Source organism: Corythoichthys intestinalis, chromosome 14 (assembly GCF_030265065.1).
Source record: "Corythoichthys intestinalis isolate RoL2023-P3 chromosome 14, ASM3026506v1, whole genome shotgun sequence".
NCBI lineage: Eukaryota > Metazoa > Chordata > Actinopteri > Syngnathiformes > Syngnathidae > Corythoichthys > Corythoichthys intestinalis.
In genome coordinates, this window is record NC_080408.1 from 33337114 (window position 1) to 33408693 (window position 71580).

The 71580-nt window shown below is 39.7% G+C and overlaps 4 protein-coding genes across 12 annotated transcripts in view; 1 reads left to right on the forward strand and 3 right to left on the reverse strand.

The window, feature by feature from the left end:
* Positions 1–16098: 16098 nt before the first annotated feature.
* gpbp1l1 (GC-rich promoter binding protein 1-like 1) lies at positions 16099–46323 on the reverse strand. 4 transcript variants are annotated; one of them, XM_057858125.1, is made up of 12 exons: positions 46169–46323; positions 43645–44837; positions 43367–43481; positions 36950–37079; positions 30501–30832; positions 30354–30429; positions 29776–29972; positions 29564–29692; positions 29277–29432; positions 22738–22862; positions 16763–16865; positions 16099–16679 (listed from the first exon to the last, which is right to left on the reverse strand). In XM_057858125.1, exons 3-12 carry the CDS (start codon positions 43424–43426, stop codon positions 16509–16511), a joined length of 1479 nt encoding a protein of 492 aa, XP_057714108.1. In that variant the 5' UTR covers positions 43427–43481; positions 43645–44837; positions 46169–46323; the 3' UTR covers positions 16099–16508. The 4 variants fall into 4 exon arrangements, with proteins under 4 accessions (XP_057714108.1, XP_057714107.1, XP_057714106.1 ...); XM_057858124.1 differs by having other exon boundaries at positions 46030–46176; XM_057858123.1 differs by lacking the exon at positions 46169–46323 and adding an exon at positions 45703–45944.
* LOC130930278 (transmembrane protein 69-like) lies at positions 45608–49468 on the forward strand. 3 transcript variants are annotated; one of them, XM_057858130.1, is made up of 3 exons: positions 45608–46250; positions 46937–46982; positions 47054–49468. In XM_057858130.1, exons 2-3 carry the CDS (start codon positions 46944–46946, stop codon positions 47729–47731), a joined length of 717 nt encoding a protein of 238 aa, XP_057714113.1. In that variant the 5' UTR covers positions 45608–46250; positions 46937–46943; the 3' UTR covers positions 47732–49468. The 3 variants fall into 3 exon arrangements, with proteins under 3 accessions (XP_057714113.1, XP_057714111.1, XP_057714110.1); XM_057858128.1 differs by lacking the exon at positions 45608–46250 and adding an exon at positions 46423–46583; XM_057858127.1 differs by lacking the exon at positions 45608–46250 and adding an exon at positions 46607–46842.
* A 48-nt stretch (positions 49469–49516) lies between these two features.
* On the reverse strand, positions 49517–55522 carry ipp (intracisternal A particle-promoted polypeptide). 2 transcript variants are annotated; one of them, XM_057857663.1, is made up of 10 exons: positions 55409–55522; positions 54720–55107; positions 54423–54634; positions 54139–54358; positions 53851–54003; positions 53614–53781; positions 51327–51464; positions 51120–51242; positions 50804–51024; positions 49517–50654 (listed from the first exon to the last, which is right to left on the reverse strand). In XM_057857663.1, exons 2-10 carry the CDS (start codon positions 55000–55002, stop codon positions 50430–50432), a joined length of 1743 nt encoding a protein of 580 aa, XP_057713646.1. In that variant the 5' UTR covers positions 55003–55107; positions 55409–55522; the 3' UTR covers positions 49517–50429. The 2 variants fall into 2 exon arrangements, with proteins under 2 accessions (XP_057713646.1, XP_057713645.1); XM_057857662.1 differs by having other exon boundaries at positions 55382–55522.
* A 14640-nt stretch (positions 55523–70162) lies between these two features.
* Positions 70163–71580, reverse strand: part of LOC130929741 (phosphatidylinositol 3-kinase regulatory subunit gamma-like) — a 6121-nt gene continuing 4703 nt past the window's right edge. For all 3 annotated transcript variants that reach the window (XM_057857176.1, XM_057857175.1, XM_057857177.1), the window contains exon 10: positions 70163–71580. This exon is cut by the window's right edge and continues 149 nt beyond it. In XM_057857176.1, coding sequence (XP_057713159.1) covers positions 71456–71580 — 125 coding nt within the window. In that variant the 3' untranslated portion in view covers positions 70163–71455.

Here is a 71580-nt window from a genome sequence, read left to right on the forward strand (position 1 = left end):
TGTCAAATCCGATGTAATCAGAATGTTAAAATTTTCCATTGTCAACTGTATGTATGTGTATGGGTGTGTGTATGTGTGTGCTGTTTGACTGGGCCCCTACTAAAAGCTTTAAATAGCCTATTCAGAGTGTCCCCTTCATGCATCTGATCAGATGAACTGCTTGTACATATGACCATGTTCCTGTGTGTACCATGATATGATGTGTGAATAAACTAAACTAAGCTAGAGCCACCGTGCTGGCAAAAATAAATTCAAAAGTGGAAAAATCTAAAGTAGCGGGGTAAGAGAAGCGTTTGTTCTTTAGAAATCCACTCAATTATCATGTGGTACAACTACACTTTGAAGTAGATTTTTCCTCAAAAAGTTACTCGAGTAAATAATGGAATAAAACTGTGAAACTGTTATAAGAAGCATTCAAACATACGGACACGAATGGGGCAGCGATAGAATACTATTTGGAGGAAAATAATCTGGTGTGCGTAAATGATGGTGGTGGGACTAGATATAATAGTGCATCAAACACTGAAAGTACGCTGGATTTGACACTTTTATCAGCGGAATTTGCAGGGTTTTGTGAATGGGGAAGTACTCAAAGAGACAACTGTGGGGAGTGATCACTATCCAGTTATTTGCAAGATAGGAACTGACCCGAGTGGGATTGGAGAGGTACGACCGATTAAATGAACCTTCGCCAAGGCGGACTGGGATGGGTTCAGGCTTAAGAGTGGTGACAGGTGTAGAGAAATTTCAGAAGAGAGGATGGAAAACACGGAGGTACAGTATTTAATGAAGCAGTGGTAGAGGCCATAATGCAGGCGGCGCAGGATACCATCCCTAGGTCACGTGGGAGTACTTACAATAAGAGTACCGTGGTGGAATGATGAGTGTAGGCAAGCAATTAAGGAAAGGAACAGGCATTTAGGCTCCTCAAACGGCACCACACAATGGGGACATTGTGTCAATATAAGCAGAAGCAAGCGGTGGTACGAAGGCGCATAAGGTCGGCAAAACGTGCATTTTGGGGAGGTTATTGTGATAAAATTGGTAGGGAAACTCAGTTGTTGGAAGTGTGGGGCATGATACGGCGAATGAAGACTTAAAAGGGGCACCGTTTCAACAGTATTACATGAGGGGGACAAAGCGGTGGTGGGAGCTGAAAGGGCAGAAATGCTGGCTAAGACGTTCGTTGGGATTCACAGTATGGGGAATTTGACACATGGAGCCAAAGCGAGTAGGGAGGAGACTCTCAGTCGGTATCCGGGAACTAAAAACAGGAGGCCGGTGTCGGACGGGGACTTCGATGTGCCGTTCGGCTTGTATGAATTGAAGAAAACATTAGCGAACGCGAAGCGCAAATACACAGCACCGGGGAAGGATGCGGTGTGTTATAATATTTTGGCACATATGAGTGACCAAGGGTTGGGGGTGGTCCTAAAACTTTTTAACAGAATCTGGGAAACGGGTGAGGTACCAGCGCAGTGGAAGGAGGCAGTGGTGATTCCAATTCTAAAACCAGGGAAGGATTCGACGAGGCCGGAAAATTACAGGCCTATAGCGCTGACCTCCCAATTGGGGAAAACTATGGAGAGAATGGTGGTACAAAGGTTGAATCACACTCTGGAGTGGGAGAACAGTTTAACTCAGTGTCAAAGTGGGTTCCAAAAAAGGAAGAGGAACGATGGATAATAATATGTCTAGAATCCGAGATTAGTAGAGCCCGAGTGAATAAGGAAATGGTGATAGCTGTATTATTTGATATTGAAAAAGCATATGATATGTTGTGGATAGAGGGGCTTCTTATTAAATTGACTAGATTGGGGATAAAGGGGAGATTGTATAATTGGATATTGAGTTTTATGTTGAATAGAAAAATAGAAGTGCGGGTAGGTGCAGACTTTTCTGGGATGTACCAAGTGGACAATGGGACTCCCCAAGGGAGTGTCTGTAGTCCAACCTTATTTAATATTATGATTAATGATATATTTGATGATGTTGGACCAGGAGTAGGGAGGGCGTTGTATGCCGATGATGGGGTATTGTGGGTGAGAGGGCGAAATGGCGACTTTCTTCAAAAGAAGACACAAGAGGCTTTTAATAGGGTGGAGGAGTGGGCGGACAGGTGGGGGTTTAGGTTCTTGGTTGTGAAGACGCAGGCAATATGCTTCTATGGGAGACATAGGGAGGTGGTGTTAAAATTGTATGAACGAGTAATTGAATAGGTAAAAAGCGTGAGGTTTTTAGGGATGCGGTTTGATGAAAAGCTTAAATGGGCACAGCATATAGATAGATTGGTGGAAAAATGTAAAAAGGTCAATAACCTATTGAGGTGCCTGTCAGGGAGGGATTGGGGAGCAGCGAGAGCTGCCTTGCTCAACATATATCGGGCGATCATGAGGTCTTCTATAGATTATGGGTGTATGGCTTATGCCTCGGCAGCGAACTCCCACCTCAGAAAGCTGGAGGTGCAACAAGCGCACGGTCTCAGAATATGCAGTGGAGCTTTCAGAACGTCCCCAGTCGCAGCAGTGCAGGTGGAATTGGGGGAGCTCCCTTTAAGATTTAGAATATTGAAAATTATGCTTGCGTATTGGGTGAATGTAAGGGGCCATGGTGACACACATCCAGTAAAGAAATTGTTGGTGGACAGTTGGGAGGTCATGAATCAACAGAAGATGACCTTCAGCTGGGTGGGGAATGCAGTGGCAGAACTGGCAGGGCTTAGCCAGTTGGAGTTCGGCGAAACAGTACCAGTGTCCAGTGTTGCGCCCTGGCTATTCCGGATGCCAGTGGTAAATTTTGAGATCAGGGAAGTGATCCGGGAGAGGGGAAACCAGGGTATGGTGGCCGAGGAGTTTCTGGGACGGAGGTATGGGCAAAGCGTTCTGATATTTACGGACGGGTCGAAGGATCCTGAAACTGGACGTACTGGGGCGGCGGTACATGTGCCGAGTTACAAGGTGGACATTAAAAAGAGGTGTACAGATCACTTGTCTGTTTATGCAGTGGAAATAATAGCAATTATAATGGTGCTTGGTTGGGTTCAAACCAATGGGATAAAATTGGCAGTGATTGCTTCAGACAGTTGGTCAGCGCTCACGAGTATTTTAACCATGAAGTCCAGTAGACTTGACTTAGTATTTGAGTCGCACAGGCTACTGTATGAAGAACAGAAAGGTGGGCTCGGGGTGGAGTTTGTGTGGGTCCCGGCGCACGTGGGGATTGAGAGAAATGAGGTGGTGGACATCCTGGCCAAGCAATCGCTGAGAGCACCAGGGATAGAAAGGCGGGGCGTCCTGGGTAGAGCGGAAGGGAAATCCATTATTGGGGGCTACATACAAAAGAGGTGGCAAGGGTATTGGGAAGCACAAGAAACTGGGAGACATTTATTCTCAATACAGTCACAGGTGGGTGTGGGAAGGAGATTGGGGAGAAGCAGGAGGGAGGAGGTGGTGTTAAGTCAACTGAGGATAGGGCACACGGGGCTAAATGGTTCGTTGCATAGGATAGGGAAACACAAAGATGGGAAATGTAAACACTGTGGGGAGCATGAAACGGTTGAACACATTCTAATGGTATGCGGGAAGTATGGGGAGCAGAGGGATCGGTTCAGAATGGTGCTGGACCAGGCAGAAGAGACATTTGGGATGGGAAATGTTCTACAGATGAAAAGGGCCAATATTCAAAAAGGGCTAATAAAGTTTCTCAGGGACACAGGGCTGTTGGACAGGATATAGGAAGAGGCTAATTCATGAGTATTTAATATTTTTGTTAATATTTAATATATCCAATTTTTTGGTTTGGGTTTTGTCTACACTCTGGGTGTGTTTCACTGGTTGTCAGGAGGGATTATTTTTAGTCTGTAACTGCCTGATCTCGTGCTAAACTGTCGGTCCAGTAGGTGGCGGTAATGCCCCACGGCACCGAGGGGTAAACTGCCAATAAACAAAAAGAAGAAGAAGAAGCCGCTATCAGCGCGACGTTTATGTTTTGCTGTTAAGTCGGCGGGTAGTTATTGCGCCCGCTCGTCCTCGCGTCTCCCGCTCGTCCTCGCTGCGCCGAGGAGAGCGTTATTTACGTTATATTCGTGCCGCACATTTGTGCTAAGAGGATGTGCTTGTTTAGCATCTCTTGGACATTATACACATTCAAATAATTGTTAAATGGTTTAGTTTTCGCCACTTTGTGGATAAGTGGACCGCACGTGCATGCAACGTGCTTCCGGGTGTGCGTGTGCATTTCGCTCCCCACTTTTGTGTTCAGTAATATGATGCTAGTCATATACATGTCTATTAGTGACTATATTTGCACTTAATGTGTATCGTTATTGCATTGGCACTAATATACTGTATTTTCTCTTCCCTTTAGAACCACACAAGCTCCACATACAGTTGTGGTCAAAAGTTGACATACACTTGTGAAGAACATAGTGTCATGGCTCTCTTGAGTTTCCAGTTATTTCTACAACTCTGATTTTTCTCCGATAGAGTGATTGGAACAGATACCATTTAAATAGGGTTCATTGGATGCAAATGCCCACAAACGCTACAATGGGAAAGTCAAAGGAGCTCAGCATGGATCTGAAAAAGCGAATCATTGACTTGAACAAGTCAGGAAAGTCACTTGGAGCCATTTCAAAGCAGCTGCAGGTCCCAAGAGCAACAGTGCAAACAATTGTTTGTAAGTATAAAGTGCATGGCACTGTTTTGTCACTGCCACGATCAGGAAGAAAACGCAAGCTATCACCTGCTGCTGAGAGAAAATTGGTCAGGAGGGTGAAGATTCAACCGAGAATCACCAAAAAGCAGATCTGCCAAGAATTAGAAGCTGCTGGAACACAGGTGTCAGTGTCCACAGTCAAGCGTGTTTTGCATCTCCATGGACTGAGAGGCTGCCATGCAAGAAGGAAGCCCTTGCTCCAAAAGCGCCACCTTAAGGCTCGACTGAAGTAGGGCTGGGCGATATGGCCTTAAGCACGTATCACGATAAATTGAGCAGATTTACCTCGATAACGATAAATGACGATAAATTCACCCAAGCAGAATGTTATATAATTTGAAAATCTGAATCAATGCATGAAATACAGATTAACCGTTTCTTGTTGATTTATTTACCAGCTTTCGATTTAATATATTTAACAATTGTACATGCAGTCTAAACATTAAGTATACAAAAATTTATTGTAAACAATAAGAATTCAAGTATGAACATTCAAAACAGTTTGTATGGCTTGAACAATGTACATTGTCAAAATCAATATGCCTGTGCAAACGTCATTGTAACACAAATTACTTACAGCTTGAACAGTACACTTCAAAAAGACAACTTATTGTTAATGGCTGCTGTGACATAATTACTCAACACAAGTGTTTACTGCAAGGTTTCAGGTTTTTTTTCCCAGTGCATTTTTTAATACATACACACATTAAAGCTGCATTGATCTAATGACACAGAATTACCCTAATTTTCGCACTATAAGGCGCACCGGACTATAAGCCGCCCCCCACCAAATTTGGCACGAAAACGGCATTTGTTTATAGATAAGCCGCACTGGACTATAAGCCGCAGCTGTCCTGTAGTATGTATGTATGTCATTAAGTATGTATTATGGGATATTTACACGAAAAGGACATTAACCATTAGTAATACTTTATTTGACATCGGCGTCATACCAATTAATTTGAACCAATTGGCTGCAAAGCTTCATTGCTTCAAGAAGCTTAAACAAACAGTCAACCTCTGCTGCCACCTGCTATTAACACTGTTGTTGTCCTACATGCCTCCGAGCATGCATTGCAGTGCTACAGATGTAAATAACAATCAAAATTCATGTCCTGTGCTAATAAGTTCTTCAGTTACTGTTCCAGTTGTTTCATTAATTGCTAGTTATGGTATTTGGTAACACTATTAGACAGTGGTGCCATAAGACTGTCATAATTATGACATGACACTGTCATGAGCATTTATGAATGCTTATAACAGATGTCATTTAGTGGTATCCGGCAAATTATCTCACTTCTGAATGGATGTAAAAGATCCAAGCTGGACATAAATGGAGTTATTGACATAATTTGCCGGATGTCACTTCACAACATAAGCATTCAGTAATGCCCATGATACTGTCAGGTCATAAGTTTGCCTGGCACGGCCAGACTGTTCTCCCTGTGTTTTTCAAACACTGAGAGAAAAGTCTGGGAACCAGCCATTTAACGGCCTCTCGAGCAGGTACAAAATCAATCGACAAATCAGATTCGTTTATTTGCATGACGTGTTCTTAACAAGCAACGTCACTCTTGTGCGTCGGAAGTCGTCTCCACAACACACAGATGGTGAACAGGAGAGACGAGAATATGTTCCAATCCAAGGTAAAATCAGTTTTAAATTACCAAAAAACATCGACACGAGTCATTGACAACAGTCTGTCTCGCACTAGCCATGTTGAATAAACTCCGCTCTCATATGTTTCCTTTCGCGCGCAAGTCCCTCGTCCTGCCCTCGTCGTTTTACTAACGTCACGTCTGCCCGTCGCTGATTGGTCCACTCCGCTGTCTGTTTGCTGTGGCTTGCTCCGCCCTGGAAATTGTATCCGCTGAATGGTGGCCAGACTCAATAGCTGGAACAGCGGTGAGTCTGGTGTACCAGGCAAGTCATAAGTATGAATGACGGTCTTATGACAATGTTATGATGGCGCTTTGTAATAAATTGTTACCGATTAACCCAAATAAATCTTCAAATAAGCTGCACTGGACTATAAGCCGCAGAATTCAAAATGAAGGAAAAAAGTAGCGGCTTATAGTCCGAAAATTACGGTAAGCACATACAGAAAAATAGCTGGGGCCATTAAACAGTTATAATTTTCACTGTTTGATTGTACTTTATGCTGAATGCTTTACCATCACAAAAGCTATCAGAGAAATCACACACAGACAAGAGATACACAATAACGTGATAAACTAATGCTGCATTCCAGAGAAGTGGGAAGTCGGATTTATCCCACTCGGATGGTACCAGTTCCGACCTCAAAGCGTTCCAAGCAAATATAAACAACAATGATGGCTGATCGCGACGAGGTGTTTTTTTTATTTTGGCCATCCAAAGACATTTTGACCTCCAGCGAACCTGCCTTCCTATAAGCAATCAAATAGTAAAGGAAAAACGACGGCTGCGTTATAGCCCACACTGTAAACTGCGTTTTTTTAGTTACATCCTTTGCTAATCGTCAATATAAAAACATAGCACAACAAAGATAATTCACTGTATGAGAAAAAAAATACATGGCGTCTCAAATAAACTTGATTTACTTCATTATTGTGTTATCATTCAATACGTTTTCATGAGCGCCATTTTGTCCAGTGACGTCAGATTGAAACAACTTGGAAGTCGGGGTAGTTATTTTTTTCTCCGACTTCGCGACTTGGACCTCCCAGTTCGAGTGGCGTTCCAATGATATTTTCCTACTCTGAGGTCGGAAAAGTCCGACATCCCACTTTTCTGGAACGCAGCATAATTGCTAGATGCAGTCCGAGACCAATCCACTCATTAAGTTCAGCTGTTTCGACAAGTTTAGAGCCGCTATCCAACTCCATCACGTTCATTTGTAGCGTTAACCGCTAGCGTTAGCCTGTGGCTTGGCTACCAGTAGAAAGCATTGAAAGCATCCTCTTTGGAAATCGGGAGGACAGCGGGTGAAAGCCCGTCTGGATGCCGCCAAGAGTCTGTTTAATGTCGGGTGAAAGTTTGGCAAACTTCCCTTAAGCAACACTCCATCACGTTGGCTTGTAGCGTTAGCCGCTAGCGTTAGCCTAAAGGGGAATGAACATGGCCGAACAACACAGAGTCAAAGCGGGATGAAAAGACTATATTTTCTTTTTTTATTAAATTACCAAATTTACCGTCATGGTCAAAATGACGTCGGTCAAGACTCATCGTAAAGAATTTCGGTACCGGTGGTTTTCGGTTTACCGCCCTGCTCTAGCGGCTTATAGTCAAAAAATTACGGTATTTACAGCCATGTGAAAAATTAGGACACCCTTTGGAACCCTGTGTGTTTTCTAACATATTTGGTCATATGGATATTTGATATCAATTTTAACAATCTTGAGAGATTCAAGTTATAGTTATATACACTTAAAACTGAAAAGTTTTTATAAAATAACTTTCTGCAAAATGTTATATTAAATAAATGCAATTTCTGTAGAGGAATAAATTGGGACACCCCCACATTGTCCCACTTAAAATTCCTAAAATAACACAAAGGTGTATCACATCCGGTGCACATGCTTGGAACGTCATTATCCAGTGTTTTGAAGGAGGCTTGCCTTATTTAAACCTCACATTTAGTTTGTTGTGCCCCTGACTGTTGAAGTGAGAGAAAACACCATGGAGAGATCAAAGGAGCTGTCTGGTAGGGGATTTCAAAACATATCAAAAGAATATAAAATCAGCCATTCCACTGTCCGGAAAATAGTCTACAAGTGGAGGACATTCAAAACAACTGCCATCATGCCTAGGTCTGGCCGTCCAAGCAAGTTCACCCCGAAAAAACCCTAAAATGTCATCATGGGACCTACAGCAGGCTCTTGCTACTGTTGCTGTGAAGGTGTATGCCTCTACAATCAGAAAGAGACTTTACAAGTTTAACCTTCATGAGAGGTGTGCAAGGAGGAAATCTTTGCTCTCCAAGATGAACATGAAGGCCTAGACAGAAGTTTGCCAGAGAGAATTTAGACAAAGACCAGGACTTCTGGAATAATATTCTTTTGACGGATGAATTTAAAATTGAATTATTTGCACACCAGAACATTGGACATGTTTGGCGTAAACCCAATACAGCATTCCAGGAAAAGAACCTCATTCCAACTGAGAAGCATGGAGGTGGAAGTGTCATGGTTTGCGGATGGTGCATTGGGGGAATGACCCCCCCTCCCCCCACCTCTTTAATCTCTGCAGCAATGCTGACAGCACTCCTGTAACGAGTCACACGACATTTTGGAGGGGAAATGACAAGCAGTACTCAATTTGGACATTTAGGGATGGATGTAGTTCCCATGCGGTGTACTCACTTTCATTGCCAGGGGTTTTAGATATTCATGGCTATATTTTGAGTTATTTTGAGGGGAAAATAAATTAACTCTGCTATATAAGCTGCACACAGACTACTTTTCATTGTGTCAAAGTGTCATTTTGTCAGTGTTGTCCCATGAAAAGATACGTAAATATCTGCAGAAATGCAAGGGGTGGACTCACTTTTGTGATACACTCCATATGGCGGAAAACACTCAGGTGACTTGACGTTCCGCTGAGACCTCCAATTTGGCCAGATTTCAAAATTGTCCAATATGCATGTGTGATACATCATTGGAAAGCTTAAAATCTCAAATTTCTGTGGGGGGTGGGGATATTTGAACGGGAGGGCATTAAAAAAAAAAAAAAATTTAAACAGCAAAACCCTAACTGGAAGTGAGAGCACGCGAGAGCATAATTAAAGACGCCATGATTTCAACGAGATATTATCGCGTACTTACCTCTTTTCGATCCAAAAACTCCATGTAGCATGTATCACTGAGTGTCAAGACACAGCTGTGAATGCCTACAGCTTGATTCTTAGGGGATTTTATTGGTGAATATGTTAATATAACATGGGTCGCGAATCGCGATGCAGAAATTGCAGACATCAAGGAGTGGTTGAGATTTTCATTTTCATATATTTACCCTTTTAAACATTTTTTTTTTTTTTTCAATTTTTCTTTGTCGATTATTAATCTTGTAAAATATTGGGGGAAATGCGACATTAACAGAAAAAAAAAATACAATTAAGCTATAGTTATGGGGTAGATATCCGTGACTTTTTTTACATACGCTAATTTTTTCATTGTGACGTAATTTTGTTTAAGTTTAAAATATGCAAGTGAAATTTTTTTTTAATTTTTTAAATTTTTTTAAACTAAATATTAGACATCAATTAATGATTTTAGGCAAAAAATGACACATTTCGAATAGTAAATACAATTAATTACCTTCTTTTTATGTTTATTATTATTGTTATATTTATAAACAAAAGCGGTTGCATGACGTCTGTAAACGGCGGTCTCCAGGGTAAAACGGACAAATTAAAAATTGTTCGGGGACTTCATGCGCTATGAATCTGCTATGGCAGCATATAGACATATTGTTCTATCAAACACAACAGTTCTTGTGGCTTAAAATACAGCAGTTTATTTTAAAGAGGGTTGCAAGAGCAGAAACTGTTTTTTCAGCCTTGTCTGTGTTTTCCGGCCTACATATATATAGACATATATATGTGTGTGTGTGTGTGTACAGGGTGACCCAAAAAAAAGTTTACACTGCCATAATACAACTTACACTGCCTTGCAAAAGTATTCGGCCCCCTTGAACCTTTCAACCTTTCGCCACATTTCAGGCTTCAAACATAAAGATATAAAATTTTAATTTTTTGTCAAGAATCAACAACAAGTGGGACACAATCGTGAAGTGGAACAAAATTTATTGGATAATTTAAACTTTTTTAACAAATAAAAAACTGAAAAGTGGGGCGTGCAGTATTATTCAGCCCCCTTGCGTTAATACCTTGTAGCGCCACCTTTTGCTCCAATTACAGCTGCAAGTCGCTTGGGGTATGTTTCTATCAGTTTTGCACATCGATAGACAGACATTCTTGCCCATTCTTCCTTGCAAAACAGCTCGAGCTCAGTGAGGTTGGATGGAGAGTGTTTGTGAACAGCAGTCTTCAGCTCTTTCCACAGATTCTCGATTGGATTCAGGTCTGGACTTTGACTTGGCCATTCTAACACCTGGATTTGTTTATGTTTGAACCATTCCATTGTAGATTTGGCTTTATGTTTTGGATCATTGTCCTATTGGAAGATAAATCTTCGTCCCAGTCTCAGGTCTTGTGCAGATACCAACAGGTTTTCTTCCAGAATGTTCCTGTATTTGGCTGCATCCATCTTCCCGTCAATTTTAACCATCTTCCCTGTCCCTGCTGAAGAAAAGCAGGCCCAAACCATGATGCTGCCACCACCATGTTTGACAGTGGGGATGGTGTGTTCAGGGTGATGAGCTGTGTTGCTTTTATGCCAAACATATCGTTTTGCATTGTGGCCAAAAAGTTCAATTTTGGTTTCATCTGACCAGAGCACCTTCTTCCACATGTTTGGTGTGTCTCCCAGGTGGCTTGTGGCAAACTTTAAACGAGACCTTTTATGGATATCTTTGAGAAATGGCTTTCTTCTTGCCACTCTTCCATAAAGGCCAGATTTGTGCAGTGTACGACTGATTGTCCTATGGACAGACTCTTCCACCTCAGCTGTAGATCTCTGCAGTTCATCCAGAGTGATCATGGGCCTCTTGGCTGCATCTGTGATCAGTTTTCTCCTTGTTTGAGAAGAAAGTTTGGAAGGACGGCCGGGTCTTGGTAGATTTGCAGTGGTCTGATGCTCCTTCCATTTCAATATGATGGCTTGCACAGTGCTCCTTGAGGTGTTTAAAGCTTGGGAAATCTTTATGTATCCAAATCCGGCTTTAAACTTCTCCACAACAGTATCTCGGACCTGCCAGGTGTGTTCCTTGGTTTTCATAATGCTCTCTGCACTTTAAACAGAACCCTGAGACTATCACAAAGCAGGTGCATTTATACAGAGACTTGATTACACACAGGTGGATTCTATTTATCATCATCGGTCATTTAGGACAACATTGGATCATTCAGAGATCCTCACTGAACTTCTGGAGTGAGTTTGCTGCACTGAAAGTAAAGGGGCCGAATAATATTGCACGCCCCACTTTTCAGTTTTTTATTTGTTAAAAAAGTTTAAATTATCCAATAAATGTTGTTCCACTTCACGATTGTGTCCTACTTGTTGTTGATTCTTGACAAAAAAATTAAATTTCATATCTTTATGTTTGAAGCCTGAAATGTGGCGAAAGGTTGCAAGATTCAAGGGGGCCGAATACTTTTGCAAGGCACTGTAAATGCCATGTTTATTAATTTTAGAATTAGAATTTAATCACAAATTATGCATTATTGTAAAGAACATGTACAGTACGCTCTATTTTTCAATGTGTCCTCCCTTAAGTGTCACAACAGCCTCCAGGCGCCTGCGGAACGCTTGACAGGTCTTCTTTATGTAGGATGCTGTCATCTTTTCCCAAGATCTAACAATGGACCTCTCCAAGGCTGCCACAGAAGTTTGTGGCTTCTTACAGGCACTGTCCTCCACAGTTGCCCATATGCTATAATCCAGGGGATTGAGATCTGGACTCTGGGGTGGCCACATATCACCTTGTCAATCAACTTTTTGGTCCGCACAGATCGGGTTTTCCAGACCCAGGTTTTCGTGAGGCTGTTCCAGTATCTTTCAGCTTTTTTTTAACTTTGTAGACTGCACATCTGGATATTCTCAGATTTGCTGCAATCTCAGTAGGTGTCAGACCGGCACGCAGCAATTCAGGTACAGCTAAAGTTTTCTTCATTTTCAGCAGAAGCACAGGAATTGTAGAGACGAGAGATTACCAGCTGCATTGAGTGACCTTAATGAATCACTTAAGCATGACAACCTATTTAGATATGTTTCAATGGCTTTTAAACAAGCAGTCAACTGAGTGTAAACTTTTTTTTGGGTCACCCTGTATGTGTGTATATATATACATATATATATATAATATATATATGTGTGTGTGTGTGTGTATATCAGGGGTCACGTTAACCGAATATTTTCCGTCGTTGACCGATTTTTTAAAACGGTGACGGAAAAAACTGAAGTCCATCTGTCATTTTGACAGGTTGCAATTCACACCCCAGACCACAGGGTGGCGAGTGAGCATATTAATTAGCTATTGTCTCTCTTGATGCATGACGTCGTTGGCCTTACCCTGAAAAATGTCAAGGCAACTGAGTGTCCATTTCTTTTAAAAAGGAGTGCAAGAGCAGAAACTGCTTTTTCAGCCTGGTCTGTGTTTTCCGCCATATATCTATAAATATATATATATATATATATATATAGTGGGGAGAACAAGTATTTGATACACTGTCAATGGGTTTTCCCATTAGCAGTGTATCAAATACTTGTTCTCCCCACTGTGTGTATATATATATATATATATATATATATATAAGAGCTGTCAAAATTATCGCGTTAACGCGCGGTAATTAATTTTTTTCATTAATCACGTTAAAATATTTGACGCAATTAACGCACATGTCCCGCTCAGACAGTATTCTGCCTTTTGGTAAGTTTTACAGCAAGGCTTTTTGTGCTAACAGCGAACTCTTGTGGTCGCTTTGCGACATGGTTTATTGTTTTCTTGCCAGTTCAATATGGCTGCACGATGTTTCGGGCTGACGCCTACGTTGTAATGTTGTGCTTATATGATCCTTGGACAAGATTAGTCTGTAAGTATGGTTGTTGTGAAGAATGTACATATAATGTTAGTAAGCGAAATGTTATATTTTTTGTCTGAGACGCTTTTTGTTTATGTTTAGTGAACCTGTATAGCGTGCTAAGCTAACGTTGTTGCTAATGCAATGCTTGTGTACTTTTTTATTTGTAGTTTTACGACGGTCTAAAAAGGACAATGGTTTGAGGCCATTTTATTAATAAATCAGATGAAAAAGGAAGAAGTCTGATTATTAAGGCGTCATTCACTAGCTGTCTAGCTTTGGAAAAAGTAGATGCTTCGGAGTGAGGACAGCATAGACAGATTTAAATGACAGTAGAGTGAAAGCCCACTACAGTCCTTATGTACCGTATGTTGAATGTATATATCCATCTTGCGTCTTATCTTTCCATTCCAACAATTTATTTTACAGAATATATATATAATGTACAGAAAAATATGGCATATTTTATAGATGGTTTGAATTGCGATTAATTACGATTAATTAATTTTTAAGCTGTAATTAACTCGATTAAAAAATTTTAGTCGTTTGACAGCCCTAATATATATATATATATATATATATATATATATATATATATATATATATCTGTCTGTCTGTCTGTCTGTGTGTGTGTGCAGGAGAAACTGCATAAATTGAGCTTCAAAACCGAAATCTGAAGCTCACATGATCTCTACCAGCCTTCAAATATCTGCAGTAGTTTCCATCCTCTTGTAGTTACCCCAAATTGAACCCTTTTGTTTAAAACCGAGACTCATGACCAGCGTTATTTTTGATGGTGCTTAACCCTTTAAAGGAGATGTAACCAAGGTGACATCAACATATGTGGATGTCACATTTTGGGTCATGCAGGCCACAATATTTGTATTCATCTGTGGCCTACCATGTCGGCCGTACACAACACAAAATGTGATGTCCACATATGTTGCTAGTGCATATTTATATACACAGTCACATATATATACAGTACATGTACTGGTATATATAGCATAATTGCTGAAGTCATCTTTTTGGCCAAATTGTGATATCTGCCTAACTTTATGCTCCTTTCAATTCTGCGTAATCATATCTTAGATCAGAGGTCGGGAACCTATGGCTCGCGAGCCAGATCTGGCTTTTCTGACGGCTGCATCTGGCTCGCAGACAAATCTTTATTTTTAAAAAAAAATTTTTTTTCGTTATACTCCTATGCGCATTGCATGAAACGGCGACGGTCACCGGTCATACGCTGGTGTTGTGCAGTAATGAGCAGATGTGACTTTTGCGGTGTATGTTAACTTTTTTAATGCTCCGACAACACTTGCGTACTTCGCACTAGATATCATCAAATAGCAACAGAGATGTGCTACGTTAGATCCCTACAAAGTACCATGCTATTGGCTGCGTGAGCCCAGGGTGATCATTGGACACATAGTCCATATACTACAGCCAGCGACTACAAAGCTGGTTCGTAGTAATTTTAGTGGGAAAGTGGCAAACATACATGTCGTTGTGTCAATCTATCAATCGCATAGGCAACGCAGATGAGGCAGACACTGTTCAAGTGAGGTTGCCGTATTTTGCTGTCGAAAATACCGGCTAATGTGCGTGTGAGATCAGGAAGTAAACTTTCCTTGTTTTCAGTTTCGTTTTCCGCGTTGTCATCCAATTTTCAAAACCCTTTTGTGAAGATGGAAAAAAAAAAGACAAGGAGTATTGTACTTTTCAGCAGGACATAAATGCAGCACCGTTTTTTTATCTCGCTTTGGATGAGTCAACAAACCTAAGCTCTTTATTCCAGTTCAGCGTGATTGCAAGGTTTTGACTATGAAAGGGACAACAAGACGGGAGGATTTATTAAAGTCTTTCACTGAGTTCGCTAAAAAAATGTACCGATGGATAAACTTGTTTCAGTCGGCACTGATAGTGCTCCGTGCATACATTTCTCTATGCCTGCAAGTATCAACCAGACTACAAAGCCATCAGACAAACCATGCAGCACCAGAAGTCGCATTAATGGTAAGAAATACTCATCATTGATTAGCAACAGCATAACAATGTTATCCAAAAAGAATTCACTTATTGTACTCTAAAAGTGTTGAACTCACATAAAATGCACACGTCACTTGCATTTTTAGTTTTAAACATATTGTATGGCTCTCGTGTAATTATATTAAAAATTTTAAAATATGTGGTGTTCATGGCTCTCTCAGCCAAAAAGGTTCCCAACCAGTCACAACTTTTTAGAAATCAAAATCTCAATTTAAAAAAAGGCCAATCCGTTTCAAATGTTTTACAAAACCAGTGAAATATGATTTATGCAATTCTATAAAACTAACATCATTTTTACATTCATCTTTTGTACTGCTTATCCTTGTGGGGGTGGTGCAGCTTAATTTGGCTATAGGCAAGAGCATGGTACACTCTGAAATGGTCTTCAGTCAATTGCAGGGCTCATATAGAAGACAATCAGCCTACCATATGTTTCAGACTGGGCTAGCAGCCATTATTTCATTCCAAATGGATTGGATGTCTTGCGCCATCAATGGCAGCCAATGAGCACCATATAATTGTTTAAACTACTTGATTGTTCTCAGTTTGAACTAAAAATTGTACGAGATCATTCTCCCAACATAACGGGCAACTCCAAGCGATAAAAAAAAAAATCCACTCAAACACCACATTCAGTATCTTGAAACATGAGCTTGTCAGGAACCAATTTTATTAATATCATTAATAATGTGTCATCAGCATCATCAATGAAATGAGTTAGTCTGTTTAAAGCAGAATCAAGTGTGCATTCATTGCCCTTTTTCTTGATGAACACTTCAGTTCCACAAAGCGAGGAAGAAAAAGGAGGAGGGAGCTGGGTCAGAGAGCAGGACTGCAGTGAAGGAGGAAACGCAGGGAAAACAACGTCTGGCAGAGCAGAATTCTCCTCCTTCACTGGGATATGATTGGTTTTTCCCTTGTGCAAGAACAAAAAAAAAAAAAAAAAAAAAAGAATCAAAAAATTCAAAATGGTGCTCTAAAAACAAAGATGAGAGGAAGGAGGGCAGGTGGCTTGAGATGTGTTGGTTGTTGCGTCGTTTTCTTTTTGTTCTGTAAAGCCACGTTAGGATTTGATGCAGTCGTCGTCGTCCGAGGTCTGGCTGCTGCTACTGGTTTCTGACTCTGAGCCCTCCTCCACGTGGGCCTCCGCTACACTCCTCCAGGGGGTGAAGTGGAGGGTGACACCCCGCGCCCTTGGGAGAACCCCGTTCTTTTGCAAGCCGTTCCTCTTCAGCTGCTCGGACCACACCAAAGCATATCGCGTGAGCTCACGTTTGATCATTTCACACTGCGTTATTGAAAAGGACTGTCGATCACCTGCTCGGTTTTTGTCTGAAACTCTCGCAGCTCGTCTTCTGTTAGAGGCAGGAAGTTGTCGTCGTTTTCCGGGTACTCCTGCCAACCCATCGCCTTCAGCAACCTGGACAAATGCGGTTCTCAAAATGTTTTTCCCTGCATCTATAATGCACTTTTAGGGGTTTACAATATTTAGTTTGTGCTAAAAATATCTTAAGGGGGTGGGGGTGCAGTACGCCTATAACCTGAATAACTATATACAGTGGGGAGAACAAGTATTTGATACACTGCCGATTTTGCTGGTTTTCCCACTTGCAAAGCATGTAGAGGTCTGTAATTTGTATCATAAGTTCTCTTCAACTGTGCGGGACGGAATTTAATACAATAAACCAGAAAATCACATTGTATGATTTTTAAATAAATTTGCATTGAATTGCATGAAATAAGTATTTGATACAACACAAAAATCGAACTTAATATTGGGTACAGAAACCTTTGTTTGCTATTACAGATACCAAACGTTTCCTGTAGTCCTTGACAAGGTTTGCACACACTGCAGCAGGGATTTTGGCCCACTCCTCCATGCAGATCTTCTCCAGAGCCTTCAGGTTTCGGGGCCGCTGCCGGGCAACACGGACTTTCAGCTCCCTCCATAGATTTTCTATCGGGTTCAGATCTGGTGACTGGCTAGGCCACTCCAGGACATTAAGATGCTTCTTACGGAGCCAGTCTTTAGTTGCCTTGGCTGTGTGCTTTGGGTCGTTGTCATGCTGGAAGACCCAGCCACGACCCATCTTCAGGGCTCTCACTGAAGGAAAGAGGTTGTCAGCCAAGATCTGGCGATACATAGCCCCATCCATCCTCCCCTCAATACGGTGCAGTCGTCCTGTACCCTTGGCAGAGAAGCAGCCCCAAAAAATGATGTTTCCTCCTCCATGTTTCACGGTTGGGATGGTGTTCTTGGGGTTGTACTCATCCTTCTTTTTCCTCCAAACACGACGAGCCGAGTTTAGACCAAAATGTTCAATTTTGGTCTCATCCGACCACATGACCTTCTCCCATTGCTCCTCTGGATCATCCAGATGGTCAGTGGCAAACTTCAGACATGTCTGGACATGCACTGGCTTCAGCAGCAGGACCTTGCGTGCGCTGTAGGATTTTAATCCATGACGCCGTAATGTGTTTCCGATGGTTTTCTTCGAGACTGTGGTTCCAGCTCTCTTCAGGTCATTGACCAGGTCCTGCCGTGTAGTTCTGGGCTGATCCCTCACCTTCCTCATGATCAGTGATACCCCACGAGGTGAGATTTTGCATGGAGCCCCAGTACAAGGCAGATTGAACGTCAACTTCTTCCATTTTCTAATATTCGCTCCAACAGTTGTTACCTTCTCACCAAGCTGCTTGCTTATTTTCCTGTAGCCCATCCCAGCCTTGTGCAGGTCGATTATTTTATCCCTGATGTCCTTACACAGCTCTTTGATCTTGGCCATTGTGGAAAGGTTGGAGTTTGTTTGTTTGAGCATGTGAACAGGTGTCTTTTATACAGGTAACAAGTTCAAACAGGTGCAGTTACTTCCGGTAATGAGTGGAGAACAGGAGGGGTTCTTAAAAAAGAACTGAGAGCCGAAATATTTACTAGTTGGTAATGTATCAAATACTTATTTCATGCAGTTAAATACAAATTTATTATTTAAAAATTATACAATGTGATTTTCTGGATTTTTGTATTAGATTCCGTCCCTTACAGTTGAAGAGAACTTATGATACAAATTACAGACCTCTACATGGCTTGAAAGTGGTAAAACCAGCAAACTCAGCAGTGTATCAAATACTTGTTCTCACCACTACACTACGTGATCTTATATACAGTTGTGGTCAAAAGTTTACATACACTTGTGCATGGCTCTCTTGAGTTTCCAGTTATTTCTACAACTCTGATTTTTCTCTGATAGAGTGATTGGAACAGATACTTCTTTGTCACAAAAAACATTCATGAAGTTTGTTTCTTTTATGACTTTATTATAGGTGAACAGAAAAAAAAGTGATCATATCTGCTGGGTCAAAAATATACATACAGCAGCGCTAACATTTGGTAACATGTCCCTTGGCCATTTTCACTTCAATTAGGCGCTTTTGGTAGCCATCCACAAGCTTCTGGCAAGCTTCTGGTTGAATCTTTGAACACTCCTCTTGACAGAATTGGTGCAGTTCAGTTAAATTTGATGGCTTTCTGACATGGACTTGTTTCTTCAGCATTGTCCACAAGTTCTCAATGGGGTTTAAGTCGAGACTTTGGGAAGGCCATTTGAAAACCTTAATTCTAGCCTGATTTAGCCATTCCATTACCACTTTTGATGTGTGTTTGGGGTCATTGTCCTGTTGGAACACCCAACTGCGCCCAAGACCCAATCTTCAGGCTGATGACGTTAGGTTAGCTTGAAGAATTTGAAGATAATCCTCCTTCTTCATTATCCCATTTACTCTCTGTAAAGCACCAGTTCCATTGGCAGCAAACAGCCCCACACCATAATACTACCACCACCGTGCTTGACGGTAGGCATGGAGTACTTGGGGTTAAAGGCCTCACCTTTTCTCCTCCAAACATATTACTGGGCATTGTGGCCAAACAGCTCGATTTTTGTTTCGTCTGACCACAGAACTTTCCTCCAGAAGGTCTTATCTTTGTCCATGTGATCAGCAGCAAACTTCAGTCGAGCCTTAAGGTGCCGCTTTTGGAGCAAGGGCTTTCTTCTTGCATGGCAGCCTCTCAGTCCATGGAGATGCAAAACACGCTTGACTGTGGACACTGACACCTGTGTTCCAGCAGCTTCTAATTCTTGGCAGATCTGCTTTTTGGTGATTCTTGGTTGAATCTTCACCCTCCTGACCAATTTTCTCTCAGCAGGAGGTGATAGCTTGCGTTTTCGTCCTGATCGTGGCAGTGACAAAACAGTGCCATGCACTTTATACTTACAAACAATTGTTTGCACTGTTGCTCTTGGGACCTCCAGCTGCTTTGAAACGGCTCCAAGTGACTTTCCTGACTTGTTCAAGTCAATGATTCGCTTTTTCAGATCCATGTATGTATATTTTTGATCACTTTTTCTGTAAACCCATAATAAAGTCATAAAAGAACCAAACTTCATGAATGTTTTTTGTGACAAAGAAGTATCTGTTCCAATCACTATCGAAGAAAAATCAAAGTTGTAGAAATAACTGGAAACTCAAGAGAGCCATGACATTATGTTCTTCACAAGTGTATGTAAACTTTTGACCACAACTGTAAAATACTTGACATTCTAACAAGGCACACAGAAAAAAAAAAAAAAGATTAAAAAACAAAACTGAGGACTGTCTAGTTAGCCTACAGAATTTAATCGATCAAACATTGTGGAAATGCAACCTTCCTATAAATTGGTTGGTAGCAAACAGTCTATGCGATACACAGTACAGGTATCAGTGCTCTATATGGCTATTTTTGTAGTATCAGACAATGTCGTATTTGGCCAAAAGATTGGTGCCGACTAGCATTCGCCTGTTTTCGGCACCCTCCTGTTTTTCGCTTGCTGTAAATCAAACCACTGGGCAAACATGACTGCTGGGTGGGACTAATTTTCTTTGGAAAGCAATGATCGTAAAAGAGCACGGTGTAATATTTGTAAACAGAGAATGCCTCGTGGAGACAACAGCAGGGCTCACTTAAATACAAAAACTATGATTCATCATCTTACCAAGTTACCACCAACATTTCTTGACCATTTTCTCCTTAAATTTATTGACTATATTTTTTTTTACCTAACCCTTTTGGAAAACTGAGCTCTATTATAACCCCCCCCCCCCCACACACACACACACACACACATCTCAATTGTTTATAGGGATTGAACAATATATGTGTTGGATTGGTACCAGATTGCATTGAACCATTCATTGCATCAATGAAATTAATGCTCATTTAATATTCATTCAGAAACGCCTCGGGAAGAGAGTAGAACACTAACAGCAACGCATATGCTTTTTTTTGACCATAACCATTTTTCATATACAGTGATCCCTCAACTTGGTCAATCGCGGATTTTTTTTCCATTAAAAAAAAAATACAGATGAGCCGTCCTGAGCCGACCACCTAGTCTCACTCTCCCTCCTTTGTTGGTCAGGCAGTGCACTGCTGTTTCTTATTAAAGTTAACAATAACTGACAAATGTTTATTGCTTGATCTTGCCACATATGCTTTGAAGCCGAAACTCCAAAGCGCGGCATCTGTCAATCATCGTTTAACTTGTTAAACAGTTGCTGTGGCAACTCATTGTGTGTAAGTGAGCACCTTGAGCGGGTTTGAGTGGACTCACTCAATTAAGCATTTAATAAAGACAAGCATCTTTCTACTTTGTTTAAAAATATTTCGGTGGGACAGTAACATGTTTAAAACTTATAATTATTAAGTTTGAAGTGCTTAAAAAAAATACCTATTTATATACACTTTTTTTTTTTTTAATTAAACTTTGGAGGCGTGGGGGGTGGGTAAAAAAAAAAAACATGTCTTATATGTATCTCTTTCCAACGCTACATCTGAATAAATGCAGTACATTAAACACACACATACAAAAAAGGGAGGGGGGGGGCGCAACTTTGTCGTTTTTCACTTATCGTGGAGGGTTCTGGTCACCATTAACCGCGAAAAACGAGGAATCTGTATTCCTGGCATTGTTAAATGAATATGTTTATTTTTTTTTTTTAATTGCAGATTTTGGTATCGATACAGTGCCCTCCATAATTATTGGCACCCCTGTAAAAGATGTGTTTTTTAGCTTCTAATATTTTTTTTAATTCAAATAATACGGGACCTTAATGGAAAAAAGAAAAATCCAACCTTCAATACAAGTGCATTCATTCAGTGGGGAAAAATCCCACATAAAGAAAAAATTATTTGAAATCAAATAATGTGTGTCACAATGATTAGCACCCCTGGTGTTAATACTTTGTACAACCCCCTTTTGCCAACAAAACAGCACCGAATCTTCTATAATGTTTCAATATATTCATCTGACCAAAGCACACGGTCCCAGTTGAAGCCTGGGACCGTGTGTATTTTTGCATGAGACCAAGATTGAGCTTTTTGGCAACAAACACTCTAAGTGGGTCTGGCGTGCCACGAAATATGCGCATGCTGAAAAGCACCTCATACCCACTGTGAAGTATGGGGGTTGGTCAGTGATGCTGTGGGGCTGTTTCACTTCCAAAGGCCCTGGGAACCTTGTTAGGGTGCATGGCATCATGAATGCTTTGAAATACCAGGACATTTTAAATCAAAATCTGTTGCCCTCTGCCCGAAAGCTGAAGATGGGTCGTCACTGGGTCTTTCAGCAAGACAATGACCCTAAACATATGGCCAAATCTACACAGAAATGGTTCAAAAGACACAAAATCAAGCTTGTGAAACATTATACGAGAAGATTAGGTGCTGTTTTGTTGGCAAAAGGGGGTTGTACAGAGTATTAACACCAGGGGTGCTAATAATTGTGACACACATTATTTGATGTCAAATAATTATTTCTTTATGTGGGATTTTTTCCCCACTGAATAAATGCACTTGTATTGAAGGTTGGATTTTTCTCTTTTTTTCAATTAAGGTCCCATATTATTTGAATTAAAAAAACATATATTAGAAGCTAAAAAACACTTCTTAACCAGGTGTGCCAATAATTATGGAGGGCACTGTATATCCCCAGTTTTTTAAACTTAAAAAAAAAAATTAAAAAAAAAAAAAGTCCAGTTTTAGCTTTAGACTAGAGAAAATGAGAAAAATCTCTAAAAACAAAAAAACTTTTTTTCTCCTAAATATGAACTTTCTGACAGCATTTGGCCACACAGGTTGTATGGAGTCTGAAAAACTTCCAAGGCCCACCTTGACAAGGTACTGGGAGTCCAACAGAATTTGATTTTTCATCATACAACTAAAACTGTTGGATCCATAGTACTACCATGTATATTTGTACCTGTGCTCAGCCTCCAAGGAGCTGGACAGATGTTCTGTGTCAGAGTCGCTGAGTGAGTAGGACAGACCATTTTCATGGCAGACGTCCTCGCTGTAGGGTTTGGGCTCTGGGGTGCTGCTTTCACCCTGCACACAACAAGTAACAATATATTCAACCTGGTATTTATATTTGCCTGGTTAAGCAGGAGTTTGTTTTAAATATGAAGCCAAAAAAGGAAACCACATTTTGTTGTGTGAGACAACAAAAAGAAGTGAACAAGTGAGCAATAAATACAGGCGTGCGAAATTTCCGATTCTTAGATTATTCACAAATCGGCTGTGGAAGATTCGAGAACGATTCACAAACATCCAAATTCAGACGCAATGAGGAAGGGACCGAGAGTAAATATCATGTTCAACTCATGCTGCTAGATAAAAAACAAAACAAAAACAAAAACAATAATACCTGACTGCGGCCGTCATCCGCTACCAACATACGGCTATGGTAGATATCACAAATATCTAGAACTAGATGTGAAATGACAGACGACAGTCGTGTTAGATCATATACCAAGAACTAGATGCGAAATGACAGACTTTCCTGCGCTAGTAAAAAGGCGCCATCTTAAAGCAGTAGACTTCTCTAGAAGGCTCTGTTGTAGCGAACCTAATTACTTTTTATCTAAAAAAAAAAAAAAAAAATCGGCAAAATCTTGACTTGAATCTATCTTTAAATGATGAAACAGTTATAAAACTTTCACGTCGAAAAGTAGACAGAAAAGAAATTATGGAATAACAGGCGCAATTGATTCTCAACATTAAATTAATTGAATGTAGTTTAAAGCTGCTGATACAGAATGGGGACTTGAGTATTCTATTTACTGTTTTAACGGTAAACTTGATACTGAAATAGTAGTTTGTTTAGCCTGAGAGGATTTTTGAACAATTTTGGAACTAGTGTACAAAAAAAACCAACAAAAAAAAAAAAAAAAAAAGGGGGGGGGGGGGGGGGTTGTGGTGCATCAATAATAGATTTATTTCCCACCTCTAATAAATGAGATATCTGTATACGACAAGGTCAAACTTCTAATTTGGAACAAATGTTTTTTTAAGTAGCTTAAATTTTCCCAATGGAGTAGAGTCAGCGCTTGCCCTCCTAATAATTCTGCATGACCAAAATTGTTTTCATCAACGAATATGTTTAATCGACAAACAATTTTTTCATGACGATGACAAGCTAAAAACATGACTTGGGAGACGAGAACATAACGAGACGAATGCCAGTTTGCGACAAAAATGCGACATCGTTTCTGTTAAATGTTTACAATGCGTGACCTTCTCATATTGTACATCAGCTTGTGTTGTGTCAGATTTTGGGTCGTGTCACTCATGTGAGATATGCTGCCCCCCCCCCCCCCCCCCCCCCCACAGGATTTTAGGATGTGTCTCAAGCTAGGCTGCGCTCCATCTTGCTCGTTTTGAAACACAGCAAGATATGTTTTCTTATCTTGGCAAAAGAGAATAAAGACTAAAGCAATATTGCATAAAGTCTGTGCTTAGTGATCATCAGACGCTAAATGTACTGTAATCCTAGCGGTAGCTGGCATTCACGTTAGCATTAGCTTCAGAATGGCGAGCATCCTCTTAAAGGGAACCTCAGACTTAAAGACTTGTAGGCTCTAATAAGCCAAAGTTTTTCTATTTTACTGGAATATGTTATTATAGACACGTAATATATTGCCATTGATTTAAAAATCTAGATTTAGTACATGTTTGGCCTAAAGAGGGCGCCATGTTTTATGCGCAAAATGGACGCTCGGGGTGATGACGTAGTTTGTCACTGACACTAGACAAACACTACTGGTGTTCTGCAATTCCTTCTACGCGGCGAGAATTCAAACACATGCGCACATCGGCTAAATTTAGAGCTGAAACGAATACTCGAGTAACTCGAGTTTAAAAACTGATCTGTGTAATTTTATTCGCCTCGAGGAATCTTTTAATTTTGCCAGCTCTAAGCATCACGTTTTGCCCAGACTACTTTGAATGTGGGACAACGCGCTGACTTCACGTGCGTATAGGAAAAAGCAATAATACCTGACTGCAGCCGACAGCCGCTACAAACTATGGTGGTAGCAGGTAGCGTCTGATGAGTCTCATAGATATCACATGTATATAGAACTAGATGCTAAATGACAGACTCGGCGGCGTTAATAAACAGCAGCCATCTTAAAGCAGTTGACTTCTCAGCGCTAATGAATAAGATCAACATTACTGTCCCCTGCTCATGTAACATTAGGAGTAGAGCTGGGAATCTTTGGGCACCTAACAATTCGATTACGATTCAGAGGCTTCGATTCGATTATAAAACCATTATTGATGCATTCTCCCTCCTTTTTTTAAATTTTTATTTTTTAAATAAATGTTTTGTACATTAGTTCCAAAATTGTTCAAAAATCCTCTCAGGCTAAACCAAACTACTATTTCAATATCAAGTTAACATATAACAGTAAACAATTATACAAAAATAACAGTAAATAAAATACTCCAGTCCCCATTCTGTATCAGCAGCTTTAAACTACATTCAATTAATTTATTGTTGTGAATCAACAGTTACAGTTGTTAAAGTTGCTCCCGTTATTCCATAATTTCCCTTCTGTCTACTTTTGACATGTCAAAGTTTTAAAACTGTTTCATCATTTAAAGATTGATTCAAGACAAGATTTTGCCGATTTAGGAGTATTTTGGATAAAAAGTTAATTAGATTCGCTACAACAGAGCCTTCTAGAGAAGTTTACTGCTTTAAGATAGCGGCTGCTTACTAACACCGGCAAATCCATCATTTCGCATCTCTGTTCAATAATACATGTTCTAACACCGCAGCACTAGCAACTAGCAACCGGGCGTTGTTTGTAGCGGCTGTCGGCCGCAGTCAGGTATAATTGTTTTTTTTAATCTAATGGCATGAGTTGAACATGATATTTACTCTCGGTCCGTTCCTCATTGCGTCCCAAAGACCGCGCTGACTGTGTTTTACTTCCGCTTTATCTGGTATAATTCAATAATCGGAATTTCAAAGTTTGTGAATCGTTCTCGAATCTTCCACGGCCGAATCGCGAATAATCTAAGAATAAGAAATTTCGCACGCCTCTAGTTAGGAGGGCTAGTTTTCTAATAATTATGACTACTGTCGATGTGTGGCTAACTTGTCTTACATACAGGCTTTATTTAATCTGTAAAAACAGCGCTGTAGAATGATGAAGGTGTAAAATAAGAACATAATAAAGCTAGTAGCACTGGTCCCTAATGTGCTCCATTACAGCAGGTATACATTTATTTTGAAGACTGCAAAAACTCAAAATCCTACCAGGACTTACAGTTTAGACTAACTTAAAACTTAACTAAAAATAGTTTGACGCAAATGGAAATTCAATTGAAACACGTGGGAAAAACACCAAACTTTTAAGTGATGTGTGTTATCAAGCGTAATCACATTTTGAGGTAAGAAATATACTGTATATATATATATATTTTTTTTTTCTCTCCATAAGATCTTGTTTTTTGAGTGAAATCAGTGAATTTGTTGGTTTTTTTTCCCAAGTCACATTTGAGATGCAATGGTTTGCCATTTTCAACAATGTACATCGAAAATAAAGACATTGATTTACTGAAAATGGTTCAATATTAGATTAAATGTCGTTTTCTCATGTATATTTATAATTGCTCTTTACCTAAAAAAATGTCCGATTAATCGATAGAATTTTCAGTCGAATACTCGATTACTAAAATATTCGATAGCTGCAACCCCAGTTAAATGCGGCAAGTATTTACTATTTGTGGTTTTATAGAGTCTTTATTACCTTTTCATTGCCTCAAAATACTTTATGCATGTGTTTCCCTCTCATACTTTTAAGCATTGTGTTTTTTTGTGGTAGCTTTGAAGCAGATTGTTGTTCTGTTGACCACATTAGTCACGTAGCATATTTAAACCACCCTTATTTGAGATTACTATGTTTAAGTAATTTCTGAAGGCATTTTTATGACATTCTGCCTGTATGCATCTAAACTAGGGCTGTCAAATGATTAAAAATTTTAATCGAGTTAATTACAGCTTAAAAATTAATTAATCGTAATGAATCGCAATTCAAACCATCTATAAAATATGCCATATTTTTCTGTAAATTATTGTTGGAATGGAAAGATAAGACAAGACTGATATGTACATTCAACATACGGTACATAAGTACTGTATTTGTTTATTATAACAATAAATCAACAAGATGGCATTAACATTATTAACATTCTCTTAAAGCGATCCATGGAAAGAAAGACTTGTCGTTCTTAAAAGATACAGTGGGATTTGATACATTTGATACACTGCCAATGGGTTTTCCCATTGGCAGTGTATCAAATACTTGTTCTCCCCACTGTAAATGCTAGTACAAGTTGTAGAAATTTTATATTAAAAACCTTCTTAATGTTTTCGTTTTATTAAAATTTGTAAAATGTTCAATCAAAAAATAAACTAGTAGCTCGCCATTGTTGACGTCAATGATTACACCATGCTCACTCATTGTGCTGAAAGCCATAAAATCATTTGGACCCAAGCGCCAGCAGAGGGTGCCAAACACCCAAAAACAAGTAACAAGCGGACGTTACACGGCTGTCATTTTAATCTGTTTGAGCGAGGCATGTGCGTTAATTGCGTCAAATATTTTAACGTGATGAATTTTAAAAAAAAATTTACCGCCCGTTAACGCGATAATTTTGACAGCCCTAATCTAAAAATAACAAGCTGAAAGCGCACGGTGGTAGTTTGGGTGTCAAATTTGCCTTTCGTTTCTCTGGTGTAGCACATTTTGGCAGAACGCCAGTTTTGTCCTACTATCATCTCGTCTCATCCAGTCTTTCCTGTTCATTTTGCCTTGCTGCTGTTTTTGTGTAATATTAACAGTGCTGTCATGCTCATTAATGTTTCTCTCGGGTTCAGATTGAAAGGGTTCAACAGATGACATTGATGTCGCTAGTCATACTCGAAGCCCGGCGGCGTAACCCAGTGACGTCACCGCCCTGCGAGGTCAACAACAATGGCGACCTACTAGTTAAATTAATTTTACAAATTGTATAAAAACAAATACATCAAGAGGGGTTAATATCAAATTATTTTAACTCATAATAACGTTTATCTTTTAAGAACTACAAGTCTTTCTACCTGTGGATCCCTCTAAAACACTGGCCAGGACTGAAACAAATTTTGAATTTTACAGATAATATTTTTTGTAACTTTCAACTAAAATTAGACAAAATTTGTATGCGATTTCGTCCACTAAAACTACACGGAAACATTTTGAAATGACTAAAATATGACTAAGGCTAAAAAGTATTTTCGTCCAAAAGGCTACAACAAAAATTTAAAGAGCTGCCAAAACCAACACCGATTTTGACAACAACAAAAATATTCTGATAAAATATTGTGATTGCGAATGTATTAGCAAATTTTTACATTTGATACATTTAAATGCATGAACCCAAAATACTAAATGAAAGAAGTCATTACTGTAATTTCCAGACTACAAGCTGCTACTTTTTCCCCTCATTTTGGATCCTGCGGCGTGTGCAATGCTGCGGCCAATTTGTGCATTTTTCTGACGGCCGCCAGGGGCGCTCGAGCATGGAATGTGGGAGTGAGACACGTGGAATATATGTGTCGAGAAAGACGCTAGTTTACCGGTGGTTTAACTTTGTGCGTTGTGCATGAATAGAGGTGGCGGACCCTAGTCTTTGTGCATGAGTAGAATTGGCAGACCTCATCATTGAAAATGCTAGAAGAAATTAAATTGGCCATCCGAGTTGTATGGGAAGCTTTGATGACGAGCGGCGAGAGATCGTTGGCCAAGACTCGCCGCATGCGAAGAGCAGCTTTTGCACAGGTATGCCAGGGGAGCCTGGCAGTGTGAAGCGGTGTGAAAGAAGTCCGCCATCACCAACGGGTTTCGAGGGGCCAGTCTGCTGCGTGACGAGGAGGACGGCACTTGCTCAGGAGTGAATTTGCCTCATTACGGGAGACATTGAAGGCGACAGCGAAGGAGAGACTGAGTAGGTGCGTAGCGAAGATTATCTGAGCGTCTTCATGTCTGACACTGAGGGTGAACACTTTCATGGTTTGAGTGCACAGGAGGAAGATGAAGATTGCAAACAAGGACTTTTAAGTTTTTAATAACCAGCCCAGTTAGTGCTGTACCGCTGCTATATAACTGCCGTGTTTGCCGGCGCGGTTTGGAACGAAAAGTTAAGGTGTGTTATTAAAATTTTGAAAAGTCTGTATTCACAACAATATTTTCTTTCTCTTGTTACTAAAGCGGGCACACGCGGCTTATAGGCAGGAGAGGCTTATGTATGTACAAAATGCCTTTAAAAATGTACTGGGTGAGGCTTGTAATCACGGGCGCCCAATAGTCCAGAAATTATGGTACTTTTACAACAGTCTTACATAAATAATACTGAAAAATATGAGAATACGTGACGGTGTGACCACAGCCACCGTGCCGTGTCACAACTGACCTCTCCTGATGTTCCCGGGCTGCTGCTTGTTGTCATTTCTCCAGTGCCCTCATCCTTCAGTGCTCGCAAAAAGTCACTCTTTCGGTCAGGACCGCGGCGCATCAGTTTCAGCCTCGACGGGGCAATGTCTATGGGAGGTGTCGTGCTGGAAGGATTCTGTTGGGATGATGAAACCCACACCAATCTGATTCAATTTCATTTTTAACCTTGAGTGCCTTTTCTAAACTCCCGTGATCGTTTCTGAGCTTGTCATCTATGACTCAAATATCCGGCAGATAAAAACTCACCTCCTTTGGGGTATTGTGCTGTGGGGCACTGACCGGGGTGCTGGGTTTAGCAGCGGAGACGGGGTTGGTGAAGACAGAATCACGGCCAGACTTGGCAATTTCCCTTGCGCCGGCTTTCCACTGGGTGCTCTTTAAAGGATTTTTTAAAAAAGAAAAGTACTTTGATTGGAAATTTTTCCAAAGAAATTTTGACACACTGCAGTCATTCGTACTTTTGTGGGGGCCACAGCGGGCTTCGGGACCAGATTCTTGTAGACGCTGGAGCCCGGGATGGGAGCTTTAGCGGCGTTGGCAGGCAATGCGCCGGCACTGGCAAAGCCAGCAGAGAAAGCGGTGCTGGGATCCTCCTTGGAAACCTTCTTGATAACTAACATTTTGGATACCATCTGCTTGCCACTTGGAGGATTTTCTGGAGAGAAGAACAAATTCAGGTCACCCTTTATACGTCTGTCATTTAAATATGACAATAAATACCATTTAAAAAAAAATTGAGATTAAAAAAAATTTTTTTTAAAACAGCAACAACTTTAGAGTGTTATTGGGGACGATAACAGAAGTAACTAGAATTTTTTTTTCATTTTAATTCATACTGCTATAGTTGTAATTAAGACCTGACAAATATGTGGATGTCACATTTTGGGTCATGTAGGCCACACTTGTACACAATTTTACTCTTGTGGGGTAAAATATCTTTTTTAATTATCAAAAATAATTAACCTATTAAGTGTTAATAGACAGCAAAACTGAGTGTGCAGATCTTAGAACACAGACAAACACTTGGAGCTCATACCCCACACTCCAGCATGGGGAGCCACTGCTCTCATCTGAGTACCGGGCTTTCCAGTTGTTTCAGGGTTTAGGGAAGGCTACAAAAAAGCAGAAAAATTGTCAACTGTTGCGGGAAAAACGTCAGGCACTGCGTGGGAATAGTACTCACAAAGTCCTCTTCCACAAACTTCAGCTTGTCATCCTTATTGTCTTTACGTTCTTCGTTGGGAAATTTGTCCTGGTAGGAGGTGCCCTTCCGGGGATGGAAGGTCCCATTGCGCTGCCTGTGCCCTCCCTGCCTGTCCCTGTCACCCCCTCCCCTTTTAGAGTGTCGTCCTTGATGGTGGTGGTGGCCGTCCTGGGCGCCCCGTGGGCCTCCGTGCCAGCTTGGTGTTTCCTTCCAACATGAGCCCCCTGCTAAACCACTGTGTCCTCCTTTGGCCACACCTGAATCCACAGAGTCATGTCTCAGAAGGAGCGAGGGCTGCTGCCAACCATCACCTTAAAAAAAAAAAAAAAAAAAAAAAAAAAAAGAATAGAGAGGGATCATTCAGACTTTTTACCAACCGTTTGAATTGTTCAAATGGCTTACACGTCAATCATAGCCAACTAATGAGCTAAAAAGAAAGAAAGAAAGAAAAAACAAAAACGAAAATTCTCATTCCACAATTATTGTCTGTCCTCCACCAAATGAAAATTCAATGACTTCACTTTCATTTTAGGTTACCCGGATCTTGTCTTTCTGCCATCAATTCACAACACTGAGTTCATCAGTGAAAGTGGCAGTTTTACCTTTTACTTTCAGAGCAGTGGTGTTGATACAGTACTTTGTCAACTGCTGTATTATACAAAAATGTGTACCAAACTAGAAGCTATAAGCAAAGTGTAAATTGAAACTAATAGACTAAAATATTTGCAATCATTCTCAGTCCAAACAAACAGCATAAAACCGGTCTTGATGACACAATGTCCAACTTAAAATGAGAAAAATACAAAATGTGCTCCCATTATATAACGGTCATTAATCATTACACAAAAAAAGTTCCAATTTTACATCCAACCATGTTACGAGCATCACAAAGACGTTCATGAAGAATGAACAACTTTCACACTTTTCCATGTCTCTTATTCTACGATATATTCGTTAAATCCAACTAGGGCTGCAGCTATCGATTATTTTAGTACTCGATTAATCGATGTACTAGTTAATTTGTATAATCGAGTAATCAGATGAGGAACATGAAAAATTAGAATACCTGAGCTCGGCCTCAAACAGTATAAAAAAGTAAATAAATGAGGATCTATGTACAACAACAAAAAATTGGCTAACTTACATAGCAAAAGTCCGCTAGCTTAAATGCTATAAAATGCAGTTTTTTTTTTTTTTTTTACAATGCTCTTAACAAAGGGTTCAGACACATATTTCCACAAAAAACAGCTAAATATACCTATAAACTAAATTACGAATGAATTAAAAATAAACATTAGCTCAAACAGAAGCCTATGTTGGTCTTAACGGGGAGCAGCTGGATTCACCCACGTGAAATGATGTAGACAAGATGGCAGTGTATCTACCCAAATTAATAAAACTAAATGCAAACACTTTCAAAATAAACCATTACAACACCACTTTAATTAAATGACTGAATTGACTTTGTACTGACTGACTTTGAATGACTGAATGAATTGGCGTGGTTCAGTGGTAGAGTACTCGTTCGCCAACTCAGAGGTTGTGGGTTCGATTCTCCACCCTGATGAGCTCGTCCAAGTATTCTTGAGCAAGATACCAACCCCACATTGCTCCTGCTGCTGCGTCACCAGTAGGTAGATGAGGATATAGTGTGAAGTGCTTTGATGGCCTTATTAAGGTGGGAAGGCGCAATACAAGTGTAACTCCATTTACTATTATTAGTTAACCAATCAGAGGACGGGGTGAATGCTAGTGCAGGAGACGGCAGACAGGAGAAAGAGAGACGCAGCTGCATGTGAGCCGAAATAACCCAGTTTTAAATTGATTTTTTTCATTTCGGCCGGTCGGATAACAAAACAACAACAACAAAACGCTGATACCAATTTCCAAATTTCCAAATATCGGTGCCAGTAATCGGCCTATCTCGATTTTAAAACAAAACTACTGTTATCACATAACAAACTAAATAGCATAACTAGCAAGTAATGAAACAGTAACTAAAGAAATAACTATCACAGAACATGAACTTTGAACGTTGGATTTACATTTCTATTGGGTCAAATCTTCAAGGAGGGTAATTTTCTGTAAGGTGCCAGCAAGTGGTCTTAAGCCGAAGAGGTCAACAGCGTTGAGAATTCTATGTAATATGTTTAGGAAAATGACATGAATGTGCTTGTGTTACTATATGTACAAAATGCAACAGGTGGTAGAAGGGCAAATTGTTATTCACTGTTATTTAGAAATAATAGCTTTTCGAAAGTGTTTGGCTTTGAAAATTTGACTGCGGGGAAAGTATTTCACTAGCTTTAGATAATATTCCAAAACAGCCCTATATCCACGAAATGTGAGATGACAGGCGATTGCCATTGCATTTTACTGCCGCTTTATACTGTAGCAAGTACAGCATTCGGATTGGATGCACTATGTGTTTTTCTTTTTTCCTCAGTAACAAAGTATTTGGAGTTAGATCGTTACTTCGTATTGAACCAAATCGGATTGAATCGTTTACTTTCTTAAAAAATTATCCCCGAATTGGACGGTGGATTGTGAATCGAGTTATGAATTCAATCGTTTTTTCCAGTGAGTGGAAGAATCATCCCCCTAGTGCTTGGGATTTGTTTAGTGAGAAAAGACCACATACACTCAGGGTGACCAAATAATAAAAAGTATTTGATTACAGTATAAACTTAGTTACTACTGTAATTTTCACACTATAAGGGGCACTTGACTGAGCCGCCACCCACCAAATTTGACAGGAAAACAGCATTTGTTCATAGATGAGCCGCACTGGACTATACGCCACAGCTGTCCTCACTGCATTAAGGGATATTTACACCAAAAGATATTAACCGGTAACGTTTTATTTGACAGCGGCATCATGTGAGAGTCATAAGACCACATTAACTACCATCCAACAACAAGCTTCATTTAGCCATCTCTGCTCCCTTGGGAAGAGACTGTCAACCTCTTCTGCCACCTGCTGTCAACATGGTTGTTGTCCAACATGCCTCCTAGCATGCACTGCAGCGCTACAGATGTAAATAATCACATGTTCTGTGCTTATTATTTTTTTCAGTTACTGTTCCAGTTGTTTCATTAATTGTTAGTTATGGTATTTCGTTTCACTTTGACAGTGACACCAGAAGAATGTCATTAGACAATCATAACTATGACATGACACTGTCATGAGCATTATTTATGCTTATAAAAAATGTCATTTAGTGTTATCTGGCAAAATATCTCACTTTTGAGTGATTGTAAAAGATCCAAACTGGACATAAATGGCGTTAGTAACATAATTTGCCAGATGACAATGACATCCATCATAAGCATTTAGTAAGGCCCATGATAGCCTGTCATAAATATGACCGTCTTATGACATCTTATAACGCAACTGTCAAATAAAGTGTTACCAAATACCATGACAAGCAATTAATGAAACAACTGGAACAGTAACTGATTAAATAATTAACACAGAACATGAATTTTGATTGTTATTTATATCTGTAGCACAGTAATGCATGCTAGGAGGCATGTGTTGCCTATTAACCCAAACAAACCAACAAATAAGCAGCACTGGACTATAAGCCGCAGGATTCAAAATAAAGGAAAAAAAGTAGCGGCTTATAGTCAGAAAATTACCGTAATTCTTTCAAGTGAGGCAGTAGCTAGTAGTAGTTACATGTGCTAAGAAAAGCAACAAAACAAATAAATCTGTACAAAAGCCCAGCAAATTGCATTTTGGGAACTTTAGTATCCCTTCATCAGGAAAAAAAAAGTCACCCTTCAGTCTATACGTGTGTACTTGTTTTATCTATGTGGCAAATAAGAATAAGAAAAGTGACGGGTAAAAAGCTGTCATAGTATGTTGCATGTTTTTTTTAATCAAATAATATAGAAAATACATTTATCGCAGCATATCGCCATCGTGACATAATATAGCCCATAACGTGATAGGACCTTTCCCATATGGCACACCACTAAGGGACAAGATGAAAACAGCCAAATTTACTACAAATAAGTAGAGGTGCACGATATTTGTCGGTCTGATAATAGGAATTATGACGTCATCCCAATAAATCCAATAACAGTATATGTTATCGGGCCTATTAATAATATTTTTGGTGTCGGATTGGGATTTGGATGTGCATTTGTTTCCACGCTTGTTTTGCCAGTATGCAAAGGCTTGTTACTGTTCTAGAGGCTGTATTTTTCCTTCACTGAGTTACAACCCTTACTAGGCAATTAGCAAATGTCTATATTTTACAGAGTTACGTTTAGAAGTTATTGAGAGGCCTTTTGGTTACTGATAGGCTTGCTGTTCTGTAATTGCCAGGTTAAGAAAGTTGTTTCAGAGACCAAGACGACAAAAGTCTCCTTTCCTGTTGCACCAAATGTTTTATCTGCTGACAAAGCACAATACCTGTCGGGTTTCTGTTTGTTTTAGATCAGTGCTCATTGTTCAGGGGAGGCTTTGTCAGTGATATTGCCTGATTGATATACATTAAAAAAAAATTATATACATATACAGGACTGTCTCAGATAATTAGAATATTGTGATAAAGTTCTTTACTTTCTGTAATGCAATTAAAAAAACAAAAATGTCATACATTCTGGATTCATTACACATCAACTGAACTATTTCAAGCCTTTTATTATTTTAATATTGCTGAATTTGGCTTACAGCTTAAGAAAACTCAAAAATCCTATCTCAAAATATTAGAATATCATGAAAAAGTATACAAGTAGGCTATTCAACTAATCACCTGAATCATCTAATTAACTCGAAACACCTGCGAGGGTTTCCTGAGCCTTAAAAACACTCAGCTTGGTTCAGTAAACTAAATCACAAGTATGGGGAAGACTGCTGATCAGACTGCTGTCCAGAGGACCATCATTGATACCCTCCATCAGGAGGGTAAGACACAAAAAGAAATTTCTCAAAGAGCAGGCTGTTCACAGAGTGCAGTTTCAAAGCATATCCACAAAAAGTCTGTTGGAAGGGAAAAATGTGGCCGGAAACGCTGCACAACCAAGAGAGATGACCGCAGCCTTAACAAAATTGTGAAGAAGAGCCGCTTCCAGAATTTGGGGGAGCTTCAAAGACAGTGGGCTGAAGCTGGAGTCCAGGTATCAAAAGCCACAGTTCACAGACGTGTCCGGGAAATGGGCTACAATAGCCGTATTCCCATGGTCAAGCCACTTCTGAACTCAAGACAACGGAAGAAGCGTCTGACTTGGGCTATGGAGAAGAAGCACTGGACAGTTGCAGAGTGGTCCAAAGTCCTCTTTTCAGACGAAAGCAAGTTTTGCATTTCATTTGGAAGTCAAGGCGCCAGAGTCTGGAGAAAGGCTGGAGAGGAGCAAAATCCAAGTTGCTTGAAATCCAGTGTGAAGTTCCCACAGTCAGCAATGGTTTGGGGAGCCATGTCAGCTGCTGGTGTTGGTCCACTGTGTTTCATCAAGTCCAGAGTAAATGCAACTGTGTACCAAGAGATTTTAGAGCACTACATGCTTCCATCTGCTGAAAAGCTCTATGGAGATGAGGATTTCATTTTCCAGCATGATCTGGCACCTGCCCACAGTGCCAAAACCACCAGTAACTGGTGCACTGACCATGGCATCACTGTCCTTGATTGGCCTGCTAATTCCCCTGACCTGAACCCCATCGAGAATTTGTGGGGTATAGTTAAGAAGAAGATGAAAGACACCAGACCTACAAATGCAAATGAGCTGAAGGCCGCTATCGAAGCATCCTGGGCATCAATAACACCTCAGCAATGCCACAGGCTGATTGCCTCCATGCCACGCCGGATTGATGCAGTAATCCGTGCAAAAGGATTCCCAACCAAGTACTGAGTGCATCAATGGACATTTTCAAATGTTTGATTTAGTTTTGCTGTTATAAAATTATTTTTTTACTTGGTCTGAGGAAGTATTCTAATTTTTTGATATAGGATTTTTGAGGTTTCTTAAGCTGTAAGCCAAAATCAGCAATATTCAAATAATAAAAGGCTTGAAATAGTTCAGTTGATGTGTAATGAATCCAGAATGTATGACATTTTTGTTTTTTTAATTGCATTACAGAGAGTAAAGAACTTTATCACAATATTCTAATTATCTGAGACAGTCCTGTATATATTATCGGTTATCATATCGGTATCGGCCTTGAGCAGGAAGTTATCGATATCTGTTTCAAAAAATGGATATCGTGCACCCCTACAAATAAAATACTCATGCAAAATACTTCATGCTCGTTTGTTGTAATGACCCAAATATACCACTCTCCACAGCAGTACCTATTCAAGACACAGTTACTCTCTCAGTCATTAGTCCCATATATCAGTAGATTAGGATCAAAAGCGCTCAGTACTCTGCCCAACTGCCACATTTGCTCTTGTAACACACGTGCACTTCTTCACTTTTACCTGTTGGAGCGCGCAAGGAGCCATTGTTGAAGAAGCCATCGGAAGAGTTGTGGCGGCGGCGGCTCACAGCATTTCTGCTTTCCCTGTGGTGGTGGGGCTCGCCTTGTTTATCAAGGGTGGCAGCAGGGGACTGAAGGAAGCGGTGAAAATTGGTTTAGTTAGTGAAGGTAAAGACAATTCATAATTAAGTAAAGTCTCACCCACCGCTTGGGAATGTGTGATTAAAAAATTGAAAATAAGCAAAAATGTCAGCATTGCATCATGGCAACAAGAATCGTTACTTGCAAACCACAGTTTAATAACACCCTAAACCTGAACAATGGCATCAGACATTGTGTTGCAATCCTGAACAAACAGAGCTTGTTTCTCAGTCTTGAATGCAGATAGTCAGCCAGATGGGAAACGTCCGGCCTTCCAGACAACATCGAACAACAAACCCACAATCACAAGGCAATTAAACAACACAATGACATACTCTACATCTGCTTAATTTAATCTGGCAAACTGACCTGTAAGACCTCTATCAAGTATATCCCTTAAGAAAGGTTTTCATACAACTTGGTACATTGATCACTGAGGGTGTAAAGGTTCACCTGGATACATTGATCACTGAGGGTGTAAAGGTTCACCTGGATGTATTTATTTATTTAACCAATTCGGTTTTGCATTTTCGGTTCGGTTCATTTACGTACAGTTCAGGCCAAACGTTTGGACACACCTCATTCTATGCAACAAAAATGAAGGTTCCAACCCCATTTATAAAGTAAGACATTAAACTAAATAACCCTGACATGGCATACCTGTGAAGTAAAAAAGCATTTTAGGTGGCTCCCTCTTAAAGCTCATCAAGAGAATGGCAAGAGTGTGCAAAAAAAGTAATCCGACCAGAGGGCGGCTACTTTGACGATACTAGAATATTACACTTTTTTGCCAAGTACATAATTCCACACATGTTCATTCATAGTTTTATTACCTTCAGTAAGAATTTACAATGTAAATATTCATGAAAATGAAGAAAGCGCACGAATGAGAAGGTGTGTCCAAACTTTTGGCCTGTTTGGTACCATTTAAATTTTGTTTAATGTTTTCCACACATTGATGCCTATACTATATGGCACTTTCTGAATTGTCTCACTTAGTTGGCGTCATTGCCGAAAATTACCAAGAGTATCTGATTGCGCCATTTTCATTTGTTGCCAACGATCCGTGAGAACTATTGAAAAAAAAAAATCCCAATAAAAAGCTACACCGCTGTATTATTTCATAAATGATTTGGATTATGGAAGATTTTATTGTATGTTTTTCATACCTGGATGTTAGTTTTGCTGTAACATTTCCCCTTTAAACTGAGAAAATCTGTCATTTTAAGGGTAAAGTATGTTGATTTAAAATCCCTTGGTGTCAACCAATTAAAATAAATTGGGACAAGGCCATTTTCACCACTGTGAAACATCCCCTCCTCTTAAAAAAACTGCCAACGTCTGGTGATTTCTGAGACAATTTCTCATCTTTAAAAATAGGAATGCTGTTCCATTGTTGTCTAATACAGGCCTCGATGCAAATACTTCAGGACTCAATACCGTACTTACATGGTAACCAGCAAGTTCTATGTTATTAGAAATTTACTTTTAAGTGGTTTCCATTAGCGTACTGAAGAGTAGAGTTGAGCTATTAAATGATTGTGATCATTGCTGGAAACATTTTTAAGTCCATTTCAGTGAACAGCTTTTTTTTTTTAAATAAATCAAACATGGCAAAAATGTGCGTGACAAACAGCCAATTAATCCACAATTTCCTGCTCCACTTAGGCTTACGGGGAAAAAAAAAAATCGAAAATACACCAATGACATTTGAGGGCAGTGGTGAAAAGTCGGGATTCACCCTCCAAAAATGCGTGTCAACGGTCAATCAGAGCCAAGATTTTGTTAAAATTTCATGTTAATCAAGGGCGTAGGTTTGCATAGTGATGGTAGGGACATAACGCTACCAACTTTTCAGGATGCTAGAATTGTCCCCACCAACTTTTAAGCAACCTTATTTGCATTATACAATGAGTTCAGTTATATAGGCAGTTTAGATTGCCTTCCTATATAGTGGGGCAAATAAGTATATAGTCAACCACTAACTGTGCAAGTTCTCCCACTTGAAAATATTAGAGAGGCCTGTAATTGTCAACATGGGTAAACCTCAACCATGAGAGACAGAATTTGGAAAAAAAAAAAAAAAAAAACAGAAAATTACATTGTCTGATTTTTAAAGAATTTATTTGCAAATCATGGTGGGAAATAAGTATTTGGTCAGTACCAAAAGTTCATCTCAATACAGTGATACCTCAGCTCACGAACATAATTGGTTCCCAGAAAGTTCTTCTTCCGAACATTTATTTCCCATAAAAAAACATTAAAATGAGAATAATCCGTTCCCAGGTCCCCATAAAACATAATTTTCTACTAAATAAGCCTTAAAACTACACAAAAATATACCTTATTTTATGTATAATAAATGTGCTATTGTATTGTAATTAAAGAAATAAACTGTACTGTATAATGAAGTCGTTTTATTTACCTTTGTGATGGTAGTTGATGGCTTGATGGAATGGAGTGGGAGGAGGAGGGAGGGAGGGAGTTACTGTTTGGAAGTAAAGTCACCTTCCATAAGGACTGTAGGTAACTCTTTTTCGGTCCCATAATAGCAAAAGTACACTCAATATGGTCCAAAATGTCTATGAAAGACAAACCATGTCCGCACTCAACAAAAGGGAGGGGACGAACTGGGACGCCGTGAGCGTGCATCAGCTTCTCGTGGCGCTGTTCGACCGCGTGGTTTGGTTCGTCCGCCGAAAACTAGTTTGTCAGCAGAGACCATATGCTCGCGGATTTAATGTTCTTGAGGCGAAACGTTCGTGAGCTTAAGCGTTCGTCAGCGGAGGTTTTACTGTACTTTGTTATGACCCTTTGTTGGCAATAACGGAGGCCAATTGTTTTCTGTAACTCTTCACAAGCTTTTCACACACTATTGCTAGTATTTTGGCCCATTCCTCCATGCAGATCTCCTCGAGAGTAGTCATGTTTTGGGGGCTGTCGTTGGGCAACACGGACTTTCAACTCCCTCCACAGACTTTCTATGGGGTTGAGCTCTGGAGACTAGCTAGGCCACTCCAGGACCATGAAATGCTTCTTACGAAGCCACTCCTTTGTTGCCGTGGCTGTGTGTTTGGGATCACGGTCATGCTGAAAGACCCAGCCACGTCTCATCTTCAATGCCCTTGCTGATGGAAGGAGATTTTCACTCAAAATCTCTCGATACATGGCCCCATTCATTCTTTCCTTCAGTCGTCCTGGTCCCTTTGCAGAAAAAAAGCCCCAAAGCATGATGTTTCCACCCCCATGCTTCACAGTGGGTATGGTGTTCTTCGGATGCAATTGAGTATTCTTTCTCCTCCAAACACGAGAACCTGTGTTTCTACCAAAAAGTTCTATTTTGGTTTCATCTGACCATAACACATTCTCCCAGTCCTCTTCTAGATCATCCAAATGCTCTCCAGCGAACCGCAGACGGGCCTGGACGTGTACTGGCTTCAGCAGGGGGACACGTCTGGCAGTGCAGGATTTGAGTCCCTGGCGGCGCATTGTGTTACTGATAGTAGCCTTTGTTACTGTGGTCCGAGCTCTCTGTAGGTCATTCACTAGGTCCCCCCGTGTGGTTCTGGGATTTTTGCTCACCGTTCCTGTTATCATTTTGACGCCACGGGGTGAGATCTTGCATGGAGCCCCAGATCGAGGGAGATTATCAGTGGTCTTGTTACTCTTGTATGTCTTCCATTTTCTAATAATTGCTCCCACAGTTGATATCTTTACACCAAGCGTTTTACCTATTACAGATTCAGTCTTCCCAGCCTGGTGCAGGTCTATAATTTTGTCTCTGGTGTCCTTCGACAGCTCTTTGGTCTTGGCCATAGTGGAGTTTGTAGTGTGACTGACTGAGGTTGTGAACAGTTGTCTTTTATACCGATAAGGAGTTAAAACAGATGTCATTAATACAGGTAACAAGTGGAGCCTCGTTAGACCTAGTTAGAAGTTAGACCTCTTTGACAGCCAGAAATCTTGCTTGTTTGTAGGTGACCAAATACTTATTTTCCACTCCAATTTGAAATTTCAAATTCTTTAAAAATCAAACAATGTGATTTTCTGTTTTCTTTCCCACATTCTGTCTCTCATGGTTGAGGTTCACCCATGCTGACAATTACAGGTCCTCTAATCTTTTCAAGTAGGAGAACTTGCACAATTGGTGGTTGACTAAATACTTATTTGCCCCACTGTATGTTGTGAGGACAGAATTGATCCTACCATTATTAAGTGAATTACAGTACTTTCATTATGTTCCGACTTACACTGACCCCTTTTCACTCGCTGAATGTGCCAGTCCATTTTTCCCCTCAAACGCACTTTTAATTGGCTGATGACTTGCATTTATTCAAAATGTATTATTTTTTTCTGTGTTATTTATTTAAAAATATTTTTATTGGCAGCCTATACATACATTTTTCAGATAATAACACATTATCTTAATCGAGGAAAAAAGTTTTAATCTTTTGTTGAGTTTGGCTGTGGTTGTGGAAAAAAGCAGTAGTGTAATACCTGAAGGAAGACTCAATTTTTATTTATTTTTGTTATACCATGACAAAGTAGTTTTTTCAGTTATATTCATTTATTCAGACAGACAATGTTGAGTGGTCTTAAGAAAAATGTTTATTTTTATGCATTCCTGAAGAGTTAAGAGATCATAAACAAGTTTGTATTTATTGTGTAAGTTAATATAATTTCAATTATGTTCAAATTGCAATTAAATTTTAATTTGCTAAAAAAAATCTAGACATTTTTTCTGGAAGTTTTCAAAATGTCTATTAGTTTTTGAAAACAAAGGTTTGGTGCATCACCTGAACCAATACACATTAAAGTTAGTATAAGTCAATACAGATACATTTTGTAGTGATCGTTTAGCTTATCAATTAATTAGGTGTATATTCGTGAGAAATGTAGCCCTAACTCCTGTTCACCCAATCTGTTTTGTCTTATTAATGTCCCGTCCCCAGCAAAAATTTTACATGCAGGTTATGGTGTTATATCGTCCCTACCAATGTTGAAACCAAACCTACGCCCTTAATGTTAATAAAAAGTTGAAATACACTCTAGTGTCCCAAGTCTTCAGTGGAGTCTTTAAATCTCTGAGTTGAAATACAATATAAAAAATTCAGGTTTAAAAAAGGCATGATCGGGTTGTTTGTTGCCATACTGCCCGGGAGCGTGTAAGTACATGGTAGAGGAGTTCCCAAAAAAATTTACTATTACATGCATCGCGATTCGACACGTGACGATTCGATTACGATTCATAAAGATTCAAAAACGATTATTTTCCCTCATAACTTTATGGCAGCCACTCGCAGCAGACCGAAATTGAAGACACGTCTGCCACCCGGGCACCGTTAACGGGCGCACGCACGTTTTGATGGATGCTGCTGGTTACTGAGAGAGAGATTTACTCCTTTTTAAAAGACTGGAAAATAAATTTGTCTATGAAACAGGCAGGGACAGAAGCGAGACCCTGCGCAAGTTATTTTTTAGAGCTAGAGGGGAAGAGAGAGAGTTCGTTGCTGCTTGTCTTTCAGATGTGCAGCAGTAGTTTTAAGGCATTTCAATTGAAAAATTTCCTGTGTTGCTAAGACCCATGTGCATCTATAAGAGGTGAGTACACGAACCCTCCTGTACTGTTAAGCCTTTATTGTAGTTGTTTTTGAGATGTTAATAGTTAGCGCCAAGCGCTAAACTAATTAGCGCTACTACTAATGTGTATTTCATATGCAGAACGTGTAAAACCATGATTAAGTGCCGCGATAACACTACAAACATGTGAAATACTACAGAAATCTGTGAAAACAAAGTATATTGGTTAAAAGAAGTCTTATTTCTAAAGACACTTTGTTTCCAGATAATGTGGAATTCATTCCACCAGTGTAAATTTTATTGTATTGTTGAGAGAAATAAGTACTCCCTTTAAAATGGTTAATGTTTTTGCACTTTCTTGTAAAAAAAAGAAATAAAAAAGCAGCTTAAGGGCAGCTTTTTGGTGTACGGGCATGTTTCCATCGTTCCTGTTGAATCATTAGGACATATTAAATAAATAATGGACATAAATGTGTTTGGCTACCGTATTAATTAGTAATGTACGATGCATCGATAATCGTGATCATCGTCAAAACCGTGAACATCGTTCAGTAATCGAATTATAGCACCCTGAATCGTAATCGAATCGAATCGTGGATGGCACACCCCTCGTACATGGTAGCATTCAAGTCAGGGTTCAAGCTTTCCCCCTTCCCTCACTTACTCACTCATACACATATAATGTGAACTAACCAACCTTGGCAGGCTGGGGTGTAGAGAAGTTAAGCCAGGCAGGGACAAAGTCATGCTGCGCCATTTAGGTCCAGTGTTTCTGGTCAGTGGATTGAGGCATCAAACCTCATGGCCAGGATCTGAAAGAGGAAAAAAATACTAGTTGGCCATCAGCAATGAGAAAAGGATCGTTAATTGATTATACTTTTAGATATATATATATTTTTTTACATTCATCTGAATTTTAATGTATAAAAGGTCCTGAAAGATATGTTATTATATCAGGGAGAACGAAATAGTTACCCCAGAGTCAATGGCTCTGAAGTCCTCGGCCTCCTCCCTTCGTTCGTTTGGGCCTCTGTTCTTCAGGCCTGTTAGCCTTGACAGACGGGGAGTGGCACAATGACTACCCCTCTAAACTTCCGCCACGACAGCGCTGCCCCTTTTCGCAGAGGCAGATCGCTTCGTCCAGGGTGGAACACTGGAAGATGGGTCAAATGGTTGCAGGAATGATCTGGAACTGGTGATCCAGAAAACTGGCCAAACAAGGAAGCGGATGGATTTCCCACAAACAAAAGTGCAGCAGTCTCCGAGGAACAAGATTTCCAAGATGCTCCCGAGCAAATCAGGACCCAAGTGATTCTGTTTTAAAGTCCAAGACGCTTCTGAAGTTGCTCAGTGATTTTGTTAGGACATATGAAACATGATCAGACTTTGTCGACTGGAAAAAGAGGATACTGAAAAGAGGTCATTTGTCCCACTGGTGCAGAAGAGCTAGGTTGCGTTCGTGTCAACGTGTTTGCTCATGCACAGGGACAACCTGCCCAGGGACCTTTTGCGTAGCAGTTCCACTCTGACACAGAGTTAGAGAGAACGAAACAAGTGTTGTCCTGCCACACTGTGGGCCAGTAGGTTTTGGCATCAATTCTTTTACCGAATCATTTTTGAAACTAGTAAATCACACGCAGAAAAGAAAAAAAAGATTTCAAACACAGTCTTTTTAAGGAATCTCACTGCTCACCTCATTAATATGGTGAAAATACTGCCAAAATTGCAAGGAAACGATGCTTGCCAATTCAAAGTCACATGACAATGAAGAAAAACAAAACCTGTGTTAGTTACATTGCTGTCATTTTCTATTCTGGTTAGTGAACTATTGAGCTTGATTGGTGATTCATTATAAAGATAAATTTACCATTGCCTGATTTAGTTTTACATTTGGAAAATGCCCATTTGTGTAGCTTTCGGACAGATGAAAGTATGTGAAACTCCCAAGACTTAATGGATATGCAAGCTCAAATCCAGGTAAAAAGCTACCATATACGCATCAGTCTTTTCAAAAAAATGTTTTCAACTTTTTCTAGGGGCATAAAAACAACAAAAATAACCCCACGGACGCCCAAACGGGTACAAATGCTTTCCTTGTTTTAGGAGTCTGTTCAACTGTTCTCTGATCACTTCCTGGTGTTCCACTTGATTCCGCAACGGAGCTGCACCTGCAAATCAAAGGGCAATCAACTCATCGATCAGAGTTTCAACATAAATGCCAGCTCAAATTGAAAGAACGCCATTGTTGCATTGTTTCAAAAGCAATTATTTACCATTCTATCATTTGAGGAAAAAATATGACCATCAAACAAATCAAACAAACATTTCTATTACAGTAGCCTTGGGGGAAGGACGGATCTTAATCACAGCTTCAAAAACATCTGAAGATATACTTTTGGATGCTATAAATACGGCTCTCTCACACAAACAGGAATCGAAACACATGCCTCTGAAGTTGCAGCCGTCACACAATCAAATCTAAAAATATGTGAAAGCTCTAAATGTAATAGTAATCTCAATAAAAAAATAATTATGCCATGGTGGGTGTACAACACGGAAGTAACCAATACCAAAACGGGATTACTGAACTCCCTTTCCGTTCAATCCATAGGCGCATTCTGAACAGTTTAACATCAAAATGAAACAAAAGTCGGTGCAAACAGCGTTGCACTCGAACTGAACTGTTACGTAATAGCTTAACATCAATGAGTTGGCGACGCACACAAACTACTACCGGCAGCAAAGATATTCCACTGCGGGATTTAACAGTTTACATTGCAAACAACTCACAGTGTCATCCGAAACGTTACCATTGTAGGAAAAGGGGAAAACTATGTGCCCCCTAGCTCTGCACGGAACCAATTCAACACGCAGAGCACACGTTTCACCGCACTTACAAGTTAAGTGTTCATATGTGCAATTCGGAATAACAAAAAACGATTCTCATGTTTAAACTCATCAAAGTCAATCACAGCCGAGCGGCGCTCTTAAACTAGAGTTAATCGTTTGCTAACTCGTCATCTGTGTACTTACCTACGTGAACATTAGCAAGCGTTAGCCGCGAGCTGCTGTTACCTAGCCTGTTAACTGAAGCCGAAAACAGGGAGGTATATTGCAAAGAGTTCCTTTGGTCTCAGGGCCTACTCCCCTAGCGACTAACACCTCACTACTTTGCATGTAATACAAATCAAGTGAATAGCACTTTGGAGTTGTCACGACCGGAGAGCATAGGTAAATAGAGCTGGCATCGTTGGAACAACACCGTTTCAAAATGGCTGCCTCAGCAGCGGCAGCACACATTCATCAGCTTGCTAAGTGCTAGCGAGCTAACTTGCAATGTTTCGTGACAATATCGCGTACCTTCTTCAAAGCAAAATGGCCTTTAATAAATTCGAGGGTATATGAAGTAGTCCAATAACAACGAAATGACACTCCTGCGTGGGTATAAAGCTCTCGTAGAGTGGCTATTGGTGTTTGTTTGGGTTTTCTGTGAGCTTACCACTGGCGCTGGCAGCTAGGGGATTCGACCAGACACGGGAATGCTGCGTTCAAGAAGTAACGTCAATATGCAACTTCATAAGGTTCGACTCTGCGAGGTTGCTTTTAAATGCTTAAAATTCAGCGGTCATACAAACGATAATAATGAATATAACTAAAAACTCATCTTTCATCCATCTAAATCTCCATAAAAATGCATACATTTATTTTTCAATAATTCAACAATGAGGTGGCACTAGTGAGTATGCGAGCATTTGCACTCTTGAATACTACAAAAATGCTCCCCCCGCCATGCGCAGACAAAATAGTCGATAGCAGAACTTGTTCTGTTTTAGTTTGAGGAAAAAAAACAACGATTTCACTGCACTGACGACTTCAACAAAGTCTGAAATGATAAGACAAGATTTCATGAGACGGTAGGAAAATCGTAAATGCAGCTATTTGTCAAAATAAAATACAGAGGAGAAACAAATTAGATTGAGAAATAATTACAAATGGCAACAACGACCCCTGATGAAGCTAGTCAAAACGTCAAATTAGCTTACATTTTTTGGATTTAACAAGCAATTAAGAAACATTCAAAAGAATGTCTGGATGCGTCAATACAAGTGGATTGTTGCTGAACGATTGCTTGACCTTGCATAATGTGGAAGACAAAAGTTGTAGGAAGCGCATGTAGGTCATATTGGAAATGGGCATTTAATATAGGGAAATTTCTCTGTATTTGCACCTCTACGTTTTAATGTAAGACGTCTCTATCTTTTTCTAGATTCAAAATGGTTGGATTTGCATCTTGTAGCCCTCTCATGACGAGGGTAAGTAAAAGTTAAGAAGTAAAAGCTTTTAAATGGATTCTTAATGGGATAATAATGTTTTGTGTTTCCAGGTTCCAGTGTGGAAATCACCTCGATGGCCAATCAGAACTTCAAACCAAACCAAAGTTGAAGTGGTCTCTAAGGTCTCGTTGTTGATTCCATCCAAACTGACTTCAACCAACAGGCTGCTGCGCATCAAACCTGTCAGCTGGGCTGGCACACGTCTATGCCATTCAGAGAAAAGAGACCCCAAAGAAAGTACAAGTGTGAGGGCCATGATTCAGGCTCCCAAACCAGCGCTGTACCTTGGTTTGTCTGGGCTCATCCCATTTGTCACTGCTCCTCTCCTTATGGCGACCACTCAGTCCTTCTACCCCGAGGTGGCTCATGCGCAAATCATGTACGGCGCATGTATAGTTTCATTCCTTGGAGGTGCCCGCTGGGGGTTTGCCATTCCTGATGGTAGTCCCGCCCAACCTGACTGGATAAACTTGGGCAATAGTGTAATTCCATCACTTATAGCATGGCTGGCACTGCTCTGCAGGGACAATGTCGTAGAGGGGGCCATGGTTGTTATAATTGGACTTGGACTGTCTTTGTACTACGACCTGACACTGCTACCTGGATACCCCGATTGGTTTAAAGCCATGAGAACTGTTCTCACTCTCGTTGCTACCTTTTCACTTGTGGCAACGCTGATTTTGAAGAAGTTCTGCACTGAGAAGAAACTATTACTGTTCAGCCATTAAATTGTTTGTTTCATCCTCGTAAACCTAATAAAAATAAACCCCTTAATGCTTGGATTATATGTACCTCCACTACAGTTCAAAAGTTTGGGGTCACCCAGACAATTATGTGTTTTCCTTCAAAAGTCACACTTCTATTTTTCAATTGGGTTGCAAAATCAATAGAAAATATAGTCAAGACATCGACGAGGTTAGAAATAAGGATTTTTATTTCAAATAATAATTTTCTCTTTCAAACTTTGCTTTTATCAAAGAATGCTCCCTTTGCAACAATTACAGCTTTGCAGACCTATGGCATCCTAGCTGTTAATTTGTTGAGGTAATCTGGAGAAACTTCACTCACTCCACACTTCCAGAAGCACCTCCCACAAGTTGGGTTGGCTTGATAAGCACTTCTTGCGTACCATACGGTCACGCTGCTCCCACAGCAGCTCAATGGATTTGAGATATGTTGACTGTGTTGGCCACTCCATTAAAGATAGAGTACCAGCTGCCTGCTCTTTCCTAAATAGTTCTTGCATAGTTTGGAGGTGTGCTTTGGGTCATTGTCATGTTGTACCTCCAATGTGACTCCAATCGAGCGTTGTCCACAGTGTATGGCATGGCGTTGCAAAATGGGAGTGATAGCCTTCCTTATTTAAAATCCCGTTAATCTTGTACAAATCTCCTACTTTACCAGCACCAAAGCAACCCCAGACCATCACATTACCCTCACCATAGTTGACAGATGACATCAGGCACTCTTCCAGCATCTTTTCAGTTGTTCTGCATCTCACAAATGTTCTTCTCTTTGATCCAAAGTCCAAACACTTCAAACTATGATTCGTCTGTCCGTAACATTTTCCCCCCAATCTTTCTCTGTCCAATGTCTGTGTTCTTTTGCCCATATTAATCATTTCCTTTTATTAGCCTGTCTCAGATATGGCTTTTTTTTTGCCACGCTGCCCTGAAAGCCAGCATCCCGGAGACGTCTCTTCACTGTCGACATTGAGACTGGCATTTTACGGGTACTATTTAATAAAGCTGCTAGATGAGGACCTGCGAGGCATCCATTTCTGATACTAGAGACTCTTATGCTTGGTTGTGCAGCGAGCCTCCCGCTTCTCTTTCTACTCTGGCTAGATCTTGTTTGTGCTGCTCTCTGAAGGAAGTGGTACACACTACACAGCGTTATAGGAAATCTTCGATTGGCAATTTCTCTTATGGTATAGCCTTCATTACTAAGAAGAGATTGTCAAGTTTCATGTGAAAGTTGTCTTTTTCTGGCCATTTTGAGAGTTTAATCAAACCCACCAAGGTGATGCTCCAGATACCCAACTCGCTCAAAGGAAGATCAGTTTTATAGCTTTTCTAACCATCTAAACTATTTTGAGCTGTGCCAACATAATTGCACAAGGTTTTGTAATCGTCTATTATCCTTCTAAGGTAACTAGCAAGCACAATGTACCATTAGAACACTGGAGTGATGTTTGCTGTAAATAGGCCACTTTACAAAACTATGTAGATTCTGCATTAAAACCAGACGTTTCCAGCTAGAATAGCCATTTTCCACATTAATAATGTTTTTCTGATTAGTTTAATGTTGTTTCCATTGAAAAAAACTGCTTTTCTTTCAAAGAGGAGGAAATTTCTAAGTGACCCCAACTTTTTGAACGGTAGTGTATATTTCTTGTCATGCTCCTGATTTTGGATTGTTATCCTTAGCAAAACAACAGTTCCCAAATTCACATAATGTACTGGATGGTCAAAGTATTAGTCATTAAATCACTGGAAAACCTATGACTGCACAAGAAGTTTATTTCACTGAAAAGCAATTATCGGTTAATATTTTTACAGCAATGTTTGTTTAAGGGTTGATAAGAGACAGCCATAGTCACAAGACACACTGCCACTATTTAGGTCAGGGGTGTCCCCACTAGTCCTCAAGAGCAGCATTGGGTGCAGGTTTTCATACCAACTGATCAATAGACCTTTTCACCACTATGGGGTCTTAAAAGTGTAATTGTTGATTGCAGTTAGGTGCTGCTGGTTTCAGGTTAAACTGACTTTGCTGGATCAGTTGGAACAAAAACGAGCACCCACTGTGGCCCTTGTGGAAGTTTGGACAACTGTGTTTTAGGCATTCCTCTCTGGTCTTCAAAACCAAGGGGAAATACAATGAGTGAAAATTAAAACATACTAGAAAACTTCTAGTCATCATTACAAAAAGAATCCAGTAGTAAGAGCACAAGCTTTGCAAATAGAGTATTTTTTTCACCCCACTCACAAAATTCCATGAGTTATCATGTTTCATTGTTAAATAGGCTGAAATGGTTTTATAAGACTTTCAAGTAGCACAGCACATACTGTCAACATATCTGAAGAAAGTGAGACAGACAAACAACGGTAGTTTCACATCTGATCTCAGGACAAAAATAAATCGGGACTCACAAGCATGAACAATAAACAATTGAAAAAGTTTGGGAGACAGCTTTTCAAATGAACAAGAGAAATATTAAATTCTACAATTCATCACATATTTGAAATAATTTGAGAGGGACTGAGAATAGAGACAATTCCCATCAGTTTACATAAGTAAACACAAATTAGTTCATGTATAAATAAACATTCTGTGACTATTTGGAACAGGTGTAGTCTCAAGGTGCAGCTTTTCCTTTGATACGGGTTCCTATCGAGTCTAAAGTAGAATACCTACAGGTGATCAGAGAACAGCTAGCCCGCCATCAGAGCGACTGGCGATCATGTTGCCAACTTCTGTCCAAGTGTCCAGGTGAGGGTCATAGATCTCCACAGAATCAATCGTCACTGGGGCAGAGAAGGTTCTGCTGGCGGCCCTTCCGCCGACGGCGTATAACAAACCGTTAACCGCCGAAACCGACGCTCCTGCACGTGCCGTGGACATTGGTGCCACTTCTATCCACTTCTCCTGGAAAAACAGACCCACACAACATTTCTGCGTTTGCCCCTCGGAATTTTGTCCAAGGGATATCGGGCATAAATACAGATGCTTCATGCGCCTAAAATTTGAAACTGTACAAGCTTTTTGGAACACATGAAACATCAAGTAAATGCTACCTGTTCTGGACAGTACTTTTCCACAGTCTCCAAAGCACCCACAGCCTCGTTCCGACCACCAACTGCGTAAATACAGTTGTTGAGGCAGGCGACTCCCACATAGGCTCGACGTGTAAGCATAACAGGCAAGGCGCTCCACCGACGCGTGATGGGATCATACGCCTCTGCTGAGCGCAACTCTGTCCCTTCTTCACTAATTCCTCCAATAACGTAAATAAAACCTTGAAAGACACAATGATGTCTTTGGAGAAATATTCATAGACAATATCTTGGCTAAAACAGAAAATTAGATGTGACTAAAGAGGTAGTAACAGACCTTGTAGCTCGCAGCAACCAAAATAATAGCGGGGAACGGCCATGTCGCCTATGACCTCCCATTTGTTTTCCTCTGGGTCGTAACGTTCCATTGTACTACCAATCTCAGAGCCGATCCACCCACCTAAATAGAAATCATGGAATAATTATGACAATGACTAGTTTATTTTTGTGAGGATTGATGCTTTATGATTGAAATGGTATTTACCAAGAGCGTACAGTGCTCCATGGCAAGGGCAGACGCCAACTCCACAGCGAGGGAAATTAAGAGAAGCCACAGCAGCCCATTGTTTAGTCACTGGGTCGTATCTCTCTGTGCAGTCAAAGATCATCGAGTCTTTCTCTCCTGGTGAAAAACGACAATTAGTCGAGAACGAAAATCATATTTATTTATAGGCGAAGCACGTAGGGAACGCACAAGGAAATCATTTTTCAGTTTCAAACCCGGCCAAGCAATCTTAATTAGACTGTCCCATGAAAAGGAAGGACATGGCAGCAAGAACTGATTGCAACACAAATCTAGGGCTGCAGCTATCGAATATTTTAGTAATCGAGTATTCGGCTGAAAATTCAATTGAGTAATCGAATAAAACATTTTTTAGGTAAAGAGCAATTATAAATATACGTGAAAAAACAAGACATTTCATCTAATATTGAACCATTTTCAGTCAATCAATGTCTTTATTTTCGATGTACATTGTTGAAAACAGCCAACAATTACTCTCAGATGTGACTAGAAAAAAAAAAAAATCACTGTTTCCACTCAAAAAAAAACGTCTTAAGATCTTATTAAAAAAAATCTTTATTTCTAACCTAAAAATGTCATTACGCTTGATAATACACATCACTTAAAAGTTAGGTGTTATTCCCACGTGTTTCAATTGAATTTCCATTTGTGTTAAGCTATTTTTAAGTTCTAATTAAGTTCTAAGTTAGTCTAAACTGTAAGTCCTGATAGGAGTTTGAGTTTTTGCAGTGTTCAAAATAAATGTACAGTATGATACCTGCTGTACTGGAGCACATTATGGACCAATGCTACTTGGTGTTTTATTCAGCAATGACTAGTGAGCTAAAATTGACAGTTAGCTTTATTATGTTTTTATTTTAAACAATCATCACTCTACAGCGCCATGTTTTTACAGATTAAATAAAGCCTGTATCTAAGACACGTTAGCAACACATCGACATGAGACATAATTAATATAAAAACATAGGCCTCTGCAGGGCTAACGTTACATGAGCAAGAGACAGTAAAGTTACCGTAATCTTATTTATTAGCTCTGTGAAGTCTACTGCTTTAAGATGGCGGCTGTTTACTAACGCCGCCGAGTCCGTCATTTCGCATCTGGTTCTATATACATGCAATATCTATGAGACGCAACCTGCTACCACCGTAGCATCATGCGGGCGTAGTTTTTAGTAGAGGTGCACGATAATTATCGGCCCAATAATAGGAATTAATGACGTCATCCCAATAAATCCAATAACATTATTAATAGGCCCGATAATATATTGTATCATGTTTTAGGCACGGTGGCGTTGGATTGGGATGTGTGCCTTTGTTTCCACTTCTGTTTTGCCAGCATGCAAAGTTTTGTTACTGTTCTAAAGGCCGTATTTTTCCATCACTGGGCGATAAACCTTACAATGTGAAGTAGCAAATTTTTGCATTTTACCGTGTTATGTTTTCAAGTTGTTGAGGGGCCTTTTGGTTATTGATAGGCTTGCTGTCCTATAATTGCCTTGTTATGAAAGTTGTTTCATGGGCCAAGACCACAAAAGTCCCCTCTCCTGTTGCACCAAAAGTTTTATCTGCTGACAAAGCACACTACCTGTTGGGTTTATGGTTTAGTTCAGTGCTCATTTTTCAGGGAAACAAATCATCAATGACATTGACTGATTGTGATTGACTCAGATTATATTAATTGAAAAACTAAATATGGGCACTTTATTTGAAGTGAAAACTGTTCTTGTCTTTGTTTTGTTCATTATAATAATGTTCATCTCATCATGAAAATTCTGGTTAGGTCAAAGGCAAATCTATGCTGACTCCACCACTATTATTTTTTTACCTACAGGTGTTCAAAAACTCAGGTGAATATACATTTAAAATTTATATATATATATATATTATCGGGTATCTTATCGGGATCGGCCTTGAGGAGAAGTTATCGATATCGGTTTCAAAAAATGGATATCATGCAACCCTAGTTTTTAGCAATGTTGGCATAGTTTGTAGCGTCTGTCGGCTGCAGTTAGGTATTATTGCTTCTTCCTCTACGCACGTGATGTCTGCGCATTGTACTGCATTAAAAGTAGTCGGGGCAAAACGTGATGCTTAAAGCTGGCAAAATTAAATGATTCCTTGAGGCAAGTTAAATTACTCGCATAAGTTTTTAAACTCGAGTTGCTCGAGTATTTGTTTCAGCTCTACACGAATCCTACGATAAATTATCGCATCAGTCACGAGAAATTTATGGTCTCATCTTCCTCACCTCCGACCACATAGATCATGCCCTCGAGCACTGCGACCCCCAACCCGCTGCGAGCCTGATGGAGAGATGACACCGTGGTCCAATATTGGTTGAAGGTGTCGAAGCGCTCCACACAACTAAGCGCCCTGCTGTCACTCCAACGACCACCTTGTAACCGAGTGTATCCTCCTACAATATGGACAAGAGCAACAGTCCAATTTTCTAATTGGAAAAATAAACAAGACTTTAAAACAGTACCTATAGCATAAACATATTTCCTAGCTTTTCTTCTCGGTCTCATCTTGACTTGGTGTAGTTGACAGTGGATCTTGTCCTTGGGAGACTTTGTGACTTCAATATACTCTTTTAAAAGGGTCTGCAGGGCTACCCTCAGGCTGAAGTCAGTCATACCTTAATGAAAAGGGAAAATGAGCTAAACAGTTTTCAATCATATATAATCCATTTTAAAACTGAAAGACAAAGTGAAAAAAAGTTTGTGTAATAGAAAGTAACATTAAGGTCTCATGTCTTAAGACGTCTGCTCACCCTCTATGTACTTGAATAGCCTCTGTGGAGAAAGTAAAGGGAAGCGCACTGGTTCCAACACCTCAACCACATATTTTTTTCTCTTGGCCACATCTTGAAGGACCCACTCCATGGCCGCAGTGAACACTTGGTACTCATCCTCAATTCTTAACTCTTCACTTCTTAGAAGCTTTATGATCTGATCCTTTGAGAGGCCTCTGAATTCGTCACCAATACAAACCTAATGTAAACGGAATAACTACATCAGTTTTGGATCATAAAACAAGCAGTCAAGTATTTCATACCTCAAGGAAGTGAACGTGGATATAGTTCTCAGAAAACTCCAGCATTTCCATGCAGGCAATCTGCTCCAGGAACTGGAAGATGCCAACACAATTGGATGGATCCATGTGGCCCTTGAGAAACTCCCCACATATGCTGACCACCTCGCTGAACTGCAACATATCTGCTGCCAACATCAGTTCTTGAACATTGTCTATGGTCACATTGATTGTGCCTGACGGGAAAGGCGGCACAAAATACATTAATTGTTGGATGTTATCGCACAACATGACGACATATCCTAAAGAGTCAAAGAGTACCTGTGTAAACAAAGTCCAGCAAAACCTCAAAAACTCCAGTATTAACCCCCAGAATCTCCACTTCTTCTTTATTTGTTTCGCTCATACCTCCGGAGAAAAGAGCTGAAAAGTACGGGCTACTGGCAGCCAACACCAGCCGATGGACTTTGAAGACCCGGCCGCCGACTCGGAGCTGAACATCACAAAAGTCTGTGCGTAGCCTCATTTTGTTCAACTGGGCCAGGATGAGCCTTGCGTAGCGGTCAGAGGCCAACAGAGCCTGCTCAGGAGCCTGTGTTGCCATGACAGTAGCAGCATCACCAGCACAAGAGGATGTTGACACACATTTGGTGGCGGACGAAACGGCTAAGGCAGATTAACACGGAATCCATTATTTCCACACCTTTCTCTGTAAACATAATACAAAACAGACAAAGAACAGATTTAAAACGTCAGCAAAGTAGAATAACACACTGTATGTGGAAGTTACAAAAGGGTGATTGGCTAGTTGAAAGCAATAAACATTTTTAATGTGTAAACACGAGAATAGGGAGATTTGGCATCACTTAGCAGGCACTACAATGATACAGACTTACAAAAACCTACTTGGCACAGGACTTAGCATGCTAATAAATGGCTCGACATTTTACATAAAAATATTAAGAACAAAATATATCAATCACCTTAGATGCAATTGCTAAATCACTAACCAAAAATGCGCTCAAAAGTAGACGCTCAAATTCTCGAGCTTCTTTAAATACTCTCACTTATAAGTTTATGACAGCCAACTTCCTTCCCGTTGTAGACAACTGACTATCGATTACTCTGGTCTAGGAATGAACCCACTAGTCACAACTAATCAAACGCTTACGAGCCAGAAGTGTGATGTAATGACAGTCTTTGTTTGCTGTCGCTTTTATTTTAGTAATTGAACTTTGGTTTTGTCATGATTGTTAAATATCATGTTATGTATTCAATTTCACGGCGTAAACGCTTCGTTGCGTTGTATAAAATCCAACGCCAGGTGGCAGTGTTACGCGTAAACAATCGTGTCTACTATACTCATTTAAAAACAAATCTTATAAAATGTTAGAAGGAGAATCCTTGCAGCACCCCGAAGTGTAGCAGTTTTACTCACTGCTTATATGGGACGTGGTCCATCATTAATTTGACTTATTCACTGACACTGACCGGAAAGGACGTCCAATCTATTTGAACTGGGATGGGTGGCAGTGAATGATCATTGCCAGGGGCGTCACTTGGTTTTAAGAACAGGGGGGCTTAGCCCCCAGGAGTTACACAGGATGTAAGTGAACGCACCGTACAAGCACAAAAACTTCACAAACCACTAAGACATATATACACTCACCGGCCACTTTATTAGGTACACCTGTCCAACTGCTCGTTAACCCTTAATTTCTAATCAGCCAATCACATGGCGGCAACTCAGTGCATTTAGGCATGTAGACATGGTTTAAGACAATATCCTGCAGTTCAAACCAAGCATCAGTATGGGGAAGAAAGGTGATTTGAGTGACTTTGAACGTGGCATGGTTGTTGGTGCCAGCAGGGCTGGTCTGAGTATTTCAGAAACTGCTGATCTCCTGGGATTTTCACGCACAACCATCTGTAGGGTTTACAGAGAATGGTCCGAAAAAGAAAAAATATCCAGTGAACGGCAGTTCTGTGGGCAGAAATGCCTCGTTGATGCCAGAGGTCAGAGGAGAATGGCCAGACTGGTTCGAGCTGATAGAAAGGCAACAGTGACTCAAATAACCACCCGTTACAACCAAGGTGGGCAGAAGAGCATCTCTGAACGCACAGTATGTCGAACTTGGGAGCAGATGGGCTACAGCAGCAAAAGACCACGCCGGGTGCCACTCCTTTCAGCTAAGAACAGGAAACTGAGGCTACAATTTGCACAAGCTCATCAAAATTGGACAATAGAAGATTGGAAAAACGTCGCCTGGTCTGATGAGTCTCGATTTCTGCTGCGATATTCGGATGGTAGGGTCAGAATTTGGCATCAACAACATGAAAGCATGGATCCATCCTGCCTTGTATCAGCTGTTCAGGCTGGTGGTGGTGGTGGTGTAATGGTGTGGGGAATATTTTCTTGGCACTCTTTGGGCCCCTTGGTACCAATTGAGCATCGTTGGAACGCCACACCCTACCTGAGTATTATTGCTGACCATGTCCATCCCTTTATGACCACAATGTACCCAATTTCTAATGGCTACTTTCAGCAGGATAATGCGCCATGTCATAAAGCTGGAATCATCTCGGACTGGTTTCTTGAACATGACAATGAGTTCACTGTACTCAAATGGCCTCCACAGTCACCAGATCTCAATCCAATAGAGCATCTTTGGGATGTGGTGGAACGAGAGATTCGCATCATGGATGTGCAGCCGACAAAGCTGCACCAACTGTGTGATGCCATCATGTCAATATGGACCAAACTCTCTGAGGAATGCTTCCAGCACCTTGTTGAATCTATGCCACGAAGAATTGAGGCAGTTCTGAAGGCAAAAGGGGGTCCAACCCGTTACTAGCATGGTGTACCTAATAAAGTGGCCGGTGAATGTATATATATATATATATATATATATATATATATATATATATATGTATATGTCTATATGCTGCCATAGCAGATTCATGGCGCATTAAGCCCTTAACTATTTGTAATTTGTCCGTGTTACCCTGGAAACCCCCGTTTACAGACGTCGCGCAACTGCTTTTGATTCAACCCAGCCATAAAACAAAGGTAATTAATTATATTTATTATTAAAAATGTCATTTTTAGCCTAGAATTATTAATTGATGTCTAATATTTTATTTAAAAAAAAAAAACGACTTTAAAAAATTATTCATTCGCATATTTTAAGCTTTTAAACAAATTACGTCACAATGAAAAAAATGGCGTCTGTAAAAAAGTCACGGTTATCTACCTCATAACTATCACTTAATTGTATTTTTTTTTGTTACTGTTGCATTTTCTCCGATATGTTAGATGATAAATAATCGATCCAAACAAAGAAAATTTGAAAAAAAAATGTTTAAAAGGGTAAATATATGAAAAAGAAAATCTCGACCACTCCTTGATGTCTGTGATTTCTGCATCGCAACCCTTGTTATATTACCATGTTTCACCCATAAAATCCCTAAAAATTCCAGCTGTGGCCATTCACAGCTGTGTCTTGACCCTCAGTGATATATGCTACATGGAGTTTTTGGATCGAAACAAGGTAAGTACGCGATAATATCTCAATAAAGTCATGGCGTTTGTAATTCTGCTCTCGTGTCCTCTCACCTCCAGATAGGGTTCTGTTGTTTAAAAAACATTAACAAAAAAAAAAAAAGCCCTCCTGTTCAAAATTTTTCTTTCCCCAGAAAATATAGATTTTAAGCTTTCCAATGATGTATCACACATGCATATCGAACCATTTTGAAATTTGGCTAAATTGGGGGTCTCAGAGCGGAACTTCAAGTCACCTGAGAGTTTTCCGCCATATATACGTATATATATGTAATTATAGAGTCATATAGGCTAATGCCATGACTTTCACTCACACCACAATAATAGTTTGTTCCAAAATATTTGTAAGTCGCACGGATAACATTTTGGGCATATATGTAACAAAAATGGCTGTAATTTCAAACCCTGAAAAATACTACTACTTACTTGAATAAAATAATATCTGGGTCACACATTGCGCTTTAATTTGCCTTACACACACACACACATGCACACAAACATATATCCAAACATTATACATAACATATTTTACATAGATACAAATATACAGTACAGGCCAAAAGTTTGGGCACACCTCATTCAATGCAACACAAATGAAGATCCCAACCCCACTGATAAAGCAATAAATTCCACCAATTAACCCTGAAAAGGCATATTTGTGGAGTCAAAATCCATTTTAGGTGACTCCTTGAAGCTTATCAAGAGAATGGAAAGTGTGCAAATAAGTAATCAAGGCAAAGGGTGGCTACTCCTTAATGAAGCGATGGGAAACTGACAGATTTATGATCATATTGAAGTTAATACTGACAGGTTATATGATTATTGATTTAAATTAGTATTCTGGTAACTTTATCGTGAATATGCCAGCATTTTTATTTTTGTTTTTAAAATAAAAAACACCAAATTATTTAGGGGGGCTTAAGAATATTTTAGGTGGGCTGAGCCCAACGACGCCACTGATCACTGCCATCCTTCCTATTCAAAATCGAGTCGACATCTATTGCCATCAACGGCAGTGAATGAAGTAACTTTGTGCTCTTTTGTTGCCTGTCCATATGCACTGACTTCTACTATGTAAATGGAATGTTGTATACTTACTATATTATATCCTAAAGAGAGTTTATTAGAATTGACCCTAATTGATCTCATAAAAGTGGGGGTCTCAAGTTAACACTGTGATATGTTTAAATAAATTTATATAGGCTATATGTATGTTTTTTGTCACATCAGCAGGTCTCTTTTTGAAATGATTTCCAACCATGCTGCTTATTCTCATTAGGCGAGTTGGATTTAGCTCTGCTAAGGACGGTCGGGACATAACACTAGCAACTTTTCAGGATCCTCAAACTGTCCCCAACAACTTTTAAGCAACCTTATTTCATTATATATAGAGTTCAAACATATAGGTAATTTAGATTGTCTTACCAGATCTTGTAAGGATAGAGTAGACCCTAGCATTATTAAGTGAATTATTTTCATTTATTTTCATTTTAGTTTCATGTTCGGACTTACTTTCATCCTTTTTCACTTGTGGAATATGCCGGTCCACTTTTTCCCCCTCAAACGAACGTTTGGTTGGCTGATGACTTGATGCCTCCCATGCCGCCGCAAAGACACACACACAGAAATACTCACACAGCCCCGACAGATTCATGTCGACAACATGCCACCCCCTTCTGAGAGGAGGGATATTAGAAGTTTTTTTCGGCCAGCAGCAGCCAGTGTGAGTCATGTAAAAAGACAACAAAGTTGTGGAGGTGGGGGAAACACCAATAACTTTGCTCCTAAAAGTCTGACCTGCAACAGTTAGCATAACATTAAAGTTGCTAACCGTCAAAACTACTGCGGTTCAGCCAGCCTCCACAAGGAACAACGAAGTCAAGCTAGTCGTCCCTTATTGAGATCATTGTCTGCACTATGTGCATTAGGTAATATTGTTCCTACCAATGTTGCGACCAAACCTACGCCCTTGGCTGCGACCCTGGATTAGTTGCTAATTTGAGAGTATTTATTTATTTATTTATTTTTTTCTTATTGTGTATGCCCTGTGTTTGGCCGCAGCCAGGTTAGGGTGTAACCGAACACTTCTCTAAAGTCTTCTCAGATAGCCACCAGATCGCATATGGCTCTGGGACAACTGCGCTTCAGATTCAGAGTGGGAACACTTTAATCTATTCAATGGGGCCTTATAAAATAGACTGATACAAAATTTCCCTTGCGTGTCTCCATTCTCCCGAGAGTCAAATATAAAAATTGCAATTGTAATTGTTTTAAGACAGTTATTCAAGTGAGGTTTGTGATTATTATGACCAATTTGTAGCATTAGTTAGCAGTTCTAACAAGAGGGAGTACTTTTTTAAAAAAATGATTTTGCTGTCATAATTAAAAATTTACCGAGGATGTGTGGTCAGGGACGCAAGGGAGGAAGAGCTACTACTTATTATGAGTAAAATAATGAAGCTCAAACAGGAGAAGTGTGACTTTTGGGGGAAAAAAACTATGGAAATAAAACATTTTAATTTGACCTACAATGACATCAAACTGTGAAACAAATGATCAAATATAAGTTAATTAATAACCAAATGTCCAACATAAATCTTTATTGTATTATTATTATTATTATTATTATTGCTACAGTCTGGTTGTAAAATAATTTAGCACAATAATAAAGTTTCAAAAACTCACAAAGTATTTTGGCACAAGCCTGAATTAGAATCTGTTTCAGAATGCTTAGTAATATGGGTAATGGTTTGAAAAGTAAGAAATTGTAATGACTGATATGCTCTCTTAAAAAAAAAAAACTTGTAGGCCAGATGTGTTTGTGTGTTTTTTTAGTACAGTGAATATGCTACTCTCTTTGTCTAATAATTTTGTGACTCTGACTCTAATATCAATGCCACAGTTTAAAGTTCAGCGAAATGGACTTTAACGATTGATCTGCGCTCTAAACTAAAAAGCGTCGTTCTGATTGTGGTGCTGTTAAAAAGATGAGTGCCTCCCTCACCCACTAATCAGCCTCCATTTTTAAAGAGTGTCTGAATGATTATAATCATTGCTGAGATGCTCTTTATGTTAATCATATTATTTTTAGCAGCTGAGTGATGATTTATGCTGTTTGACAATTCAAGAATTGTTTCTACGTAATGTGAGTCATACGACACATGGCTCCGCTTCAATCAACAGGAGACACAGTAAATTCTTCCTGCTGAGGAACAAGAATGCTTTCTGGATGTTAAGCGTAATACCATCAGAACACATACCTCAGATATTTATAAAGTTTTGATAGCACAAAGCAAGTTTTTTTGTGAGGTGTCATTTAAAATGATCTTTCTTCAAAGTTTTTCTTTCTTCTTTTTTTTTTTTTTTTTTTTTGCTCGCCATGGGTACAATCATTATTTCCACTGATCTTCCGGTCACCATCACCATACAATCTCTGACGTGATGATGGGGGAAAGAATGACTTACAGAATCTCATGAGGTTGTGGGGAAAAAAATAGTGTGAGGGCCATTCTATGGAAAGTGGTGACCATAATTATCATTCTTCATAAAAATGCTGCGTGTTGGATCTCTGTCCTCTGGAAAGACTTGGTCTCCACTAGGAATGCAAAGATCATGAGGTTTGGACCTATGGTAATAGATAATGGATAGAATAAATTTGAAAGTAATTACATGCAGAGAAGTTTAAATTTTATAATCAAGCTCATAAAAGTTGTACAGTAAATAGCCAAATGTCAATTCTTCATGCCACAATGAACCGTGATTTGGACTTGAATTTCTTCCAAATCCATTTCACAGCTGAACTTCTGCAAAGTTTTGTTCATTTACGGTAAATGCTTAAAACCTCAATTTAAATCCACTGAAATCAATTGTAAAAAGTTCACTGTGTGCAAAACTGTCTCACAGCAAGGTCAGCGCATACTCAACTGGAAAGGAAAGGGACCTTCTACAAAACCTCCACACAACGTTGGAAGCATAAAATTGTCCACAATGTCTTAGGGAAATCAAGAACACAAATTCTGAGGAAACCACGGGTCCTGGTACAGCCCCTTAATTGTGGATTTGTTATTTTTTGTTCCAGTCAAGCCCAACCGTATCTTCCCAGCACACTGTTTCTTGTGTTTTTGCTCTTGTGGCTTTAGCTTGTCACAAGGTGCTGCTAATATTGAGCCTGCTCGATAGCTCAGAAGTTCAGTATTGGCAGAGGATAAGCTTGGTGGGCAAACACAATATAATAAGCAGGATTTAGAATCAATGAATTGGCAGTGCTAAATTAGTCCCTTGTGGCTGATTTAGTGTCACCTTTAATCAGTGTGATGTGAAACAATTATCTGAACAAGGTAGTCTCAAACACAGTTCTTTGTGGTTCCTTGCTTTATTTAGCACAAATAATTTGTCAAATCAAGTCAAGACACAATTATTTATGTAACCTCTAAACACAATCATCTTTCAATGGGTTTCACAGGCCCACAGTTTACAAAAATGATGACATCCTCTGATTTAAACCTCAAAAAGGGGCAATGAGAATTTTGAAACCCCATCTGAGAAGCATAAAAAATGCAATAAGGGTCAGGAGATGGGCGATCTCTCTTTCAGGTTTTCAAGATGAGCAGGTTACAGTGGATACCAAGTGGACAACAGAGCATGAATCCATTTGACATGCTATGTGAGTGGACTTCCACTTTAGAAAATATTAATCTGTAGTAATCAGTCTTCCATTAACCAAACAGGCTTGTTACTTTTTTCAACATGAAAGACATGAATATAGAAGTAAAGTCATAGACGGAGTTTGACTTTTGGAGCAGGGGGTGCACAACATGTTGATGACTCCGAAACGCAGTGTCAGCAATAAAATTAACTTACAAGAATATTTATAATAATAAGTTGAAAATAAGCGTTTTTTTGTTCCCCATCATTTTTGAGGGGAATTCAGACGGCTATGCTTTTCGCCAAGATTGTCATCCATTGAATATGGTACGCCTGCTGGGTGTTCTGTCAAAATTTTCACCCCATCAAAAATTGCAACTTAAGTGTTAAAAATGGCCCCGAATACATACAGCGGTTACAAAGTAAACTCTACAAACTTTATTTAAATAAAGGAATATTTACTTACGTTTGATCATGGACGGACATGTAGAAAAGTTCTCCTAAAACACATCCTGCCATGTTAGCTGCACGGAACAACTGCACACCGCTCTGTCACTGTTTACGTCTTTGCCTTGTAGTAAACCATTAATTAACGGCATATTCATAATGAACATGTATGTTTACGATGTTACTTGTTTATTTAGCACCTGTGGATAACATTGAGAGTCCAACTGAATGTAAAAGAGGGCTTATTCACCGCCACAACAGCTTTGGGAGCAAAATATTATAAGGGTGCAAAATTTGGCAGAACACCGGTGGTGGCTCGGTTGTACAAGTAGCGTCTTCAGTAGGGCAAATTGAAACTCCGCTCACCATTTTGGCAGTGCTCCCTGGCTTTTCATGGTCCACATGTTCAGTCCTTGGTTCTTGCTCAGTAGTTGTCGCTTTTGAAAGGTTAGGTTTGAACAAATACGTATATCCATTTTGCCTCTTCGTTCCTCAAGTGGTTTTGGCTAAGCAAAGAAAATGACAGTCTAAGGTGCTAGTTTTGTTATTTTGTATTTACGGTTTCTTGAATAAGAAGACTTACTGAAGTTGATTTTTTTTACTGACAGATCTTTAGTCACGGATCCATTTTGCCTCTTCGTTCCTCAAGTGGTTTTGGCTAAGCAAAGCAAATGACAGTCTAAGGTGCTAGTTTTGTTATTTTGTATTTACGGTTTCTTGAATAAGAAGACTTACTGAAGTTGACTTTTTTACTGACAGATCTTTAGTCACGGAAAAAAAGAGATGCATCAACATTAACTTTCCACTAGTGGGCTTTTTATCAGCTGTCTCGAGCTCGCTGTGTATCTCTGACTTCCGTGTGTTGTGATGAGCAGACATTACTAATCGAACATGCAGATACAATTTCCTAATATCATCACAATAGAGACATGATCTGTTCGAAAAATAATTTTGACACATTATAAAAAAATGTTTCCTTCATTACATTTATTTTTGTTGTTTGTTTTATTGCTTTACAACTTTTATAGACAATATTTTACAGAAAAATTCTTAATTTTAAAATCATATATAATCAAATACATGCAATGATACTTTTTAGCCACCGGGGGGGGGGGGGGGGGGGGGGGTTGTGGCCCCCTGCCGCCCTTAAACTCCGCATATGGGTAAAGTCACCCGTTTTTGAGATGTTGATCAATTGCTTGATTGCAGTAATGTGAAAAAAACAACCAGCAGTGACATTGAGGAATGTGAACCAAGCAGCATTAATGACTACAACAGAATCTGAGATTTTTTTTTTACCCAATTATGGACTTAAGATATTTTAAAATGTTTTGTGATATTTTCCTGTGCCTGCTTGAAAAACACAGTCCTCTGGTGCTCCAAAAGAATTCTCTGTCTACGTTGTAAAACATTCGGGTCAGGTTAATTTTTTTCAGTTATCGTTAACTAATTTTGTATGTGTTTCTCAGTCAACATGTTAGCAAAGCTATGGGAACACATTTTTAACAGTATTTTGGTATCTCTAAATCTTCTTAAATACAGTGTGAGTATACTTTGCCTGCCTCTTTTCGTTATTGAAAAGGTAGTATAGACAAGTTTCCTGAGCGAAACATAGGCGGCGCTATCTTTGACATTTTCTGCTACTGACTTGAAGTTGAAGTAAGCAGTGTGTAGACAAAGTTAAACTGCAAAATCAATCCAGAGGAACCAATGGAATCTCCAAAAAAGGATCTAGCATGACATAGACGAAGCTCCGGGTCTTTTTGTGCTGTGCGTTTGTTCTTTTCACTCAGTTGATCGTTTGTGGACAAAATTCTAACAATCTGTGCAACCTGTGTTAACATGAGGTGTAGATTGATACGCGGGCCACTTGAGTGACCGAAATGAGGCAAAATTACATGTAATCTCACAGTTGCCAAATGCATAAGGGCCGACACAGATTTTGTTGTTACAAGGAAACACTATCATCTGGTTAGATTATAGTTATGGTATTATGAGCTCATCACACATGTACATATAAACACAAATACAGTAGTATGAATGGTGTGAATTATTAGTTTGAAAATCCCCCCCAAAAAATACTGTGGGAAAAAAATAGTCATTCTTTTTTATTGCAGATATTGATCGCAATAAAACTTTTGGACAACATGATTCCATTTATTGCTTTATTTAAAACGATTGGTGCATGGTGCATGGTCTAAACAGATAATAACACAATAAATAGCAATTTATACAATTATTAGAAAAATATCAACGGAGGTGGAGCATAAGTCGAGCCTTCTCTCATCAAAGTAGAATGCATGAAGTCTCGATATATGTCCATCAACGTACAGTAATTGTTGTTTTGAGGCACATCAAGTTGTCTTCCCTTGCCTTTTTCCACCTGTAAACAAACGAACAAAAACTTAACGTAACAATTGCATTTATGCATTTAGGGTAAGAAGCCCATGTATGACTTGTAGTAGATAAGTGTTAGTTTTCCATTTCTTTATCGTTGTATAACTTGATTTAGCAATGCTAATGATGTCTCAGCTGTGATGCAAAACACAGAATTGTAGACAAATCGAACATAATTGTACCATCCTAGACGTACTGATGAGCAACAGGCAAGCAGCAGATAGCATGTGTTGCAGCCACAGCAGTACAGTAGTTGTAGTAAATAACATTAAACATCATCAAAATTATAATCATCATTGCAAGAAACATTATCAAAGACAACAAGTCATCATGTGCAAGATTTTAGCTTTAGTATTTTTGGAGCACTGGATACATGAAAATGCAGGGATAGGAGGAACACACCTTCCATAACACAGCGGCGACATGGCTACATAAACACCCGGTCTTTGTGGTGGCACGGGCTTGGTTCCACATCGGCCTTCGTGAACATGTTGTGCTCCCATGTCGTGATAATGGCAGATGGATGCAGTATTTCCAAATTGTCTTTTTTGAGGAATTTTGATGAGTGATGGCACTCCAGCTCCACTGTTGCTTTGGTTAGAGAAAGTGTAAAACGGAAGTCGCGAGCAGAAATGCGGAACTGTTCTTTACTTTCAGTACTTTCAAGTGGATCGAATATTACCTATGTAAAAAACACAAAGTTGTTGAAACTGTCCTCTTTATGTCCACTTGTCTATTTTCTTTTTTTCTTTGTCCTTAACCCTTTGTAGGGCAACCATTTAACTCGTAGGTGGGCAATGAGGGCGCTAGATTTCTAATTCATTTTGACTTGGAGGGCTGACAGGGATCATTCGCCATCATTATGCCCTGACCTAAGGATAGGCATTTATCATAATAATGCCTGGTTTTGCTCCATTGTAAAGTGAAATGACTGCGAAGGACAACTTATGTCTTATGCATTTGTGGCCAATGTCAAGTTAATTCTTCGACTGCCATTGACAGTGCGAGACGTCCATTTCATTTTGACTGGGAGAGGCTGACATGTTGAGCAATTGCAGCCAATCCTACCAGAGTAAGTAAATTGGATATCCATCGTTGTCTTTGACGGGCGATAAGTTAAATAATGTGGATAAAAAAATAAAACAAAACAACCACTTCAGAGTGTTATTGGGTGCCATAACCACAGTGTATTTGTTTTTATTGATTTTATTTAATTGTTTTATGTTTCATTAATTTATAATTTGATTGTTTTTTTATAACAAGTATACCTGTGTTAAAATAATATTGAAAAAAATGTACTTAATATTATTAATTAAAAATGTATTATTAACTGAGCCCTGGCAATAAGTTCAATATTATGAAATAAAACATAAACATAAACATATAAACCATAAAAATGTTTTTATTAATTTTATTTATATTACGTTGGTTAATACTAACATTTTCATTTAGAATTATATGGAGGGCAATTCATAAAAATATTATAAGATTTTAAAAACAGAACAATGATTAGAAATAATAAAAATACAATAATTATAATTGACCCCTGACCTCCACATATGTGTTGGACAGCACCTTTTGTGTCAAAATGTCCACATATGTGGACGCAATGTCTTTATGAAGTTAAGTTATTTTTCTATATTTTTAATAATTATATTATTATTTTCAAATACCAAAAAAATGTAAAGGGTTAACATAGGGTACACAACAGTGCCAAACAGTGTCGAAGTTTGTAACTATGCCATGTGCTGTTGTTGGAGTTGAAACGGTGTAAATGTGAGGCTTGTATATGGAATTCATTAGTTTACCAGTTGCTTGGTCTTGCGGGCAGCACAGCTACGGCCTCTAAAACCTCAGCCTATGAGACAGCTATATTGTGAGCTAATAAAAAGAAAGAAAGAAAAAAAAAAAAGAAACCCATTTTATCGATTTTCCCTTCAACCTAGCAACTGGATCCTGATTGGATCGCACGCATCAGCTTCTCGGTCTCCCATTGGTCGCCAGCCTGGCCTAAACGTGAAGGAATCGGACGGAGACAGAGCGGAGGAGTGACATGATTGGACGTGGCTGCACTGAATCCCTAAACCTATTTTCCTGAAAGCCCGTAAGTCAGTTAATGGTCCCTCTACTGAGCATTTTAAGGTGCGACAACAAAACTAATTCGTCCTGCTGCTCCCTCATTTCGTGCTTGTTTAATTGAGTATTCGAGAGCACTTTGAGTAAGTATGTTTGTCCTGACATGAGAATTAAGGACGACTGAAATGGAGGAGGAATACGTGTGTATTATTTTTGAGAGGAAAAGGCGTGGGGGCTGGGATTTCACTTGGGAAGGCAGGGAGCTTAGGGGAAGGAAAAGAGATTTAGCTGTTAGTTTTACTGCTGTGTAAGCAAGTTACTTTGGGAAGGAGCCAAGTTTGGTGGAATATTTCAGATTGCGTGAAATGTACGAGGGCCCTGTGTAACCTCTTTTAACTCATTGCCTGCCATTGACAACAGTAGACGTCCAATTCGTTTAAATTGGGAGGACTGGATGTGAATGTTCATGTTTTCGAGCCATTACCGGCAGGGCTGTCAACAGACTTGCAGGGGCCCGGGGACAAGAGACCATTATAGGGCCCCCACCCCACCCCTGCCACTGGCTTGTCACGACAACATATGCAGTACTTTTAACGCTTTGCAAGCAATGACAGTGTAATTTTTCAAATGATTCAATTTGGATGGACAGTTAAATTTAACAGACTGCAATTTGATGTGACGCAATATAAACAAACAATTTCCATCTAATGTCCCATGTAGGCTACAATACAATACAACTGAGAGTGCTATGCCTGCCTGCGAAGCAACAAAACAGTATAACTAAACATCCTGTGCCTGCTCCCTCCACATCCCTGGGGCTATCAAGCCCTCAAACAGTGATGCGCCTAGATTTTTTGACAGCAAAGTCATTTATAACATCAGTGAAATCCAGTTTTTGAACTCACGCTCAATGGAGAGCATGGCTAGGTTGTTAAGCCTGCCCTGTGATATGGTGGAGAGTTTTTATTATTTTCATTTTACTGAAGGCTTGCTCTCCTCCAGCTAGTCACTGTCAAAGACAAGAAAATACGTCGTCGGACAAGTGTTTAGCCTTGCACACCTGCTCCCCACAGACTAACATATATCCCTGATCTCCCATCACCTTCTTTCTCCTCGGCTCAACGCGAGCAGCATGTCTTGTCATAACACAGCTCAATAGGCTACAAGCGGCCGGTGACAGACTCGAATTGGACTTTGGTCACGGTGATCGCGAATGTGAGTGTTCATTGTTAGCGGCTGTTGTTCACTTACCGACATCACCGTCCACAGCCAACTCTAGTCCTAATTCTCTGGCTTCTTGTCCTCTTTTAAAAACTTCATCATTTTTTCTTGTTCACCTCTATGATCTTCATCTTTTTTTCTTTTTTATTTCTTTTCTGTGTATCTGATTTATGATGACTCACCATGTTTAGGGTTTATAACAATGACAGTTTTTAATTTCCCGCATCAGGGCACGTACGTAGTGTAGCCTTGAGTGTGCCAGAGCGGGGTCAAACCATTCTTTGTTAAGACGGGGGGGGGGGGGGGGATTTGGGCAAAAATAAGGAAAAAATATATATTTGAAATATTTAATATGTTAGGATTTTAAGTATATATCGAGTTGAACATAATATTTAATCAGACAATGATTTAAATAAAAAAAGAAATATGTGACTGTAAAGTAAAATAAATTAAGGGTCATTCAGTGGCCCATACGGTCCTGAGGCCCGGGACAACGTACCCGGTTGCACCCCCCCCCCCCCCCCCCCCCCCCCCGTTGACAGGTGTGATTACCGGCACTAGACATCCAATCCATTGTGACGGGGAGAGAGCGAAAGTCAAAATGGATTGGATGTCTAGGTCCGGCAATGGCAGCCAATAAGTTATAGTAAAGATATTAAGTCACATAATTCTAAGTTATCACACATCTGTCCGCTTCCTCCTTGCCCCACCCCTTTATTACAGTGAGAAGAGGGGGGCAAAGTCCTGTTACAACCCTGTCCTGGCAATGGGGCCTCTTCACCTAGACTATGATGACACAGGTAGGAGTGAATAATCCATGGCCTGGAACTTGAGGCGCTTCTAGAGTATATCCGTGCCCTCTTCACCTTAATAATCCCTGCCTAATGTGAACCTTATGTGAAGGCTGAATGAGGCCACATGTTGTTCCTGGTCACAGTGGAGTCAACTTGGGACATTGCCCTAATCAGTGGTCTCTATACACTGGTGTTTGTACTAGTGCTTGAGAGCTGATAGCACTTAGGTTTATTTTAGAATGTATTTTCTGTACATGTTACATTAGAATAGTGCAAGATCAATTTCTGTGAAAGAGAGTAAAGTTCTCATTTTTGTCAATATATTGCATTCCAGTTACAAGTGTTTATTCTGTGTTGAAATATTTGCAGGTTCAAAATGATCCAAATTTTGTTTGGTGAGATCATGCAGGCATACCAGCCATGGAAACAAACTTTTCAGCACTTCCTGCTATTGTCTTTGTCACTTCCTTTCTCTTCCATCTGTCCACAGTATGTCCTCCCGTGCTTTCTATATCTGCTGACCCCAGGACAAGGTTCATTGGGGTACATTGGCGACATAAGGTTTAAATGTCGAAGCATGCTTGTGTAGGAGCAATGTAGTGTGAAAAGAAAAACAAGATATCTTAAGATGACAAAACCCTCATCAGTTTATTGTCTTTCAGCAAGAAAAAGGTCAGGATCTCACATTGCTCAGCTTCACCCAAGGCATTTCCTCCATCCTCATCTGGAGTATTTTTGTTTTCTTGATTAGGCCAAATAGACCTCATTCCAAGTAGGAACCTCAGAAATACATTTTAGTTTCTCTGTACAGCATTTCTGTTGTTCACTAACTTTTAGGCTAAGTTAAACAGATTCCTTGCACCATTAGTTATGTAGGTTGCATGTCACGAAACACATTCATAGCTCTGGCAATTCCACATTTCAAGTAACGGAGGTAGGATACTATACCTCTTGCCGTTCAATTGAACACTGGAGGCTATATCTTACCGACACCACCAAAGAGTGCAATTTTGTGGCGCATGTCAACCATTCATAACCTTCACACCACCGTCACACATTGCAACAATAGAAATACTGTTGGATTGCACTTTCTTCAAGCTTTCATCTTGTGGCATGTTCGTAGAAAAAATATAGAAATACAAAAAGCTTATACTTCTTCGAGTAACAGAATATAACATACAGTACTTCAGATTATGTTTTCAACAGCACATCAGCAGGTGTAGATAAATTGCCCTTGGCTTGCCCAAATGCATTGATTGGGCAAAACCGGGATGTATTTTTGCTCTTTAACAAGTGCTTTGGTCAATGGGTATAACATTGAGTATGCATTTATAATAGTTTTCTACAGGATGTTAATGCTACATAATGTCCACTGTATGAATGGGGCAAATTGTCAAGATGCACCACAATTTTTCACATATTCACAAGTGGTATTTACCCAGGAGGAGGTTTGGTCCACCAAACCAAAATGACAGAAACAGCCTGTGTACAGCACCATTTTCTCCGCACCAATGCACTAAGTAGTAGTAGTAGTAATCTAATGTATTTATTTAACCCATTGATCACATTTCAATTGTAGGCAAAATCTCTGGCAATGTCAGCTCAGATTGTAGGAGTCAAACCAAGATACGGCGTCTGCTATCCGGGAGCAATTTCGCACTTGTCAACATCTCCAAAATAGCGTAGAACATACGAACAACAATATATGAAGTACAATTTCTTTTGAGAAACATTTAACAGTCTCTTGAAAACTAAAATAAAAAGCAGACATTCAAGTTCCGGTCCCACTTCAATCTGTGAAATTGCATTCACAAAAACTGATGGAATCATTTTAGTGCAACATTTCAACAATGCACCTTGATGCAGTCGTTCTTGCAGGTTACAGTAAACATGTCCTTTATATAATCTCAGTTGGTTTACATTTCTGGAGCAGCCGGTGGGAGCCTCACTGTCTGTTTGGGAGTCTGTAAGAGTTTGTGCTCCTCTGCAAGTTGTGAAGGCATTGCGGGCGCTTTGGCGTGTACAGGATGTGACAGCCTAA

What these genes read in the sequence shown, in the direction of transcription:
- LOC130930278 (XM_057858127.1), top strand. Translation starts at nt 46,754, where the DNA reads ATGTCTGGATGCGTCAATACAAGTGGATTGTTGCTGAACGATTGCTTG. An exon ending in AAAAGTTGTAGGAAGCGCAT is followed by an intron (nt 46,843 to 46,936) that starts GTAGGTCATATT and finishes ATCTTTTTCTAG; the next exon opens with ATTCAAAATGGTTGGATTTG. An exon ending in GTAGCCCTCTCATGACGAGG is followed by an intron (nt 46,983 to 47,053) that starts GTAAGTAAAAGT and finishes TTGTGTTTCCAG; the next exon opens with GTTCCAGTGTGGAAATCACC.
- gpbp1l1 (XM_057858125.1), bottom strand. Translation starts at nt 43,426, where the DNA reads ATGGCGCAGCATGACTTTGTCCCTGCCTGGCTTAACTTCTCTACACCC. An exon ending in CTCCTTGCGCGCTCCAACAG is followed by an intron (nt 30,833 to 36,949) that starts GTAAAAGTGAAG and finishes TTTTTTTTTAAG; the next exon opens with GTGATGGTTGGCAGCAGCCC. An exon ending in CCGCTGTGGCCCCCACAAAA is followed by an intron (nt 29,693 to 29,775) that starts GTACGAATGACT and finishes AATCCTTTAAAG; the next exon opens with AGCACCCAGTGGAAAGCCGG.
- ipp (XM_057857663.1), bottom strand. Translation starts at nt 55,002, where the DNA reads ATGGCAACACAGGCTCCTGAGCAGGCTCTGTTGGCCTCTGACCGCTAC. An exon ending in GCTGGACTTTGTTTACACAG is followed by an intron (nt 54,635 to 54,719) that starts GTACTCTTTGAC and finishes CTTTCCCGTCAG; the next exon opens with GCACAATCAATGTGACCATA. An exon ending in AAAAGTACTGTCCAGAACAG is followed by an intron (nt 50,655 to 50,803) that starts GTAGCATTTACT and finishes CTGTTTTTCCAG; the next exon opens with GAGAAGTGGATAGAAGTGGC.